Consider the following 69584-nt stretch of genomic DNA (forward strand, 5'->3'; position numbering starts at 1 on the left):
CTTTGTCAAGAAAGTATATCTGAATAAACTGAGCTTGATTGTCTGGCTCAGGTAATAATGATCCAATATAGTGATGAATCTGCCCTTGAATAACTATAGATGGATTCCATCCGTGTTGTGGCTTGATTTCTTTGCAACCAAAAGATGTCATTTGAAACAGGCTATTATATTGTCTCAGGTGTCTTCTGAAGTGGCGAGCTTCTTCACCTTGATCAGCATACAAATAATAGAGTTCATGTGGCAACTTGTGCAACTTTGGCAATCTAACCTTGCCATTCATGCAACAAAAATGTGCAGTTTCTCCAACAAAAAGTTTTGCTTTACAATGAGAACATAGCTTATTCAAATTTCCAACATTTCCCTGTAAGTTTGCTCTGCGCTGTAAATTATATTGACTATTTCGCAAAGCAAGTATGTTGTTTATTTCCACAACATTCTCGTCACCTCGGTTTCGTTCATCTCTTATTCTTTGGCTACTCAGTCTCTCTTCTCTTTGTTGTGCTGTCTCGCTAGCTCGTCTTTGCTCAGCTCTAATTCTCTGCCTGTTCAGTCTCTCTTCTCTCCTCTCTGTTGTTTCATTATTTCTTGTCTCTTGTGTTCGCATTCTTTGCATGCTCAGTCGGTATTCTCTTCGCTGCGGCGTTTCTAAATTTCGATATCTATAATCTTTTTCCCTTTGTTTTTTCAAGCGAATTTCTCTTTGTTCACTTGTTTCAGAAGCTCTTAGAAGTTTATACGTTTCTCTAGAACGAATCAGTCGAGTTCGTCTTTGTTGTTCAGTTTCAGTAAGTTGTGGCATGCCAGAGGGACCAGCTTGTTGCTGATCCACATTGGTTTCGTCGTTGATTTTGGGTTTTTTACTTTTTATTTGGTTGTGTGACATATTAGTAAAGTTCTACAAAGAATGTAAAATAATTTGTTACAGCTTTGTGAAACAACTTCTGAAAAATTTAAAATATTAAATGTGTTAAAAAATGGATGTAATATGTGTAAAACATATGATTCAAGTATTTGTTGTTAAAAAAACAACAAAAGGAAACACTATTTAATGTAATAGAAACGTGTGCATTTAGCAATGCGGCTTTCCGTTTTTGTGTAAAAACTTCTGATGAATTTAAAATATTGGATTTAAAAAATATATTGGATTTAAAAAATGGATTTAATATGTATAAAACATATGATTCAAGTATTTGCTGTTTAAAAACAACAAAGGAAAACACTATTTAATGTAATAGAAATGTGTGCATTTACCGATTCAGCTTTCCGTTTGGAAATGTAAGCAGACGACTTTAAAAAACATGGGAAGAAGAAAAAGAAATTTTTTTGTAATAACGCCCTCTAGTAAAAAGGTCTGCATTAGTTAAGGGGGATAACTCTATCCAGTTTTACATCGCTCCCTTTTTCTCTCTCTCACACATACACGTAACTAATTTCTCGCATACGTAACGAAAACAGAGGGAGTAGGAGTGTTGAAATCTATGAGAGTGAAAGTGAGAGGTGTTTTCTTTCACCGCCGCTGCTTCTATTAATAATGAGTGTTGTTTTTCTTGTTTGTTTACTTTTGTTTTTTAAAAGGGAGAAGTTTTTTTAAAACTGCGACAGACTTTACGAAGTTGAATGTTTTTAGCCGTTAAAAAAAAAAAAAAAAACTACGGTTGATTTTATAAAATTATTTATTTATAATGACACGAATTAAAGATTTCTCGCGTACGTAACGAAAACAGAGGGAGTAGGAGTGTTGAAATCTATGAGAGTGAAAGTGAGAGGTGTTTTCTTTCACCGCCGCTGCTTCTATTAATAATGAGTGTTGTTTTTCTTGTTTGTTTACTTTTGTTTTTTAAAAGGGAGAAGTTTTTTGGAAACTGCGACAGACTTTACGAAGTTGAATGTTTTTAGCCGTTAAAAAAAAAAAAAAAACTACGGTTGATTTTATAAAATTATTTATTTATAATGACATGAATTAAAGATTTCTCGCGTACGTAACGAAAACAGAGGGAGTAGGAGTGTTGAAATCTATTAGAGGGAAAGTGAGAGGTGTTTTCTTTCACCGCCGCTGCTTCTATTAATAATGAGTGTTGTTTTTCTTGTTTGTTTACTTTTGTTTTTTAAAAGGGAGAAGTTTTTTGGAAACTGCGACAGACTTTACGAAGTTGAATGTTTTTAGCCGTTAAAAAAAAACAAAAAACTATTTGATCAAATTAAATGAAATTGTTTGTATTAAAAGCGATATAAAAATTCCGGAATTGGAATAACGGATTGAAGACGTTGCTATTTACGCATGCGCAACCGGATGTTGAAAACCGGAAATCTGATTGCAAACATACAAGATCCATAGAGTTTTAGTATTATATATATATATATATATATATATATATATATATATATATATATATACGAGCAAACAGTTAATAAAATGTGTTAAAAAACACTTTGAAATGGAAATTCTTTTAACTTTCTTGAAGTTTTACATTTGGATTTTACTGTCACTGGATTTTTTTTATCTTCCACCAGACTATCCATTCATGTGTAATCACCTTTTTCTTCACCATATTCCCTCTGCTTCGCTTTTTTTGCTTTCAAGTAACATCTTTGACTTACTTGTTGTTTCATCAAATACTTCTGCATGCAAAATCCGATCCCACATTTTGCTAATTCCTACCCTCTGATGAGAAGGAAAGTATTTCTTCGAAACTCCGCGGATTAAGGACTATCCACTTATCTAGTGTTTCCTTTTCAGATTAAATATGTTTTTTAACTCATTTCAAAGTGTTTTTTAACATGTTTTATTAACTGTTTGCGTATATATATATATATATATATATATATATATATATATATATATATATATATATATATATATATATATTAATTCACCTGTCATCTCAGAAGTACGGTTCGATTTATACAAAACTGAACTTTATTCAATAAAATTTTAAAAAAATGTATGTAAAAGTAGAAGTCAATCAAATGTTGCAAAACATGAAATATGAATTTATGAAATATGAAATATGAATTTATGAAATATGAAATATGAATTTATGAAATATGAAACATGAAATATGAATTTATGAAATATGAAATATGAAATATGAATTTATGAAATATTAAATATGAATTTATGAAATATGAAATATGAATTTATGAAATATGCAAAACATGAAATATGAATTTATGAAATATGAAATATGAATTTATGAAATATGAAACATGAAATATGAATTTATGAAATATGAAATATGAAATATGAATTTATGAAATATGCAAAACATGAAATATGAATTTATGAAATATGAAATATGAATTTATGAAATATGAAACATGAAATATGAATTTATGAAATATGAAATATGAATTTATGAAATATGCAAAACATGAAATATGAATTTATGAAATATGAAATTTGAATTTATGAAATAAACAATTATTAAACAATCAATTCAAATTTGAACAATTTTCGACACTCCGAAGACAGCGTGTTTTCATCAGCCATCTTGATTGCCTAACTAAACAGCTTGACACTGGTTGTTTTTCGAACACAATAAAAGCTTTAGATTCCGTTAAAACACACAAAACTTATCCAGGTATGAAAAAGACTAACTTATCGGACTTTTAGTGAAATTAATTTGTTATATATTTGAAATTTTGACCATTTTTGTCATTTGTTGACTTCTTTGCTAAATCATTAGACATTATCTCCTTCCAGTTGTTTCATGGGGCCGTGACCAGATTCAACAGTCCAAATTTAATGACGTCATCAGGTTATATGATTTTAGTTTCCGTCATCTTAATATTAAGACGAATTGACTTAACTTTTATTTTTATCGCTTACTTTCTTGTTTTTATTGCTCTTTCTAGTAAAGCGAGCGTTTCTTTGTCTTGATAGGTTCCTAAATAAATATATACTATTTACCTTTCTAATATATATATATATATATATATATATATATATATATTGTTATTGTTGTTTTTTCAAGCGATACATACGGTTAATATTGGCTCCGCCTCGAAGCTCATTTTTTTATTTACTTAGAAAGTCGCCCTTTTAATTTGTTTGGACGTATATAACATTTTTATTTATTTATTATTTTTAAAACCAGTAATCTACGTAGACGCGTGTTTCGAGGTCATTACCTCTCGTCAGCGTAGTTCAACTGTTTCTAGGGATCGAACCTCAGACCATGTTTACCACAGTCTGGTGCCTTAACCGTTACGCCATAATCCCTAGATTAATTATACTGTTTATTTTTATCGCTTATAAATTTTAGATTTTGTTATTGTTGTTTTTTCAAGCGATACATATGGTTAATATTGGCGCCGCCTCGGAGCTCATTTTTTTATTTACTTAGAAAGTCGCCCTTTTAATTTTAATTTATATATATATATATATATATATATATATATATATATATATATATATATAAAATAAAAATTAGGATTAAATTTACCAAAATGATCCAAGATGGTAAAATTAAAGTATATTATAAATATTAAAGAATTAATATTTATAAAATTATCTCAGCCAGATGTAAAAGCTCAATAAAACCAAATAGGAAATAGAGCTTATCATACGAGCAAACAGTTAATAAAACATGTTAAAAAACACTTTGAAATTTTTTTTTTTTTTACATAGGCATCACCACATTATCAAGGCCAAGAGGCCACTCGAGGATAAGGGTTAAAGAGTGTACAGTAGAAATTGGACATTATAGTAATCATTAGTAATGAAAATTTGGTAAAGTTGATAACTTATATGGAACGGCTCATCAAGAACTTATTTACGTTAGACTTGAAGACAACCATATTGTAGTCAGCCGGAAAGCAGGAAAGCGGAAGACAATTCCACAGGCGTGCAGTTCTAAGAAAAAAGCTTTGTTCATGGAATCTACGTTTAGGTTTAGGCACAGATAAAGAGTGAGCCCCCCCCCCCACTCCAATGACCTGGGATAGAAAGGGTAGAATTCCTCAGCGTCATTTGCACGGTGGCCGAAGTAACACACACCTCGAGTGAATATAGTGAATTATTACCTTATATATAAAAAAAAATATTATACTACTACTACTACTACTACTACTACTACTACTAATAATAATAATAATATATATATATATATATATATATATATATATATATATATATATTGGAATACATTCTATCTAAAGAACTATTTTTCATTTTGGATCAACTCGAGAGGAGTTTCATTCAAGCAGAAATATTATGCCCGGTTTGTTTTTATATTAGTTTTTATATATCTAACATTTTTTCAATTAAAAAAAAAAAATTATTTAACAATTTATAACTACAATAAATTATACTTCCAAAATAAACTTTTAAAGTTGTTTTAAAAGTAATATATATATATATATATATATATATATATATATATATATATATATATATATATATATATATATATATATATATATATATATATATATATATATATATATATATATATATATATATATATATATATATATATATATATATAAAAATAAAAACAAAGCCACTTACACAGATGAATGATAAAAACGAAGCAGTAAGTCGCCTATGGCATCATAGGGGAATGGATTTAGGCACTGGACTCAAATACATAAGGTCCAAGGTTCGAATCCTACCAACAGTAAAGCTACGCTGATGAGGAGTACGGCTCCGAAACACGCGTGTCCGTAGATTACTGCTTTTAAAAATTAATAAATAAAAAATACGTCCAAATAAAAAATGCGCGACTTTATAAGAAACACGCCCGTTCTCCGAGGCGGAGACATTAACCTTAATATCGTTTACAAAATCAAAAACAACACCACTATATATATATATATATATATATATATATATATATATATATATATATATATATAGTTGTGTTGTTTTTTATAAAGAGAGAGAGAGAGAGACAGACAGACAGATAAAACGAAATAACTTACTGCTTCTGCAATCGTTCCATTCCGAATAATCGATTCGTCTATCGTTGTAATGGACACCGGCAGCCGCGAACAGCATACGACAGATCTCAGCCCGTCCACGACTGTTGAAATAATAGAGAGTATAGTTCGGCATCTTGACTTGAGCAGATGTCAAAAAAACAAAATGGCTGCTATTAATTCTGGGGGCGATTAAGATGGAAAAAGAAAACGCGTGGCGACAATGAACGAAAAGCAAAACAGAGCGACAACGTATTTTTCAGAACAAGTCCAACCCTTGCTAATAAAATGGCGACGTTTTGCGTGAGTTTATATACCTCCGTCAGTCCTCGGCTTTTTACCTCTGGGCTAAAGAGTAAATCGCCATCTTGCTGACGCATGGCGCCAAATTGTTTCGGAGATGTCGTCCGGTTCATCGTGCACATTCAAAAGTTCGTCATTAGTCGCAGGTGGAAAGGCTCGCATGTACGAAGAGGAAATTAAGAGAAATAACAATCTAAACGACAAAACGTCAAAATAAATAAAAAAATAAATAACAAATCAAATACAAAAAAAAATAAAAAATAAAAACAAAACTAATGGATCCTTTTTTTTTTAAGTTAGCGCAAATAATGTTTGAGCTTTGAACGCGGCTAAAAATACGCTTCGATCGAGAGATGTTCGCTCGTTTGCTGGCCAGGGTGCATAATTTGTCCTTGGCGGCAAAAAGATTGCACCGAACTTCCTGTCGCAGACGAGAAATGTTTTTGCTGTTAAAATGAACTGTCCCGTAAATAAAATGTCTGGACAGATAAAATGGACAGAAATACGAACATATTTTTTATTTAAATGATAGACATTCAGAAAAATATATACACAGTAAGCTTTCTCCACTATATATATATATATATATATATATATATATATATATATATATATATATATATATATATATATATATATATATTTCGAACGAGAAATAGCCGTTGAATTACAAATGAGCATCATAGCGTTTCCCCTCATAACGTCTTATATCCTTTGAATTCTTATTCTCTCTTGAATAAATAATATCGTTAGAATTCAAAAGATTGGACAGTTAAAGACGCGTTTCTAATTTTTATTTACTGTTTAATTTTTAATTTTTCGTTTGTATGTGTATATGTACTGTGTGCATGAGTGTATGTGCGTACTTATATGTGTATATATTTAAGACTGACGTGGCACCTTCTCATTGGCTATACCTCCTTCTCCTCCTCCTTCTCATCCTCCTCCTCTACCTTCCTTCCTTTTCCATTCCCCTTTTCCCCGTGCATGCTCATACTTTCACTACACCGATGAAGAATGAAGGATCGGTCGAAAATTATGTACTTTTAATTTTTTTTTCATAATATTATTTTGTATTCCTGCACGTCACCAATTGAAAACGAATAAAGAAAAGTAATAAGCTTTTATACTTTTCGTATTCTTTTTATACATTTCCATTCATATATATATATATATATATATATATATATATATATATATATATATATATATATATATATATATATATATATATATATATCAGTTTAAATGTTTAAATGCCAGTGCGATGCTGGTTATGTTGGGCGAACATCCTTGCACCTTTTGACTCGTATAAACCAGCATGTTCCATCGAAGATCAGACAAGGGAGGATGGGGCTCGGAGGTCTCCCTCCTTCTGCAGCCTTGGACTCTGCTATTGGCCAGCATTTGGTTGACAACCCGTGCTGTGCCGATAGTATAAAATAGATTGGTTCGAGGTGCTACATAGAGCGGACTCCAAAAACCATTTAAAGATTTTGGAGGCCGTCTCTATCGCGGTGCGTCAACCTTCTTTGTGCCGGCAAAAGGAAACATCAAACGCATTGTTTCTCTTTGGGGAACTTTGAATTTTTTCTCCCGCTTTTTTTTTTTCTCCCTCGTTGTGCCAACATTTTTTAATCGTTTTTAAACGCAAATAAATTTAATTAATGCCCCCGTACGTTGGCACATTAAATAAGTTCCCCTATAGAACTCTTTACTTTCGTCACAATACTATTTAGATTGCTATCGATTTGCTCCTGAAGAGATGATAGCCGAAAGAGCTCTCGAGAAACTTCCGCGTACTATTTTATTTAAAACCATATATATATATATATATATATATATATATATATATATATATATATTAGTCATATTGATAAAGATGTTGCATTCTGGAAACGTGTTCTATGGACTGACGAAACGAAAATAGAGTTATTTGGCCATAATAAAGTGTCTTATATTTACAGAAAATCTGGCGAAGCTTTCCTGCCTAAGAACACCATACCCACAGTGAAGCACGGTGGAGGCAGTTTGATGTTTTTGGGATCCTTTGCTGCCTCTGGACCAGGGCGACTTGTTAAGGTCACAGGTAGCATAAAAAAGGAAGATTATGTTAAAATATTGGATGAAAACCTGAAAGACTCTGCTAAAGAGCTCTCACTTGGTCGTCGTTGGTGGTTCATGCAAGATAATGACCCAAAGCATTCGGCTAAACTGACTAAGAAATGGCTTGAGGACAATCATATTAATGTTTTGGAGTGGCCATCACAAAGCCCAGACCTTAATCCAATTGAAAATTTATGGAGAACATTAAAATTGAGGGTAATGCAAAGGAAGCCTAAGAATCTTATTCAATTGGAGGATTATTGTCAGGAAGAGTGGGCTAAAATTACTACTGAAGAGTGCAACAACTTGGTTGTAAACTATGAAAAGCGACTGAGGAAGGTAATCAAGGCCAAAGGCTATACAATTGATTATTAAATAAATCGTGCCAATAATTTTGAACAAGGGTTTTTTGCAATTATGTTTGTTGTTCCTTTGTTATTTATTTTTTCTAAAATCCGATTGCTGCATCGGAAAGGCCAGTTAAAAATACATAATATACTTTGTTATTTTCTTTAATTTAATCCCTTTTTTAGAATTTATTAGACAAAATTTAACTTTTATTTTACCGTGCCAATAAATATGATCATCACTATATATATATATATATATATATATATATATATATATATATATATATATATATATATATATATATATATATATATATATAGTGTTATAATGGAATAAATCCAGAGGAAATCCGGGTATGAGAGCTCAATGTGGTAAACAGAGCAATAAGATAAAAATTATAACACGGAAATTACATAATTGTCGATGCAATAATTTATTTCAACCTTATGGTATTTTCAAGCATCTAAATCAGACAATTACATTTTTGATACTGAAAAAGAAAAGAAAAATCGTGCTTCGACCCTCAAAAAACCAAAGGTGGTGGTAGTAGCAATCCACTTAATACATTTATAGAGAGGGTGGTAGGGATTTAAAAAAATAAAAATTAAAAATTAAAAATAACAAATAAAAAAAAATTAGATTAGACACTTATAAGCGGCAGCTCGATGTAACCATAGATACACACACACACACACACTCACACACACACACACGCAACACATACACATACACACACACACGCCTCTAAGATGTACGTTCTGACATGTAAATGCCTTGACACGCGTTTACTAACCTAGGAAGGGGGGGGGCGAAAGTATACGGATATATAGTGAAAGAAATAGAACAGCGCGTAATGGAAAAAAGAAGAAAAAAAGAGGAAGAAAAGAAGAGGATACAGTGATTGAGTCATGGAAAGTAGGTCTATTAAAAGATAAATAAATTAATAAAAAATATAACTAAAAAAATAAATAAATAAAAATAAGAAAATAAAAATAAAAAGAATATTATATATAAAGTTTTAAAACTATCTGTATGTTATTATGTGAAAATTGATATTATCTTATAATTCATTTAAATATTTTATATGTGATATAATACTATGAATTTAAAAATTGAGTCTATATATTTAATATTTTATATATTTTCATGTAAATAATTTTATTGGTGATTATAGCGGTCGTTGTAATTAATATTTCAATTCTTAATTGATTAAGAAGTGGGAAAATGTAATATTGATCGCCCCCAATTCGATAGGACGTATCTAGTTTCGGTTAATATATACTTTTATTCCCTCCGTACAACAAAATTATTCTCATGCACGCATAAAGAAATAAGTAAAATAATTAAATTTTTGTGTTGATTTGTATCAAATCTAATAATATCTAGTTTTAGTATTTGGTCTTTTTGACTTAACTCAGTTTAATAACTAATGTATTATCTGCAGAGAAAAATTATTATCTTAAGGCTATCTCATTTATTTATAAGTAATTTGGACAAGCCAGGTACTTCGGGGAAAATATATATATATATATATATATATATATATATATATATATATATATACATATATATACATATATATATGCCTAGCTTAGATTTCGGACAACAAATCGTAAAGTAGTTATTATCGAGTATATACCGGACAACACTATAATTGCCGGTGGGGTGGGGTAGGATTGTTTATCGTAATTAATCTAGTGGTGTTAGATTCGGTGTCTTTACCATTATAGAATTCTCTGTTCGTCGGAATTTTGTGGATGTATCCGATGATCAGGTAAAACTGATTATGGCTTGTCGCAGATCCATCCTTTTAAACAATCAGGAAACATGGATCAAATCGAATAACAACGAGTTTGACGTCCCGATGGGGGCTTTTGACTCAGCCCAGATTGCCGACCTAGTGGGCATATTTATAATGTACACTATTAGCAGAATCATAGAGCCTAACTTAGTGGGATTATACAGGGATGATGGACTAATTGTTATCCCTAATAGTGACGGCCCCATGGTATCGAAAATACATAAAAAATTAGTAAGAGCCTTCAAATACCTAGGATTTAAAATAGATATTACCCCAAATTGTAAAGAAGTTAATTATCTAGACATAACTCTAGACTTAAGAAAGGGGATATACAAGCCGTTCAATAAAGATAATAACACACCTTCTTATATTAATACTAGATCTAACCATCCAAGTTGCATAATTAAACAAATACCTAAAACGATTAACACTAGGATTAATAAACTTTCGGCTAACAAAGAAATTTTTGAAGCAAATAAAAAATTATACAATAGAGCACTAGAGATAAGCGGATACAGTGAAAAACTCACATATATTAAGAAGGAAAATAAAAACAAAAATAAATCTAAGAACAGAGGCCGGAAAATAATATGGTTTAATCCCCCTTACTGTCAACTATCCAACATAAACATAGGGAAAGTATTTTTGAACCTAATAGATAAACATTTTACCATAAATAATCCACTTAGGAAGATATTTAATAGAAAAACAATTAAAATAAGTTACTCGTGCACTAAAAACATGGACAGAATAATTAGCACTCATAATAATAAAATATTAAACAACTCTAATAGAAATAAGGCGACAGTAGACAAATGTAACTGCCAAGTGAAAAATAACTGCCCACTGGACGGTAATTGTAAAGTTGAGTGCGTGGTTTATAAGGCCACTATCCACCCAGAAGATAATAACAGGGACAAAAAAGTTTACTTCGGTATCTCCGCCGGAAGCTGGAAACAACGTTTTTATGACCACAAACATTCTTTCAATAACCCAGAACTTAAGAATAAAACCGAGTTAGCTAAACAATGGTGGTTATTAAAAAATGAGAATCGATCCCCAGTGATTTCATGGTCAATCCTATGTCATTCGGACGTTCCAAACGGCTTTAGGCAGAGATGCAGTTTATGCCTTGAGGAAAAAATAAGAATCCTGAAGTACCAACACAGTAATCTCCTAAACAAACGAGATGAACTGATGGCCAGATGTAGACATAAATGTAAATTTAAAATAACCAATAACTCTAGATCCGACGAACAGAGAATTCTATAATGGTAAAGACACCGAATCTAACACCACTAGATTAATTACGATAAACAATCCTACCCCACCCCACCGGCAATTATAGTGTTGTCCGGTATATACTCGATAATAACTACTTTACGATTTGTTGTCCGAAATCTAAGCTAGGCATATATATATGTATATATATGTATATATATATATATATATATATATATATATATATATATATATATATATTTTCCCCGAAGTACCTGGCTTGTCCAAATTACTTATAAATAAATGAGATAGCCTTAAGATAATAATTTTTCTCTGCAGATAATACATTAGTTATTAAACTGAGTTAAGTCAAAAAGACCAAATACTAAAACTAGATATTATTAGATTTGATACAAATCAACACAAAAATTTAATTATTTTACTTATTTCTTTATGCGTGCATGAGAATAATTTTGTTGTACGGAGGGAATAAAAGTATATATTAACCGAAACTAGATACGTCCTATCGAATTGGGGGCGATCAATATTACATTTTCCCACTTCTTAATCAATTAAGAATTGAAATATTAATTACAACGACCGCTATAATCACCAATAAAATTATTTACATGAAAATATATAAAATATTAAATATATAGACTCAATTTTTAAATTCATAGTATTATATCACATATAAAATATTTAAATGAATTATAAGATAATATCAATTTTCACATAATAACATACAGATAGTTTTAAAACTTTATATATAATATTCTTTTTATTTTTATTTTCTTATTTTTATTTATTTATTTTTTTAGTTATATTTTTTATTAATTTATTTATCTTTTAATAGACCTACTTTCCATGACTCAATCACTGTATCCTCTTCTTTTCTTCCTCTTTTTTTCTTCTTTTTTCCATTACGCGCTGTTCTATTTCTTTCACTATATATCCGTATACTTTCGCCCCCCCCTTCCTAGGTTAGTAAACGCGTGTCAAGGCATTTACATGTCAGAACGTACATCTTAGAGGCGTGTGTGTGTGTATGTGTATGTGTTGCGTGTGTGTGTGTGTGAGTGTGTGTGTGTGTGTGTATCTATGGTTACATCGAGCTGCCGCTTATAAGTGTCTAATCTAATTTTTTTTTATTTGTTATTTTTAATTTTTAATTTTTATTTTTTTTAAATCCCTACCACCCTCTCTATAAATGTATTAAGTGGATTGCTACTACCACCACCTTTGGTTTTTTGAGGGTCGAAGCACGATTTTTCTTTTCTTTTTCAGTATCAAAAATGTAATTGTCTGATTTAGATGCTTGAAAATACCATAAGGTTGAAATAAATTATTGCATCGACAATTATGTAATTTCCGTGTTATAATTTTTATCTTAATTTATATTATATATATATATATATATATATATATATATATATATATATATATATATATATATATATATATATACATGCCTCATGGTCGGGCCACAGGCGACTAAACCAGACTTGTTTGGTGAGTAGGGTGGCTAGTCTCCGTGAAGGATTAAAAACATGACCTTCCAAAGGGCGGATGAACCCTTTTTCAGTGTGAACGGCCAACTAGCACCGTGTGTGTTTGTGTGTATGTATGTGTGTGTTGGGGCTGAGAGAGTTCCCGTAAGCCGTGGTGAAAAACACCTTTCTAGGAGAAGCAAAACCCTGATTTAAAAAAACAGAAAGCGGGAGACCAGTACCCGCATTAAGCTGGCCTGCAGTTTAACTTGTTGCTGGCTAGCTTGCTCTTGCTTGTTGCTGGATCTCAACATTTTGAATCGACAGAGAGAGACTTAGCTGCCGTACAAAGCTAAGACTCTGTAAAATCATTTGTGTATAGATACTCCCTAAGGCATTTGTCTATTAAAATGGCCCTGCGGCGATGGAAGACATTTTTTTTGGCTCATGGACTTTAAGTGTCTGAGAGAGTGGCACTCGTCTGACAAGCCGTTGCAATAATCATATATATATATATATATATATATATATGTATATATATATATATATATATAATGTGAGAGATTAATTATAATTTCCACAGCCAAACAACGTCGTAGCCCAGCCCACAAGAGTCATGACAGTCAACGAACACGGAAGTCCAAGATTCGCGTTTCGCCCTCACTTGGGCTTATCAGTTAGACACATCCGGGTATTTGGTGTATGTTGAGCCAAAAAAAAAGCGGTCAATTTTCTTAACTTTGACTCCTATTCTGACCACTTAAAATTTATTTTTTGGGCTCAGATCAAGTTATTAAGTTAGATCCATGTCCAAGGAATCTATATCTCAAATTTCAAGTGTGTAGACCCAAAATTGTCGGAGGAGTTTGGTAGAGTTCTCAAAGATCAAATATTTGAACTTTGACACCTTAATCCCCGAAAACTGATTGCGTCGATTTTCCAAAATCTCGGTACCCTGTATATCAAATTTCCGGTCTGTAGAGTAAAAATTGACAGAGTTATTGCGTAGGGAAATGTACACAGACACACACACATACACACACACATACACACACACACACGTTCACTTTTATAGATATACTAGCATGGGTTCCCAGCGTTGTCCGGGTGTTTTGAGGTGTGTGCTGAGCAAAACAAAACAAAAAAGGTTAATTTTTTAAACTTTGACCCATATTATGACCCCTTAAAATTTATTGTTTTGGGTTCAACTGAAGTTATTAAGTCAGATCCATGTCCAAGAAATCTATATCTAAAATGTCAAGTGTTTAGACCCAAAATTGTAGGAGGAATTGGGTAGAGTTCTCAAAGGTCAAAATCGTTGAACTTTGACCCCTTAATCGCAAAATTTCTGTCCGAAAACGAATCACATCGATTTTTCCAAATCTCAGTACCCTGTATATTAAATTTCGAATCTGTAGGCTTAAAATTGACAGAGTTATTGCATAGGGAAATGTACACAGACACACAGACACACACACAGACACTCACTTTTATATATATACTAGCAGAGGTGCCCGGCGTTGCTCGGGTGTTTGGAGGTGTATGCTGTGCAAAAAAAGCAAAAAAAACAAAAAAAGTGGTTAATTTTTTAAAACTTTGACCCCTATTATGACCCCTTAAAATTTATTGTTTCGGGCTCAAATCACTTTATTAAGTTAGATCCATGCTCAAGGAACCTATATCTAAAATTTCAAGTGTCTAGACCCAAAATTGTCGGAGGAGTTTGGTAGAGTTCTTAAAGGTCAAATCGTTGAAATTTGACCCCTCAACAGCCAAATTTCTGGCTGACACCCGTCACATCGATTTTCCCAAATCTCAGTACCCGGTATTTCAAATTTCGAGTCTATAGACTAAAAATTGACAGAGTTATTGCGTAGGGAAATGTACATAGACAGACAGACAGACACGTTCACTTTTATATATATATATATATATATATATATATATATAGATAGATAGATAGATAGATAGATAGATAGATAACAAGCACGTGCAAATCTCTCAACTCACCTTGCTAACTGTGCTTAAGTGAAAAATTGTTTATTTCCAGGTTCAAGAATAGAGATAAGCTCCTAAATAAAAAAAATGAAACCTCTATCAACTGTGGACACTACCAACCTTCTTAGCCATTTTGATATCCTTCCATAATTTTTAGCTATTTTTATTATCTTCATTTTGCATTACTATAAACAATATATATATATTATAATATATATATATTATACTACTACTACTACTACTACTACTACTACTACTTCTGCTGCTACTACTACTACAACTAATAATAATAATAATAATGATAATATATGTGCTTTTTACATATGTATATGGAATTTGTTACATCTCTTACCTGTCTTTCTATAAGCCTCTACTAAAAGTGGTCCTGGATATGACCTTAAACTATATCAGATGGTGAAGCCCTAGCTTGCGGGCTTTGGGGAGTGTGGAGCCACCCTTTAATTGCCATTGCTCCCAGGTCCACTCTGAACCAAAGTGGTAGTACCTGTTAGGGCCCCAACTATGGGTTAAATAGAAACCGACTTGAAAACAACAAATATATTCTATTAAAAAATCTTTCTTCAAAATCTTTGAATTCGGCATTAAATAACATGAAAAGGGTTGATATGCCGTAAAACAAAAACAACCAACAATCTACTAAAATTGGCTACAATTTAGCCTTCATGATGCACACCTCTACCGATTCTTCTTTTAGAACTCTTACCATCTTTTATACCTCCTATCTTTTACCGTTTTATTTTTCTTATTCTATCGTTGTTTTCAACACTCCTAACCCCTGATAGATATCACCCCCAGCTTTATTATTTTTAATTTCAATTACTTCTTTGTTATCCTTACTGATCCCAGGCTCGTATACAAAACTGCATAAGTTTTGTTCATTCTACAAATTCCCGGATGTTCGATGTGAAAACCCTTAAAAATTTCTCCGTACATCAAATTGAAAATATACTACTAACTTTATTTTTCTGATACCTTTTTTGTTTCGTTTATAAACTTACCAAATTTTCAAGAATGAGAGTTCAATAGAAACGTTGTTTTAATTTGAATAAAATAAAATACGCATCAAGTGTGCTTAAAACCAAATCACAACGTAATATTAGGAAAATAAACAAATATTTTACTTGTTTGAAATTAATCACAAATATATTTCGGAGGTATACTCCATCTTCATTGTGTTGTTTTGTTTCTTTTTGTTTCTTTTTCTTCTTCCTTGCCATGTCGTAAATTTGGAGCAAGAAGCCTGTTTGTATAGAGCCACGCGTTGTATCTGGCGGTTGTCTTTGTAAATGTTTGAACTGTACGTAGGTAACGCGAGAATAACGTAAAAAAAGAGAACCAAAACAACACACTGAAGATGGAGTCTTCCTCCGAAATATATTTGTGATAAATTTCAAACAAGTAAAATATTTGTTTATTTTCCTAATATTACGTTGTAATTTGGTTTCAAGCGCACTTGATGCGTATCTTATTTTACCAAATTTTGTTTTAATTTTTGGTATTCCGGCAGATTTGTCGAGACATTTCATTGTTGCATTACTCCCGCTGTTTTCTAGACGGTGATAGCTGATTTGGTGTCCCCGACTGAACATCTTCGAACAGATATTTTAACTGAAGAAATTTATCACATTCGAATTATTATTATTATTATTATTATTATTATTATTATTATTATTATTATTGGTTCAGGAAGCTTTCACATGTTACGTAATCCCCTATTGGGGAGCTTTAGAACTACGCTGAGATAGGTAATCGCTCCCGGGTGACGCCAGATAACTCGAGGATTTAAAATAGAGAATATAAATATATATAATTTATTTCATGTCAAAATAGATATATTTGCTTTTTGGTTGGAAAACCCCGAGATATTTTGTTATTTGGAAAAACTCAACAACAGGAAATGTGAGGATGTTAGGAGAACATATTGTACTGGCTGAGTGATGGGTGATGACCTCAAGGTTATGGGATTTTCATCTTGAATTCGACCCCAGATCGCGGTTGAATCGCACACCCGCAGTTGTGGTTTAGCGTGATTTGATTGGTTGGGGAGACTTCCACCCCATCCACATCGGGTCGATACGCTCGAAAATTAGTCAGATTGCTTTTTGATTTCGGAGAGAACAGATCCTATAGAGAGCCCCGTTCACTGAGGACCCGATCCTTCCTCTACTTCCTCATCCACCCGTCTGACGCTGCCTGTGAAGAGATTTGAGACTTTAAAAAACTTACTAAGAACTGAATGATATTTGTAAAAACGTTTGTACATAAGTTTGTGAAAATTAACTCTGTAGACTAGAATTACACGAGTTTGTTTTTCTTCCTGTTTGCGGCTTCGATATTCGCTTTCACCATACAGGATTCAATGTAACAACCATCAGAGAAGACTAGACGACATGAGCCGTGATTTTCAGATGAACAGGGGTCCTAACCAGCTTCATCAGTAAGGGTTTACACGCACAAGTCATCAAAGATCTCTTTGAATACAGCCTGTGGTGCTCCCTGGAAGCTGAGTGACAACAAGTCTCTCCAGGTTTTTCAGTGCTCTCCACCTTTTTCGATAACATTTGCACATAAATTTGCATTATCACAACAGCTTCTTGCCATTGTTTCTCGTTGGCAGCGGCCATTGATCTTTACTTCAATAAGCCTCCCCAATGTCCCAATTCTCTTCGCACTTATGAAGTGGAGGTCTGATCAGTGCTAACTCCTCGCTCTTTCCTTATTATTATACTTATTATTATGATTATTATTATTATTAAATACCTTTTCATTAAATGAATGTATGGTTGTATTATTAAAATTATTCGGCAAGATGTACTGGATATCTATATATATAAAGTAGTAGCGTTCGTGTTTGTCTGTGTGTACAACTCCCAATCACCAAAGAAATATAAAGGCCATATGTGTGTATAACTCTCCTGGTCAAGAAATATTAATGCCCATATTAGGATACTTCTGTCAAAGGAGACATTGTATTGTATACGGACTTTCAATATATAGCATTCTTTAAACCACTTTTTCATTACTGAGTTACGGTCCTTAACATATCACATTAAATGCAATCTATTTAAATAATTACCTCGATGACATTACTTATTCGACATAATAGCTTTGTTTCAACTGTACTAATTACTTTTTTAATTATGTAGTTTATTTAAATTTCAAGTTATGTTTGATTTAATTTATTTTATCTGAAATCTAAAACCGTTTTATTTTCAAACCAAAAACCAGAAAACGAAAAGGGGGAAATAACTGTGCTAGCTTAATTGAAAAATTGTTTTAAACGGAGCACGTTATTAAATATTTCCTGTTTTTGTTTTCATTTCAAAATATTATTCTAAGCTGAATTATTTTTTTAATTTTAATTCATAGGAAATTTTTTTCACTTATTCTTACTTTTTAAGTAACCTTTTTTATTTGTCAGAGAAAAATAATTAAAACTAATGTCCTCATTTACTTGCATCCTCACAAGGGCAGAGTTAGTCACAGAGACACATGTGAACAAAATCCATCATCCCCTGCTCTTTTTGTTTTTGTTTATAAAATTTAATCGGTGTTGCCCAGGATTTATTATAATAATTATACCACAGCAAGTATGTTTAATTGCCTGCGAAACAGATTTTCTTTATAATTTATTTAATATCTTAAATTAAAAATGGTCAATTTTTACGACGTGCCCCAGCGTTGTTTAATTCCTAGAAAAAAATGGTTAATGTCAAGTTTCGTTCCAACTCCTCAAAAAACTTGAAAATGACGACTTTTAATGGTTTTTTGATAGTTCTAAAAATATATCATTTAAATTTGGGACAGATAAGTAGTTTTCATGATATGAAAAATTACTTTTCATAAAAGTGGGGGATCACTTTCCTATATAAATTTAACGTAAAATGGACACCCACTTTCTAACCACCTAATAATTTCTTCATATCATAAAACAAATTTAACTGTGATATTCGTTTTCAGCACTACCGAAAACCGGCGCTGTTTTTTTTACTAAGAGATTCGTTTATTTTTTCACAATTTAGGACGAAAATAATGCTGTCAGTAAGCTTACACGAGCGGTTTACAAAAATATATTTTTGTTTTTCATTTTTTTTTTTTTTTTGAGGTGGGTATTCAATTATAGAATTTGTATAGATTTTACCAGGTGCTTCTGTAGTTTACTTAACCGCCTCATAATGTAAACAGAATTTTTGGGAAATGTTAAACTGCAGAGGCACCTGTTCACAACTATACAAGTTGTATAATGAAAAAAGAACGAAAAACAAAATATGTTTTTGTAAACTTACTAACAGCATAATTAGCGTCCTAAATTAGGAGATGAAAAAAATGAACGCATCTCTTAATAAAAAAGCGCCAATTTTCGGGGGTGCTGAAAACGAATATCACAGTTAAATTTGTTTTATGATATGAAGAAATTAGTAGGTGAGATGAAAGTGGGTGCTCATTTTACGTTAAATTTATATAGGAAAGTGATCCCCACTTTTTGAAAAAGTAATTCCTTCATATCATAAAAACTACTTATCTGCCCCAAATTTAAACGTAATATTCGTTTTCAGCACCACGGAAAACCATTAAAAGTCGTCATTTTAAAGTTTTTTGGGGAGTTGGAAAAAAACTTGACATCGACCAAAAAAATTAAGACCTGTTTTTTTTTTGTGGTCTAATACGTTTAAGCAGTCTTTATAAATAATATGGAAGAAGAAATTTTGAAAAAAAAATTAATATTTTAGCATGGGAAACAACTTTTCTATATAAATTTAACGTAAGATGAGAACCCACTTTTTGGCCACAAAGCGTTCAACCAGACATGTCATCTCTAGCATTTTTTCAAGTTTGGCGATCGAGGGGGGGGGATAAAACATTACAAATGCAAAAATTTTTAGTTTTTTTGGTGGGGGGGCGGGAATTACATTTGAAACAAAAAATAACGATAAATTCAATTAATTTTTATGAAGCCATTATGTACTTTCACCTAACAATTTTATAAACAGAACGAACCCCAAAATAGAACAAATTAAATTTTTTTTTTTTGGGGGGGGGGATGATTACATTAGAAATATAAAATAACGAAAAATATCATTTAATTAATTTTAGAATTAATTTTTGTTAGATCTTTTTTCTTCTTTTTTTTGCGGTTGCACGGGCATTCACTGCTATTTTTTATTGAAACAAAAGTTGTAATGATTTATTTTTAATTATCTTTTCTTTGGGGGGGGGGGTATGTCCAGTGCGCAATATCCGGAGAATAGTTTCTTCTCTTTGTAGCCCTTCTGCCGAAATATCCGGTGGAGAGGGTATCACATACTTCTTTTTTTTGGGGGGGGGGCGATTACATTTACATGTTTTTATCCGTTCTTTTATTTTTGTTGTGGGGGTATCCACGTTGCCCATGATGAAAATAATTAGTATACCGGTGTGTTTCAAACAGAAATTCATGTCAACCCAAGCAACGCTGGGTACTCATGCTAGTATATAATATTATAATATTATTTTTATAATTAACATGTTATATATATGCAAGTAAAGGACGATGAAAGTCAATTTTTACGGTGTCTTTTGTTTATTAAAATGTTATGTGAAACTACAGTCTAGTTGAAACAAAAAGAAATTTGTTAGTTATTTCATTTCATAATTAACATATTCATAAAAAGTGCTTATTATTAGTTGTTGTTATCAGCAGTCGAGTTGGGTTTTTTTTCTGACTAGGCTATATAGTCGACTTGCTGATTTCGTTTCGCTAAAATTTGCGTTTCGTTCCATTTTTTACATCGGTTCACGGCCGTCATTGTGCGTACAACTTTAAGGTACTCATGCAGAGAGTGATCTGTGCTGAAATAATAACGTTATTATTATTATTTTAAAAGCCATTCTTAACTTGGGAAGGGTATTTTGTACCTATTCTGTACCTTACAATTAAATAAAAAAAACGTATAAAACGTGGAAATACGATTTAAAAAATAGCGCGGATCACTCTCTGCATTAGCACCAACTTTAGTCAAGATTGCCCAAGGAATGGATGGCTTAAGTAATTTTAGAAAAAAAAAAAGACTTATATGCTTTTTTAACCGCCAAACTCCCTCACCCGTTACAAAAGTTTAGGTCCACGCAGAACAAAAAATCGAACGGTAAAACCTTTTTTTAAATTATATTTTCTTCAAATCTAGTACACTTTCTATTGTGGCCACTGAAGTTTTCAATTTTGAATATAATTTTAATTTACGGGGGTGGGCGTAAAAATTCAACTTCCAGAAAAAAACAAAACTTTTTCATAGAAGAACCAACAAAAATATTTAAAGAAACTAACTTTTCGCTTAACTGCCTTAAAACGCTAGAAAAGCTCGAATATGGGGGTTTGTTTTGAATTAAATTTACATGTAAAAATGCCCTCCCCGCCCTAAATTCATAAATTTATTTTTTTTGTTCATTTCTTCTCGCCTGGTGGATGATTTTCCAGATTATCTTAGAAAGCAAAAAAAGGGGAGAAAAAAAATTAATACAAAACGAATAAATGTTACCAAAGGCAAGATAAGTAAGTCTTCTACTTAATAAAAAAAATGTAACTAACTTTACAAAGAAAACAATTCGAACTTTTGCATTACATTAAAATAAAAGTTTAAACATGAAACAAAACAAATAAAAACACCATGAAAAACATTTTAAATGTCTTTAAAGTAGGTTTAAAAGTACACTTACATTTTATTTTTGCAAATTTTCAATGTTTTTCGTGCGTCCTCTTAGCATATGAGAGACTTGAAAACTAAATTGCCAAACGGAATCAAAAATATTATTTACCAAAAATAATTTCTGAGATTTTATTGGTTTATATTGCCATCCAAATCCGTCTTCTATTACTCCGAAATTTTGTTTTAGTAGACACATAAATTGAAATCAAAATGAACCAACACATGTTTTCTCATAAAGGTGTGAAAAGTTTTAAATCTACTAATCCTATTAATGCCTAATTCATCTTAACAAATACAGCCGTAAAAACCAGAATCAAAGAAGAAATGAACCAAAACACATGTGAAAGATTTTAATTCATTAATTTTATTTCTGTTCAATTAATCTAAAGCTAAGACTATGAAATCATCAAAGGTTTCTTTTTGTAAGCACACTTTTTGATAACCCCATGTAAACGTTGCCAATGCTGGCTAAGCGACCGGACAAAAGCACATCGGACAAAAGGACACCGGATAAAACCCACCATTTATTAAAACAAAACAACAGCAAAAAAAAAAAAAAAAAAAAAAAAAAACGCCGATAAAACCTCAAATGAATCAAAAACATTAAAAATCACTTTTTTTTTAATATTTTTATTTTAATTTAATTGAATTTAGGAAAATTAGACACGGGAGAACTAATTTTGACAAGGTGTGAAAATTAAGCATCTATGGAATAAATACTAATTGAAGATAAATTTGAAAACCAGTCTCGAAGAGGATATACGAGGGTGTGCAATAAGTAATGCCCCTGACCCACTTCCTATAGCAGTAGAGCAACGAAACTTGGCACATTAGTCTTTCTCTACATAGGAACCACCAAGAGTTATGCATTTCTCCCATCGTTTGATGCAGCTCTGGAGATCGTTTTTGTAGAACACCCCAGGTGGGTCCTCCAATCACGACGTGACTTCAGAAATCAAAGCTGCATCATCTGAGAAACGCTTTCCTTTCAAAAACAACTTCATGGCAAGGAATTGGTGAAAATCAGAGGGTTCCAGGTCAGGAGAGTAGGGAGGATGGGAAAGATTTCATAATCACACGCCTATGCTTCTGATCTGGCGACATGCGAGTTGTGGACCGGAGCGTTGTCCTGCAGGAGGAGAGTACCTTTGCTGATCTTGCCCCAACTCTTGATTTTGATAGCTTCTCTTAATTTCCTCAAATGTGAAGCATAATAGGCTCCTGTAATTGTGGTACCCTTAGCCAGGAAATCTGTCATCACTACTCCGTCCTGGTCCCAGAAGACTGTGAGCATGACCTTGCCAGCGGAGGGCTGCACCTTTGCCTTCTTTGGAGGTGGTGAGTCCAAGTGCTTCCACTGCGTTGACTGGGCTTTGGTCTCTGGATCATAGTGATGGACCCAGGTTTCATCCTGTGTAATCAGTCTTTTGAAAAACTTTGACTCATCTTCTTGGCACATCTCCAAATTCATCGTCGAGCACTCGACGCGTTCTCGCTTCTGGAATGGTGTGAGCAACCTGGGAATCCATCTGGCACACACCTTATGCGTATGCAAATGGTCATGAATGATAGTTTTCACAGACCCTGTACTAATCTTGACATCTTGGGCTGTTTGGCGAATAGTAATGCGCCGATCTTCCAAAATGGCAGCCTCAACTTGACGGACAGATGCCTCATCAATGGCAGAAGGGGGGCGACCAGGTCTGGGAGCTGTTTCCACAGACTTCCGGTCATGTTTGAATTCACGATGCCAGCGTTTTACAAGGTCATATGATGTGGCATTATTACCACGAGTTTCTTTCATTTCATCAAAAGTCTCCTGTGGTGTGCGTCCTTTCAAATACAAAAACTGGATCACTGCTCGGCATTCAACAGGCTCCATTTGACACCTGACTCAGTTCAAACACCTGTAAAACAGAAACCACAATTAGTTCAGAGCTGTAATTTGCCACATAACCCGCAGAGATATAAATTATTGCACATGCAAAATATCAGCTAGATCAGACAACTGGAAGTGGGCCAGGGGTATTACTTATTGCACGCCCCTCGTAGTTTTAAATAAGATTCAAGTGACTCTCAGAGAAATATACATATTTTTAAATATTTACTCTTGTTTGAAAGGAAGTAATTCGATTTATAGGTGCTGATTTTTTAGTTTTTAATATTTCTTAATTTGAAGAGTTGGCACTGGTAAAAGATAAATAAATAAATCTATATATCTATAAAAGTGAAAGCGTCTGTCTGTCTGATGTCCGTCTGTGTACATTTCCCTGCATAATAACTCTGTCAATCTTCAGTCTACAGATTCGAAATTTGATATACAGGATAGTGACATTTGGGAACATCTTTGTAATCCGTTTTCGGCCAGAAATTTGGCTGTTATGGTCTCAAATTTCAATGATTTAACCTTTGAGAACTCTACCAAACTCCTTCGCCAATTTTGGGTCTAAATACTTGAAATTTTATGTATAGACTCCTCGGACATGGATCTAACTTATTAACTTGATTTGAGCCCAAAACATAAATGTTAAGGGGTCATAATAGGGGTCAAAGTTTTTACAAAAATTTGACCTCTGCGGTCTCTACCAAACTACTACTAAAGACAATTTCTGGTCTAAACATTTGATATTTGGCATAAAGGGTATTCAGAGATAGGGCAAGCATTTTAATCGGTTTGGGTCGAAAATTTGAGCTACAAATATATAAATCTATGTATGTATGTTTGCATGTTTGCCTAACACTTTCGACAAAGGCGATGGGTTTTCACAAGATCAGTATCATTTTGAAGCTCGACCCTTCGGACGACAAATACCGAAAAATTGGCTAAAAGCATTAATATCTTCACCCTCAACTGGGCACTTTTCTACAGGGAGGGATTGCGTTTTTCGCCGATATTTTCGAAAGTCATCCCCTCTTTTCGCTTGTCTAGCCTTAATTTTAACTTATGTTACTTGCGGTTTGTCGGTGGGCGTAACAGCAAAGACGTCACGTTTTTTTTTCACGTTCTTTTCCTCCTTCGCAGTACAGATTCGAGCCTGCCTTCCTACTACCACATTTTTTTTCTTTTATTTTTTCCTTTTTGCTCAACACACACCTCCAAACACCCGGGCAACGCCAGGCACCCATGCTAGTAAATAAATAAATAAAACTAACGAAAGAAAGATTCGTGTGATAATGATAGCGGAGGTAGTGACACACGTGACAGACGAAAAGGTGTGTGCGGGGGATGGTGTTGGACTAAAATGAATCTCTATAAGTATTTATAAGAATTTAAGTAAGTAATAATGTCTCTGCCCTGACCCACCGATCTGAGCATCTTTAGATTTTCTGACAACAGATTTTTCTTTTGAACCATCTGAGTTGAATAAGTTAACTTATATACTGCATAATCACGTTGACACGCCGGTTCCCCTCAGATCATCGAAGTTAAGCAACGTTGAGCCTGGTCATTACTAAAATGGTGACCAATTTTGGAATCCAGGTGCTGTATGTAGGAGGACGTCAACATCTCCCTGCAAAAAATTGCAAACACCCAACGTCGTCATCTCCCCTAACGGGGATATCCATGCGACTGAGGACCGCTTGTGAATTTCATACTCCCATGAAGGAAGCCGGTTAAATCCTGAATAGGGTTGGTGCTGACTGCACAATAAGTAAACTTATACTTATTAATTAGAAAGAGAGATAGAAAGAAAGAAAGTCTTATTATTAATTTGCTTTTCATTCATTTTATTTTGACTGAGATAGGCGATTTAAAATTTATTTTCGAAAAAGCATTTTTAAAAATTTATATTTTAAATGTTTTTATTTTCGTTAATAGACAACTTTGATTTTTTTTTTTTTCTTTTTGGTGTTTGAAAGGCTGTGTGGGTTTATTAATATTTTTTTTAGTCCCCTTCCCTCCTTGTAACTCTAACTCTTTACTCTCCGCCTTTTTTATTATTCACTAATTGTTATTTTCACTTTTTTTTTTCTTTCTTTCTTTCTTTCTTTCTTTCTTTCATCATCATCATCATCATCATCATCATCATCATCATCATCATCATCATCATCATCATCATCATCATCATCATCATCATCATCATCATCATCATCATCATCATCATCATCATCGCAAACAACCTTACCTATGAACAACACTATTCCCCCCTCCCATAAAAGTATCACCAATGTTTTATCACAATCCACCACCTCCAAAATGTCTCACTAACATTATATTCCACAATAACAACAGTCAGTTGTACTTCTGACATAAATACAGAAAAAAAAAAATAAAGCAAAATAAAATAACCAATCTTGGAGATCTCCGGTTCCCTGAAAGAATCTTTTTTTACTGAAATAATAAGTTAATATAAAAAGAAAAACTAGAAAAGATAAAATGAGCAAACGAATTCCAAATCAAAGGGCGATAAACCTAACTCAGACTATTAGAATTATCGCCCTTAGATTCGTTTTCATACTTTGGTGTGCCCGCCTGTGCGAATTCACGAAGAGACTGTTGTTGGGAAGATGTCTTCTCCACAAACTAAAAAGACTATATATACGGTAATTAACATTATTCAAAAAAAAAAAAAAAAAAAAAAAAAAGAAAGAAAAAGAAAAAAAAAGAAAAAGAAAATGACTGCAATCGGGTAGTATAGTTAACAAATAAATTCAGAAAATCGAACGCAAGAGAATTTATCTTCTATCGACCTGTCTAGTTTTTCAGTTTTTAAACATTTTTAGTAAGTTTCTTTTTTATTTTTTTTTCAGATTTTGTATTGGTACCTAGAATGCTTGTGAAATGGAGATTCAAGATGACATTTTTTTTTTTTTACTTAATTCGTGGTGAAAGAAAGAGAGAGAGAGATAGATACATGCAAAATGAATATCGATGCTCACAATGTATAATCATAATGACACTTTCCCTTGTAAGAAATTTCTTTCTCACACGCCCAATTTCCTCCGTGCAGATAGCAAATGAAATTCCACAAACAAAGTCATACCTTTAAACTCAAATTTTATTCACAATGTATTAGAAATCTTTGGTCACGGTAAATCCTTTGCAAAAACAGTGGCTGAATTTGCTATCCATACGCATGGAGCCTTTAGTTTGATTCCTCTGATGGAATGTTAGTTCGGGGTTCCTTTAAGAAGGATCCTTGTTGTACATGGTGAACACGGTGTGAATGTTGGCGCCTAATAACGACATATTTTAGGACCTCGTGGTCTCTGGAAGAAATAGGAATAAATTCCTATAATCAAATATATCATGCCGAATACTGTAGAATATCCTCATTGGGTAGAATAAATTCAGCAATTATGTTGTCTGTATTTAGAGAAATGTCCTTCATTCATCCACTGCTTGGTGTCCATGAAGGCAAAATCCTGGCTCTCTGAAACAGAGCGCCGCTGTTATGAGTCCGCTATCTACCGTGTTCATTTACAGACTGAAAAAAATAATACATGAATATCAATTTTGCCGCTAAGACAAGATTTGGCGCATTCAAATTAAACCAATGACAGACCGGTTTACATGTAGGCGGCCAAAAACAATATGGCGGTTGTACGTGGAAAATTTCTCACACCCTTTACTTTAAAATTGATAAAAAATCAGGAAATTAACCAATTTTAATGAAATTTTCAGTATTTATCAAATAATGATCACAGAATATATTATTTTAATGCATTATTTTTATTTACTTTGTAGTGGAAATGTATTATTTTATTTAAACAAAAAATAACTTTACTAAATTTATGGTTTTCAGTAGCAAAAAAAATGCATAAATTTATTTTTGCTTTTTTTATGAAAATAAAGCATTGTAGTTTGTAACAATAAAAAATATTTTTTACAGGAATATTACCAAAAAAGTCTCTAAAGTCTGTATTAATCAATTCGATTTAACTCGAAGAAAAATTAATTTCTCGAACTACCGATATTATCATCCAATTAAGCATTTTTTATTTAATATTTTCACGGAAAAAATTATAATTGCAAAAAATATTCCTACTTTTTTTACAGTTAAATTTTTAACGTAATATTTATGTGTAAGATTCTAATATTTTCATTAGACGCACGAACGTATAATCATCGATGTAAGATAATTTTCATATAATCTTGGAAAATAAAGTAAAAATAAAATTACATTGAAAAACAAGAACATAGAAAAATAACTAAATTAAAAAGTGGTGAAAATTATACAAACGTTTGCTGTCGGGAAGGACGGATGAACAGTTCTGAAAAAGAAAAGAAAACCAGTCGGTTGTGCCCACCCACACATCCCTCCCTCCAACTACACGACGTCATTTTCAGATACGCCTGTTTGTGCATATCATCTTTAAATTTCACGTAGACATTCCGATAAATTTAAATGTAAGTATATATATATATATATATATATATATATATATATATATATATATATATATCGTTTTCGAGTGAGTAATTTTTTCAATAATTTTAATTTTTTTTTTTTTTTCCGATTTGAATTCAGCATAAATATTAATAAATAATAGTGTTAACTTTTTCAATGAATAAATTATTATTATTATTATTATTAATGAATTTAATTAACTTTCATGCAGTTGGTATTCCAAGTTTAAATTCTATTTATTTTAAACAATAATAATTGTTTGAATTTTTCATGAATAGATTGTCATTGTATCAGTGAATTTAATTGACCTTTCAACACTCAAAAATAGTTTTATTTAAAAATAATTTATTATTTAGAGTAGCCGACGAAGCAAACACAGGGTAAAAAATCCCAACAAATAAAAATTACCAAAAGGTAAGCTATCTTTCTACATAACTAGATAAGTTTTTTTTTTTTTTTTTTTTTTTGTGTTTTAACATATTTTTCAATTTTTTTTATCTGATCTGCTGATCAAAAATTTAAGACCACATAAACATCTTTAAAGGAACCTTTTTTAAAGTATAGATTTTAAACTCTTCCAACTTAAGGTTATTAATACTACAACCGAAAAAGTTATGGAAAAAAGGTACATTCCAAAAATGTTATTTAAAAATTCGCATTTTTATTAAATTAGGCTTTTTAAGACAAAGGGTATATATTGTTAGATTTATGGTAATTCTAATGTTTTTAGTTCAGTTAGAGATTAGCAATCACTGTGTAAAGGTGTCAACATGTCTAAAGCAAGAAAACTAACCGAAGTTGAGCGCTCTCGAATTCTAGGATTCCATAAGCAAGTTTTGTCACAGCGAGCGATAGCAACTAAGGTAAACTGCAGTAAAACTGTTATTTGCAACTTTCTAAAGAACACTGAGAATTATGGAAAAGCAATATCCTTTGGTAGGGCCCCCAAAATTTCTCCTGCGTTGAGTAGGAGAATCAAACGGGTTGTTATGAATGACAGAGGACTTTCTTCTAGTCAAATTAAGGCGGTTACAGATGCTGATTGCAGTCCAATAACCATCAGACAACACTTACAACAAAAAGTCATGGTCAATAAAAAGCGTAAACAAATTTCTCGATTGCTTTCACGTCACAAAGTTGACCGCTTAAGATTTGGTTGTGAATACCAAACCTGGGACGTTGAGAAGTGGAAGATGAGAAAAAATTCAATTTAGATGGTCCTGATGGCTTCCAGCGATATTGGCATGACAAAAACATACCTCTTGAAATTTTTTCCACACATCATAGTGGTGGAGGGTCCGTAATGGTATGGGGTTCCTTTTCTTACAGAGGGACGATGGAGATCCATATGGGTCAGGGTCGTCAGACAGCAGCTGGTTATGTTATCATGCTACAAAAAGCATCTTTGAATGCTGCCATCCACACGACGGACCTTGAGATTTCTACAAGAAAACGGAGTCCATCTCTTGGGACATCCTGCATGCTCACCGGACTTGAACCCAATTGAAAATGTTTGTGGATGGATGACAAGAGAGGTTTATCGAAATGGCAAACAATATTCAATAAAAAATGAACTTCGTGAAGCCATCTTTAGAAACTGGAGTAGGACCCTCCGCACTTTAATTGAAACCCTTATTTCTAGCATGCCCCAAAGAATTTTTGAAGTCATCAAAAGCAGTGGAGGTAGAACTCATTATTAAGTTTGATTGTTGAATGTTTTCATACACTTTTCACACACTTTTTGTACAATTTAATAGAATTTTTGTCTCTGGTCTTATAATTTTGATCATGTGTAAAAAGCCCAATTTAATAAAAATGTCAATTTTAAAAATAAATCTTTGGAATGTAGCTTTTTGTTTCCATAACCTTTTAGATTGTAGTATTGGTAACCTTAAGTCGTAAGAGTTTAAAATCTATCCTTAAAAAAAGGTTGTTTTTTTTTAAAGATTTTTAAGTGGTCTTAAATTTTTGATCAGCAATGTATCTATAAAAGTGAAATGGTCTGTGCACATGTCTAAATTTCCTACCAAACTATTCTGTCAATTTTCAGTCTACAGACTCGAAATTTGACATAAGGGTATTGAGATTTGGGAAAAATTTTTAAATCGGTTTTTGACCAAAAAATTGTCTGTCCAGGGGTCAAAATTCAATGATTTGACCTTTGAAAACCCTACCAAACTCCTCCGCCAATTTTGGGTCTAAACACTTGAAATTTTAGATGTAGGTTACTTGGACATAGTTCAAACTTGTGAATTTGATTTGAGCACAAAACAATAAATGTTAAGGGGTCAAAATTGGGGCCAAATTTTTAAAAATTTTACCTTTGCGGTCTCTACCAAATTACCCAGCCAATTTCTGGTCTGAATATTTGAGATTTTACATAAAATATATTCAGATATAGAACAAGCTTTTTAATCGGTTTTTGGCTGAAAATTTGGCTGTTAAGAGGTCAAAGTTCAAAAGATTTTACGTTTTCGGTCTCTAGCAAACTATTCAGCCAATTTTGGGTCTAAACATTTGAAATTTTACATAAAGGGTATTTAGATATGCAGCAATCTTTTTAATCAGTTTTTGGACGAAAATTTTGCTGCCAAGAGATCAAAGTTGAAAGAGTTGACCTTTGCAGACTCTACCAAACTCCTCCGCCAATTTTGAGTCTAAACACTTGAAATTTTAGGTTACCTTTTAATATATATATATATATATATATATATATATATATATATATATATATGCACATAAAGTTATGGACAGTACATAGGACCCGGGCAAAGCCGGGCTGGACTGCTTGCTTAATAATAAAGCTAGCAGAGAGTTAGAATGAAAGAAAAGGTCTCTTTAGCACCATTATCTAACCTCGATAATCGCGTAAAAATCGAAAAATAAGCAAAATGCTGATAGAAACATTACTAATAAATGTTACCAATCTTGCGAAAATCTAATGTTCTCACATTATTTGGTTTAATTTTGGAGTTTTAAGCAATTATTGAAGTTCGACTATGGCTCTAATGATGACTGATAAATATAGCAAAATATTTAGAGATTTTAAAAGAATCGGTAATCTTATTAGAATGAGTATACTTTTTAATTAAGATGCCATAATTATGGTTTTGTTGTTTGTAGTTCGTTGGATCCGAATTACTATTTGGATAAAAAAAAAAATTATTGCAATTCTACTCGATGATTTTCCGTAATTTTTGGTGTACACAAATATGTTTCAATTGATAAGTAAATACATCAATAATTATTTTATTTTGAACTGCACATTTCGTATGCATCTCAATATAAATAAGCACCTTTATTTGTAATTAATTTGTTTAGAAATCGTTTTATTTATCATCTATTTTTTCTCTCTCTATTTTTCTTATTTTAGAATTTGCAAGAAAAGCAACTTTTATTAAAAAATGAAAATAGAAGGCGATAACATACTAACATTAAATTAGCGCACCTATATAATCATGTAATGTTTGTAGTACATAATTACCTTCTATCCTCTTTTTAATAAATAGGATCTCCCGATCAAATAATTTATAATCTGGAAACCGTGACATACGTACGTACATACATACGTTAAAGGTACTACGGTACAAATGTATAAATTGAACAACTCCAGTTTAAAATTGATGAACAATGCTTTATTTGATAAACGATTAAAAAAAAAAACAGTTTCCAAAGCGTCCTTTAATAAAATGTGTAAAAATGCTTTGTAGCCAAAAGAAAAGAAAAGTTTCGCTCTGTGATTTTCGCCTTTTCTTTGCGAAAAATATTACAAAATTGCTATTTTTAAGAAATACCAACGTTTGGTAAAAAAAAAAAAAAATATTTCAAGTTATTTATTTCTCTTTTTTGTGTTTTGTCATTTCGTTAAGTGGTGGAGAGATTGCGGCAACAGTTCCAAAGATTTAAAAGTCTGTAAGATGACGGATCTTCATGTAGGAAGCAATCTTGGAATGACCAGCGATAAGGTTTCTGAGTGCGGTCAATCTCGGATAGCTGCTCAACAATTTTGGATTCTCGAGCAAGGGATTCTCAAGGGCGGCAAAGAACATCAAATCTGCAAGACTTATCTGAAGAAATAATAATAATAATGATGATAATAATAATGATGATGACGATGCTTATGCTGCTGATGATGATGGTGATAATGATGATGTTATAATCATGATGATAATAATGATGGTGATGATACTGATAATGATGATGATAAAACTGATGATGATGATGATGATGATGATGATGATGATGATGATGATGATGAAACTGATAATGATAAAACTGATGATGATAATAAAGACGACAACAGTGATGATGATGATGATGATGATGATGATGATGATGACGACGATGATGATGACGACGACGATGATGATGATGATGATGATGAAACTGGTGCAGAAAAAGGAAACATCCCCAGCAACTACAGGCCTATAACATGTTTACCTACAATGTGGAAAATACTAACAGCACAGCTGAGGGAATGAATTTATCACTCCCTTCATAATTGCGGACTATTCTTTGAGGAACAGAAAGGCTGCCAAAAAGGAAAAAAGAAGAACACGTGGCCGTAATCTATGTAGTAAATCTATGTAGTAAATCTATGTAGTAAAAACCAAATAAGTGAGGAGAGTCAAAGCACTAACCAAACCTCCACTAGATGAATACGAAGAGGATTGAGACCTTTGGTAGGCTTACTGCCACCCAAACTCCAGTGAAGACCAATGGTCGCTACCAACGAGAAATCAATGGTAAATGGCTGTTGTGATAAGGCAATCTGATTTGGAAAGGTTTATTGAAAGAGGTGGGGAGTACTGGAAATCTGGGGAGACTTGCTGTCACTCAGGCTCCAGGAAACACAACAGGTTGTTTTCAAAGAGTATTCTTTGATGATGGCCTGTGTGAAAACTCCTAGTGAGTAATAATAATAATAATAATAATAATAATAATAATAATAATAATAATAATAATAATAATGGTGGTAATAATAATAATAATAATAATAATAATAATAATGGTAATAATAATAATAATAATAATAATAATAATAATAATAATAATAATAATGATAATAATAATGGTAGTAATAATAATAATAATAATAATAATAATAGTGGTAATAATAATAATAATAATAATAATAATAATAATAATGGTAATAATAATAATAATAATTAGCGTTGTTAGGTAGAGATATGCAGTCTCACAATTGATTTATATTCTTATCTAGCTAGTCAAACAGAAAAAAATCTGACCAGGAACAGATATTACACTGTGATCATTACGGTTATTTATCCAATTACCACCACAGAAATCATCATCATCATCATCATCATCATCGCATGAATCCGAAGATTCTATTGTTGGCATTGGTTTACCTGATATTTTTTTAGTCGGCATTCTTTCTAGAAAAACATTGAAGGTTATGGGAGGGACCATGTGAAGGTTGCCAACATCCAAAGCGAAAGTGGTTTTTGTGGAATGAACTGGATTCGAACTTGGGACACTCAGGTCGTCAGTCCATGTCATTAACATTAACAACTAAACCACCGTCACCTCCCACTGCAGCAATGTCAGACATAACGTGTGTGGGATGGTGTCCAGCCTTCCCCCCTTTAAGTAGATTGATGGGTTTGAAAATTTTCAATGGTCGGATCTTTATATTTTTTACTTGGGAGTCGACACATATCAAGGCCCAAAGGTCACTTGAGGATAAGGGTTAATGAATGTAAGGTGGTGGCTTAGTAATCGTTAATGGTGTAACTTAGGTAGAATTTGATTATTTATGGGGACGGCTTAACAGGAACTTGTTTACATTGGACTTGAAGGCTACTATGTTGTATTCAACCGGGAAGCAAGCTAGCGGAACAGTGTTCCAAAGGCTGGCAGTTCTAAAGAAGATGCTTTGTTCATGGAATCTGCATTTAGATTTAAGCAATGATAGAGAGTTGGGAAATCATATATAGTGGTTGTTGTTAGTTGAGTGGTTTCTGTGAAAGTTTGGCAAGGGGAGACCATAAATTTTATAGTCATTTCACAATAGAAGTGATCGGCAATAAACCAGTCTCTATTCAAAGGGAAAAAGTAATGCCTGGGAAGATGGACCTCTAGGACCTAACATACCATTCCTGAAGGTCGTGCATATTATATAATTTTGACAGAATTTCCACTTTCAGTTTTTCCAAATTTGATTGCATAGATCTGATGCTTTTCGACACCAATAATCAATATCCAAGATCATAGAGATTCACTAGTTGGCCTATACTGTAACCAATGAAGTCTTGCATATTCATATGATCTGGATGATAAGTGGAATTGTAACTTTTTCTGAATTTGATGTATGCATCTGGTGCGATTTGGTAACAGTACACACTATTACGTTTCTGATTTTTTTAGATGAGGATTGGTTATTCGTATTATTTGGATTCTTCAGACTACTGTTTTCATCTTGAGTGTTATTTGCACAACGTTTCGGTAAACCTCTCGAGAACCTCCCCAAAAAAAGCCTTTGCTGAACATACAAAAATGTGCGGTCGTTTTGTTCTTTTATATAGATATACTAGCGAGGGGTACCCGGCGTTGCCCAGGTGTTTGTAGGTGTGTGTAGTTTTGGGTAAATCAAAACTCGGGGGAGGGGGTTAAAATAAAAAAAAAATGTTTTAGTAGGTAAGTATGAAGATCGAACCCGAACCCTTGAGGCAAAGTTGGAAGTGTGAAAAAAAAAAAAGTGCGACATTAACCATTGCACCACCGTGAGATGCTAACGGAAACACGTTTGAATTTATTTAATTACTTAGATTTGGCAGGTGCACGTTTTAATGACTTAATTAGTTCAACTTTTGACTGCGGGGTAGCATTTCATTTAGTGCAGGAATGCTTTTTTTTTATTATTTTTCCAAGATGTTGGGGGTAGGGGGAAACAGCTCCCCTTGTCCAAATTGAATAGCAATTGTTTGATATATGGAAAATATTTCCACATTAATCAAAGCTGATTGCTTTCGGACATTTCTGCCGATACACGGAAAATACCGCCAGAATTAGTGTCGCTTTTATTATAGGAAAAAGACTAATCCACATGCGGCGAGCGACAAATGTAGAATATTTATCTTCCCGAAGTCAAGCAAATTAAATAGACAGGCGAGCTCCGTTGTTAACTCTGAGATGTTACGATTTATATGTGATATAGAAAGTTTTAAAAAGTTGTGAAGCGACTGACCGCTTCTCTGAAAAAAGCCTTTTGTAGACATACAGAAAAAGCAAACACGCACACACACATACATACATGATGATTGCAACGTCTTGTCAGACGAGTGCCACTCCCTCAGACATTTAAAATCCATGATTCCAAATGTCTGAGGGAGTATCTATACAAATATGATGTTACAGAGTCTTAGCTTTGTACGACAGCTAAGTCTCTCTCTCGGTTCAAAATGTTGAGATCCAACAACAAGCAAGAGCAAGATAGCCAGCAACAAATTAAACTGCAGACCAGCTTAATGCGGGTACTGGTCTTCCGCTTTATGGTTTTTTAAATCAGAGATTTGCTTCTCCTAGAAAGGCTGCCTTCACCACGGCTTACGGGAGCCCTCTCCACCCCAATACACATATACACACACACAAATATACACGGTGCTAGTTGGCCGTTGACCCAGAAAAAGGGTTCATTCGCCCTTTGGAAGCTCTTGTTTTTAATCCTTCAGGGAGACTAGCCGCCCTCCTCACCAAACAAGTCTGGTGGGGGAACCAGTTTAGTCGCTGGTGACCTGACCATGAGGCAGGTAGTACTGGGTTACATGGTACCAGTAGCACATGACCTGACATAGGCTAGCATACATACATACATACATACATACATACATACATACACGCATACATTTTCGCTTTTATATTTATAGATGGAAACGCAAGCTCTTTTGTCCTGTCCTTACGTTGCCAGGTGAAGACTGACTTATATTCTTTTTTTTTTTTTATATATAAGATAGTATTTACCTCTTCTCCCATGAAGAATTTGGTTCCATTGTTGTATTTTTCCAGAGTTTTCTCCAAAAAAGTTAGGACTTTACTGCTTGTCTCTTTGAACATTTGACGCATTGGAGACTAAAAAAAAGAAACGTTTTACTGATTAAAAATATTAAGAAAAGTGTTTTTGGTTGATTTGTTTAACGGCATATCAACCTATTGAGGGATGTTTAATGCCGCAACAAAATATCAGTTAATTATAAATTACGACTTATTAGAACACTTAAAAACAAAATTTATTTTAAACGTAACCCATTCCCAGAACTAATATATGTTTTAGCATGTATATTGTGTTATTGTATAAAATCATCAACTTTATTGGCAGAAATATAGCAATTACATTTTTGTGGGATTATCAGCTTATTTTTGTCAACACGTATCCTAAATATACTTTTAAGAGAAAAAATTGTTGTAAACAACATATATATCAATTACCTGATAGAAACATTGATTACTGTAAACGGAATAGTGGCCATCGATAAAGGTAAGTGTGTGTATGTGTATGTGCATCGGCACTAACCTTATTTGGGTTTAGCTGGCTTCCTCTGAAGGAGGAAGTTTCATGGGAGTATGAAATTCACAAGCAGTCCTCAGTCGCATGTATACCCCTGTTAGGGGAGATGACGACATTAGGTTTTTGGAAGGTGTCGACGTCTTCCTACATACAGCACCTGGAATTCCCAAATTGGTCACCCATTTTAGTAATGAATAGGCTCAACATTGCTTAACTTTGGTGATCTGACGTGATTATGCCGTATATATAAAGTTAAGTACACATAAATTGCATGTTGTTTCCTCATTGTTCAAACTTCCGAACTTGAACTTCCGTTTCTTCAAACTCTTGGAATGCTCAGCGGCAGGGAGTTCTCTCTTCAGATTCCAACAGTAGTTAGTCATCATGATTGTGTCCCAGTAACTCTGACATTTGGTCTCCACGTCTTTCAGGTCCTGATGGGATCTCTTTCCCAGCTTGTCACTCATTGAACACAGGTTGTCAGGAAACCAGTCCATAAGTGAAAATAGGTAGTGCGTCTTTATGCCTATGTTACAGCTCAAGTTTCTGTAATCAGTCAGTTAAGAAGTTCTGCATAGTTTTTGGTCTTATATTTGCTAAGAAAGTTCTTTACCACCAGAACAAATGTCTTCAACACTTCCAGTTCAACTTTGTTCATTGAGTTTTTGAATTGCGGATCTCTAATGAGCTGCTGGATCTGAGGACCATCAAAGATGCCAACTTTCAACTTCTCCAGAGTCAATCCTGGAAAAGCCTGGCACAAGTAAGTGAAGCAGTCACCATCCTTTTGTCCAGAGCCTTAGTGAACTGCTTGATTAAGCCGAGCTTGATGTACAGCGATCGGAAAAGTATTTTGTCTTTTTCCACCAGATGATGTTCCTTTCTTTGCAAGACACTAGTTGAATCACCCCTTTTAAGGTTACCCCTACCCCTTCCCTCAGTCACTTCTACAGAATAGGCCACAAAAGTGCAGCAATTTCGGTACGGACCCCAGGTTATATGATGCATATATTAATACACTGTATACATATATAATTTCACGATAAAACATGAATTCAGCCAACACAGAAACACCCAACTTGAAATTTAAAACTTTCCCGTACTCAAATCTTGTCCAACTTTTAGTACGATGTAGTGTAGACCCAACCTGACATAAAACCATAAAAAAAAATGTTGCAATTTTTTGTCAGTTGGCGTATCCAGTTTTCCTTGTCGTTCATATGTCAACTGACCATGCTACCTCAACTGTCTTGCGTCTATTAACTCAGGAACTCTTATCACTTTTTAATATGACCAAACCAATTAAGCCCATCGTTCTGCACACATCTAGCTATTATACTGTCAAGATTTAATCTTCCTCTGAGCGGATCAGATATGAGTCTGTCTAAAACCCACATTAGATATTTATAATATCATTTTTAAATCCATGCAACGCATATCCTCAATCCTCATTTGTTAGCTTTTTTGCTTTTATATATATTCCTAATACACTCTTCCCTTGTTCAATAATAGCAACGCTCTGCTGCTTACTAATAACAGTAGTTAAAAGTAAAAAAACCCAAAAAACTAAAAAACAAATACCCACAAAGTTGGTATATTCTTAATCAACATTGCCCCGGATGAATAATATCTAAGATTTACATTCTTTGACCTTAAACTGGTGTAGATTTCATCCGGAGGGTGTGGTGAGCAATTTTCCAGCCAGATCTTGAACTAAATAAATGGAAGTAACTGATATTTTTTTTATCAAAGATTCCCTTACGCCGACTCATTACTCAAGGAATCTATAAAAACGAGTTGTGTGTGTGTGTGTGTGTGTCTATCCATAGGAAGGAATGGGCTGAGTGGCGAAGAAAGAGGGAGGTGGGTAGAATAAGGGCATGTGGGATACCGGGATTGGAGGAAAAGAGAAAATGATTTCAAAAAACGACGGAAAGATAGAAGTTTTAATGGAATTATGTTACACATCTGTCTCTTGGCAACGTCGAGTAATCCTGCGAGTACATATTAAAAGACTGAAGGTAAGTTACAAACCTCACAAACTTAGGACCTTACAATAAGTAGCTTTTGTCGATTTAAATAACCGTTAAAATGTTTATTTGTCGGAAATAGACAAACATTAAGTGTATTTGTGATACTTACCGACTCACCAATAGCTTGACTGCGCATGTCAGTTCCAAAAGTCGGCTGGAAAAATAAAATGGAAATTTTGATTAAAAACTAGGTAGCATTTTCATGCGTCTAAATATTATAGAGTTATAAAAAAAGATCTTATTTTTAAATATTATAGAGTTATAAAAAAGAGAGGAGGTTAATAAGACAGATATTAACGAGTTGTATGAAAAGGGAGGTAACCAAGAGAGTCTTTAATGAAACAACTACAAAAATATAGAGAAAGGTAGTTTGCTTGAAGCATTGTTGGTAAATAGATATGGAAGAGTTCAAGAAGGCTATAGCAATGCATGGAACCGGCTGTTGTATTAGTGTGACATATAAACAAAAAATGGACAAACGAAAAGAAAGTCTTATTTGTTTTGTTATTTTATTTAACTTTGTATGTCCATTTATTTTTACAAGATGATCACAATGCAAATCAGTAAATATGAACTTACTGTTTGATATAACCGGGATGGTGGAAGCTTTAATATTTCGCGATAACATCTCTTTTTCTAAAGGGACCGAAGAAACATCGTAAGGTTGAAATGGAAATCTATTTCCACCTTACGATATTTCAATGTTTTTCCTTTTTTAGGGGCATTCCTTATTTTAGATGTTATGTGATATTGCGGCCGCTAAGGAAGGAAGTAAGAAATCAAATAAAGTAGGAAATAGATTTATCGATAAACAATGGACAGAAATAGATAAACAGAGGTAAGGGTAGATTTAAATTAAGAGTATAACACGTGGCCGGGTGACCGAATGACCGATAGGTAGAGAACAATAGACTAAGGAGCAAACAGTGCGCCTGTAGGTATTTTAGGGAAAGGGTTACTGTGAGTCAGGAACGACATTTGACGGAGGGGTCAGTTAGGCGCTTAGTTAGTTAAAGGTTGAATTTCGAGGTGGGCAGTTGAATTTTGTATACGGCCGAGAGCAGTTGGTCGCTCGGTGGTCTCAGAAAGAGGTAATGAGATGAACTGACGGCAACTGAGTGACATGGCATCGACAGAACGTGGACTAGCGTTTAGAGGGTTGATGGACGCATGCACACCCATAGTTTATCCGTAAATGTAAAGTATATGAGTCTGCGTTTTCTTTTAGTTCCTGGATTTTGTTTTATTTTATTTTTGTACTTTTGGGCCAGTTCGCTCCTCATCGACGATCAAGACGACAAGAATAGATCTGGAATGATGAAAGATGTAGAGCAACGTCACAGCACACACAACGTTTACAGTCAGCGACTTGTCGGTGGGGCCACGTGGTGGTACAGTTACCATAAATGAGAAAGTCTGAAAGGAAAAAGTTAATAACACTGAAATATATGTAATTAGGGCTGAGACACTAGGAAACATATACAATGTCGTAATTTGTATATTTTGGCAGCAAGTCATTATTCAAGCACGCCTGATTGAACACAACAGAGTTATTTTTTCCCCGATTTTTCTGGATATCTTTGCCATTCGCCGAGCGGTCTTTTTTATTTTAGCTGGCATGTTGTATAAAATGGCGCCCAAAAGTTGCTGTTCAGCCATATTCTTCTCAAACGCTTTCTATAAGTTCATCCGATTATCATCAGGAGCGATTGTTGTTGTTATCGTTTTCTTTTTCTTTTCCTTTGAGGCTTGGTGTATATATATATATTGGGTATAAAGGTCGGTACAGATGGGTTGGGGTCGAATTATTTTATTTTATTTTTTAATTTCGATTTTCCTATTTTATAGCTTATTTACTTAGTTTCTTGTTAGTTATTAAATACTGTTAGTTTGTTTGTCCCATTGTTAAACGAGATCCGGTTAAAAAGGGGGTGTAGTTTGTCTTAATTGTAGTGCGTCGACGAGCTGACATGCAGGCGGGCATTGCAGAATCAGCAGCAACTGGTCGGCTAACGGGCATAAAAAGCAAAACCAATATTTTCATCAATTCCAGAAGCATTATGAGTAATATGTAGACAGGGCAGCCCAGAAAAAAAAAAATGGCGGCCGAGTTCTTAGTATACGCTCAACAAATCTGGTAAATAATGTTTATAACAATGATTTCATACGGATAGAAGAAATAACAGCATTCCAACTTGTCATGAAACAGTCCGGCAATTTTGGAATGATTCTATGGAATGCAAAGCGTCACTTAATGGTCAATTCTTGGAGGTGTGGAATCTGTCATATTCCATGCTTATTGAACCGTTATTCGCAGTCAATTGATGGTTGGAGATGTAAATCTTTAAAAGAGATTTCATCGATCAATACGAAAAAAATCATTGTTTTTGAGTGAAGCAAATTTTCCTTACGAACAATTATCTTTATAAATTTTTATACGGAGTAAGGATTTTATTGAGTTTCAGTTTTTATATAAAACTCGAACCCAGCGGCCATTTTCTTTCTAGTTTGCTATGTCTATTAACAGAACGTGTCACCTTTTTATACTGGAAACCTGTTTTACCCAACCCAAGTTTCTCTACGGTGCAATGTTCCGTTGCGATCACTATAGATATTGATAACAAAAAGAATATTAAACGAACCCCGATTTTTCCATCTTTGTCGTAGAACATCCTCATAAAGTCATTGAAAAGGTCGTTCAAGCTGTCACATATGGAGTCGATCCGGGCCATTTCCATATTAGTTTTGCCGTAAAGTCCTGCAAAGTTGGAGAGAAAATAGAAAGAAAAGAATTGGATAAATATTAAAATATCACAAGGCTTTTACCGATTTTGGCATTAAATAATCCCCAAAAATAAATAAATAAATAAAAATAAACCTTGGCCTCCCTAGCGGATGATGGCGGTCGCAACTTTGGTCACTGAGACTCAATGCGAAACTTCTATTAGGTGTGTATCCCTAGGTGTATCAGAATTTTTGACACCTCTAACACAAAACTGCGAATAAAATATAAAAAACTCGTAATTTCTCTTTTAAAAGTGGGTTGTTTATTTTCTTTATGGATTATACTTCCAAAATAAACTATTAAAGTTGTATAAAAAGTAATAGAAATATTATTTTTTTTATCTAAAAAAAACAGTAATGAAATTAATTGAATTTTACGAGTTCAGTATTTTTCAATTTTTAAACTTTAAAAATCTATCAAAATTTTTCTTTTGATTCCATTTTTACGATATTTTCAGGGTCAATGTGAAATTTTATGCTCTTTCCAATAAACTGAATATAATATTTTAGACAAAAGTTTTTTTTTAATTCCCGCCCCCCTCCATTTTGAAATGTCTATTAAAAATAAATAATTAATTTACTCACCAAAGTTTTAAATATCACAAATAAAAGATCAATAAATAATATATTCAAATTTAAAACAAAAAGTAGTGTTTTTTAGAAATTTACCTGTAAAGTCCGAAGTTTAAAACCTTTTTTTTTTAAACCACGTTGTTTGTTTGTTTGTTTTGTTTTGTCTTTTTTTAAATGAAACCTTGGTCCTTGCTCCTTTAATTGAAAAAAAATAGGGTTTGAATTGCATTTTTCGAGTAGTTATAAGCTTGGAAAGACAGGGTGTCGAATGAATTCACACCCCCATTTTGAAATGTCTATTAAGAAGTAAATAATTTATTTACTCACCAAAGTGTTATATATCACAAATTGAAGATAAAAGATCAATAAATAATATACTCAAATTTAAAACAAAAAAATGTAGTGTTATTAGAAATTTACCTGTAAAGTCCGAAGTTTAAAACCTTTTTTTTACCACGTTGTTTTTTTTTGTTTCTTTTTAATGAAACCTTGGTCCTTGCTCCTTGAATTGAAAAAAAATTAGGGGTTGAATTACATTTTTCGACTAGTTATAAGCTTGGAAAAACAAGGGGTGGAATTATTTAATATTTTCACAAAGTTTCTGACACACCTAGTGTATCCCTTCCGGAGTTTTTGAATTTGTTTATATTCATACAAATCTATATATCTATAAAAGTGAATGTGTCTCTGTGTGTCTGTGTGTTTACATTTCCCTACGCAATAACTCTATCAATTTTAAGTCTATAGACTCGAAATTTGATATACAGGTACTGAGATTTGGGAAAATTTTTGTGATCGTTTTTTGGCCAGAAATTTGGCTTTTAAGGGGTCAAAGTTCAACGACTTGACCTTTGAGAACTCTACCACACTCCTCCGACAATTTTGGATCTAAACACTTGAACTTTTAGATATAGGTTCCTTGGACATGAACCTAACTTAATAACTTGATTTGATCCCAAAACAATAAATGTTAAGGGGTCATAATAGGGGTCAAAGTTAAAAAATTGACCGCTTTTGTTCTTGCTCAACATACACCTCCAAACACCCGGGCAACGCCGGACTGAAATTCTAGTAATGTATAAACTGAAAAACACGTTTAACGATCGGTTGCAACAAATACATAACAATGGAATAAATTCAAAAACTCCGGGAAAGCTACAAACCTAATAGAAGTTTTGCATCGAGTCACTTTATATAGAAGCGACATAAGAGCATATAAAGCGCTGCAGACAAAATAAAATGGTGTAAGATAATCTAGATGCCTGGGAAAGTCGGCCAGAAGCCTAGATTCGGGTACTCTCGGGGATGGCGTCAAAGAAATCAAAATGGAGGACATAGAGTCACAGGAGATTAGGTCAGCGAGATTGACCGACATTTTCAAGACAATGCATGGTGGAATGTTGACGTCATCTGTTCGAATAAATTTTTGTTCTCTGAAGCGCTCTGTTTGTTCTTATGACGCTTATGCATAATGTCTACGTTTGGCATGCTTACAGAAGTGTGGATAGAACTACTGGCCGGAGGACTATCAGTTTGGTGGTCATCATCAGTACAGGATTGTTGAATATATCGCAGTTTAATCGACCCAAGGTGAAGTAGGCTGCCTTGATCTTGTTCTCCACATCTTTCAAATGTGGAAGTAGATGTTAAGATGCTCTCTAGGTATGAGAACTGATTTTCAAAACTCTTTTAGGTTAATTATTTTCTAATTAAGTTTTAAAGGATAAAACCTAAAAATATTTTTATTTTGGGAAAATATTATATTTTTCTTGTTTTTTTTTTACTTTAAACAATTTATCTCAAGTTTAAATTTTAAAACATTTTGCAAATTACAATTTTTAAATGTCGTTTTTTAATTCATACATTTTTTCTTTTAATAATTTTTTATTTCGATTTTGTTTAAAGAAAAAAATATTTTCGATTACTGATTAATTTTTAAAATATAAACAAAACGATGATGAAGCGCTAATTTGACGTCGAATCGTCCCCGTTAAACCGTATTAAACCTGTTCAAAAGTATTTAAACTAAACTTCCCTTTCTTACCGGTCACCAGAACTTACCAAACTCTCTGGCTAGATATCTGGCAATGGTCATACTCTGCGGAATCTGGATTTTGTTTTCAAGTTCCAGGACTGGCAAACAAGAACACGGCATATCTAAAGGAGAACACGAACACAACAAAAGAGAAGCAGTTAATTAGCAACATCACTTTAATAAACTTACTGGTGCTTCTGAATTAACCATCCGAAATTTTCACGAAATTGGCTTGGGCTAACCTAGTAGTTGCGGAAAGTAACCGGAAAATGTCTGTCGAGCTTTCATCAATTTTTAAGGAACACGCTGTGTGTTTTTAGTAAATACAAATCTATGAAAGCTACTTTTTTTTTTAAATTGGAAGAAATTAAAAAAAATAATTTTAATCGCGCAGATTAGGGATAGGGTTGGGTTAGGTACATATTTGTAATTTTATTTACTGCATTTCCATGTTTTTCCTGTCTATCATTATATTTCTCTCGTAGCGGTTTAATTTATTGTGATCGACCACTTCCGGTTGTTCCCGCCAGCGTCCGAGCACACCTGAGAACCTCCGTGAAACCCGCGGGTCGGTAAATGCAGAACTACCATACACCAATAATTTATCACTTTCAAAATCAACTACGTGTGAGGTAATCAATAACTGGCCAATTGCTCTGATACTGCTAATATTTGTACCACAGTTAATTGATAGATGAGGACAGGAAATGACCAACCTTAATCCTAACCCTAACCCTAACCTTAACCCTAACATGCCACTAAAATGTAGCCATGTCTCTCACGAAAAACTCAAACTACTAAGTTGTTTCATATTTACATATATTGTAACCACAAGTTGTTGGTTCCGAGGTAGCACACCGTTTTTTTCTTCACAACTGCATCTTCATTTATCCAACCCAGTGCTCCCATGACTGTCATCGTCTGTTTCTATTCCACTACTCCCAGTTACAGACTGACTTAATTAACTTCCTACGTGTAAATCTAAAATTCATTATATCATCACTACATGTAGCCTAAAGACCCTTGCTGGGTTTTTGTCGCGTATTTTTGTTTATGTTCCAACATTTCTAGTGAAACATAACTATCAAAATAACATTTCATCCATCAAGTTACATTCCTGAAAACTAATGTAAGCATTTTTATTCTTCTCAAACATAACTTTTCATATCAGTTTTTGGTTCCGAGGTAACACACTCCACAACTACATATGTTCTTTTATCCAGTCCATGACTGCCATCGTCTGTCTCTACCGCACTACTCTCAGTTGCAGGCTGTTAATCTAACTCTCCACTTTCTACGTGTAATCTAAAACACACTTCCTTGTATAACGTCACTCTCTACGTAGCATCAAAACACATCACCTGATATTTTTCCAAAATATATTTTGTTTATCAATTTTCTTTGCCCTAAATTCCTAAAACTGCCTCATACAATTTTAGTGAAAAACATAACTATGACATTCCATCCATCAAGTTACATTCCGGAATGGAAGCTAATGTAAATATTTCAACTGTAAATATTTATTTCATTTTGATAACTTTCTGACATTTTCTTTTACAATCGATAATCATTTTCTTTTATAATCGATAATCATCATAATAATCGATAATTCACTTTCCGGGGTTTTCCTCGTAGACAAACAACATAAGAATATAATCGAAAAAGTGCTATTAAAAACAGAGCGAAGAATATGGACCCTCGCTCAGCCAGGGCTAACAGCTTAGTGACAAAAAGTGACGACTGTCGAGTCGAGGGTCAAATCAATGTTAGCTGACATCGGCTTTGCAAAAGATTAAAAATCAGAGCTATCAGCAAACGCAAATAAAATATCCCTGTCTCTTCGTTTTTAATATATATCCACGTTCTCTCTTTCTATCTCGTCTCTCTGCCTATTTCTCAATCATTTTTCGTCACCACGATTTGTCTTGCAGTTGGAATCTTAATCTCGCAGTCGTCGGTTGTGAGAGAGCGAGGATTCGAAGTGCTGAACTGCAAAATATATTACTTATAGTTTTTTTATGCATAATTTTACTCGACGGGATGACATTATTTGTTTTGGGAACAATTCACTTTAAAATGGGCGGAGTCAGAATTTTTACTTTAGAAATATCAGATTAATCACCAATCAACATCTTTGCTGATCGATCGATCTTTAAATGTGTAAGAAAGGTAATGATGTCCGCATAAACACGGTATGCCTTAACACACACACACACACACACACACACACACACACACACATATATATATATATATATATATATATATATATATATATATATGTATATATAAATATACACATACAAGCGGGCCGCCCAACATTGCCCGATCGTGAAATACGCTTAATATGATATCTTGATTAATGCAGACTTCGTATTTATTATTATATTATATTGGACTCAATATACGGCATAATCACGTTGACACACCGGTTCTCGTCAGATCACCGAAGTTAAGCAACGTTGAGTCTGGCTAATACCAGATGGGTCGCCATTTGGGAATTCTAGGCGCTGTACGTGCTCTCCGCTTATCTCGGCATTGTTTCCAGTCGTCTTGTACCTCAACTTGCCACTGGTATGCAACAATGTTGACTCAGGAGAGGCGTGGTTGGAGATTACGCAACTTTTGCCAAACAAATTTCACGCGCAGGCACCCTTACAGTGGATATCCATAGTCTGTCAATACTGAAGGAAGCCTTTTATTGGATTCAATATATAATGATTTAAAAAGTTAAAAAAAATGACTCGTACACCACCACCGAAAATCGAAACCAAAACGTTTAGCTTGCAATTTACTTTTTCCTTTGACGTTGATTCCTAACCTATGAAGAAATGTTCACTGCAAGGTTAAAAATTAAAACATGAACTAATAGCTACTACGTTACGCATGCATATTCGTAATTCGTTTGCCCGGTGAAGATCGTTTGACCTTCACCAGGTAAATTTCATTTCTTTAATTTTCACACTTTTGTACCGATTTTTCCCGGATCAAAACTCAAGTATAAAGTTTCACATAGGTTCGAATACCCCATACATAAAGCTTCATGTCTGTAGACCAAAAACAGAGGAATTTGGTAGGCAAAATTTTAAAATAAAAAATATATACGTATACATAAATATATATAGAAAGAGGTTTGTGTTTACTATAACTTTTTTTACGCATATATTACGCAAGTATAAATCATGTAGAATATCTGGATGAATATAATTACTCGTAATAGTTAACTAAAGATGATCATCCCGTAAGAAAACCGAAAAAATTAATAAGGGAATTAATTAAAATGAATGCTTAAAAGAATATTTAAATTAGCTAGATCTTTTGCTAGTGAATGCAATTCCACGACCCATATATAAGAAAGTTGTATTTTCTTTTTAAATAAATAGAACCTTTTTTTTTAAATATGAATATCAATACACAAAACCCCAAATTTATATAAACATACGTTTATGTAGATACATAGATAGATACTACTATTATTACTAATAATACTAACAATACTAACAATAATAAGAACACACATAAAACATGTGTTGCCTAACGTCAATGTTCACAATTACGACACAAAAAAACGACCGCACCTTTTATATATCCTGCTCTCGTGCCCCTTGCCCCTGCCCCCCCCTGTGGTTTATGTCCCGCTGTATATCGCTTCTGGAACAAAATCTTTCTGAAGGCATAGCAACAGGCGCAAGTCTCATTTCTTTCTGGGCTTTATTCACGTTGATTTCCCACGGACGAAATCGCGTTAACCTTTCTCATTCTTAGAAGGAGGGTGGGGGTCTATTTTGGTTTTAGCCGCCATTTATTTCTATCTCGTCGCCTCCACGAGAAGTCTGCCGATCCATATTCTCGGGTAACCAGCTCTCTCTGACCCTCGAATCAGACCCACTTTCAACTCGTATGAATCTTCCCCTCAAAATTACGTTCCACGAATCGTTCTGTGACGTGGCGATCCACATCACACCATGTCAACGATTGCTCTGACCCGTCCCTCTAATTTTCTTATGACACTTTTTTTTATAAACAAATAACCTACCTGTGCTAATAAATTCTAACTTAAAAACCACTGAGTTCCAATTCCTAATGTTAACTATCAGGGGGCTCATATTGGGGACATATATAACGGGGATTCATAATACACGAATAACGATGGGGATGACAATTCTGAGGGGAACACATTTATAACAGTCTTGGTAACACATATAGAGGGGAGGAGATACATTATTTTTGCTGGGGGAGGCACATTACTTTTAAGGGGGTTATACAAGAGTTCGTTTATAGATGAATACACAAAACACATTTACCTTTTCAGTTGTAAAGACGACACAAAGACAACACAGTTACAAAATATAGATGTTTTCTTTATTCCATCTGTCGGCCGATTGATGAAGTCAGAAATTCAAGCCTTTTCGACTACATGGTCTACTCTTCTACCCTTCGCCTCTAAGGGGCTCCCAGTCTCCAACTGACTCTATCACTGTATGGGATCTGCTCCGATTATCTGATTTCCTCTAACTTCGAACCCTCAATTCATATATTGAGAAATCTCCTTTGTTTATGACGTCAGAAATGTGGTTCCCAACGTGACTAACATTCACGTGGATTTACATATGTCTGTCCAAACACACGTTTGGCAAACAAAGAATTCTCAATTCTAATTGTTTAGTATCTAACCTATTTTTAAACAATATTTTAAAACCCGCGTTGTCCATTCTTTTAACTGACATATTTAATATCCAGTTATTCTAAAAGAATGGACAATCGCTTTTTTTTTCGACATAAATAATATTTAGTTATTTCTAAAAGAATTAACAATGGACTGCATTCCTATGATTTCAATTATCCACTTGCATATAGGGTTCGATTTTAGTCTTTTCCTAATATTGTTTTCACTTTTCTAGTCTGCCTTCTTACTTACATGAGAAGGAGGCATCGCTTTCATGTAACACTAATTCTATATATTGCACTAACCACAACTGCCAGTCTGTTAACGTTGGGCCTATTATACAACATATAAACACTAAGCAGCTACATAGAAATTGCAACTGTAGTAAAATAAATTAAAAAAAAACATGAAAGGAACGTGGTATGAAACTAAGGGAATTAAAACTGGCAGAAATTTTATAAACTATGTACACCGCTAAAATAATGATACAACACAAAATAAGTATGGGGGATCAAGGAGGATTGAAATATCATACAAGACCCCCACTGGATGAACGTGAAGAGGACTGTGAGATTGGGGAAGTTTATTGTCACGTAAATTTCAGAGAAGACCGATGATCGTTGCCAGAAAGAATTAACGTCAACGCAGTTTATGAGGGGCGTACAATAAGTAATGCCCCTGACCCACTTCCAGTTGTCTGATCTAGCTGAAAATTTGCATGTGCAATGATTTATATCTCTACAGGTTATGTGACAAATTACAGCTCTGACCTAATTGTGGTTTCTGTTTTACAGGTGTTTGAACTGAGTCAGGTGTGAAGTGGAGCCTGTTGAATGTCGAGCAGTGATTCGGTTTTTGTATTTGAAAGGACGCACACCACAGGAGACTTTTGATGAAAAGAAAGAAACTTATGGTGGTAATGCCCCATCATATGACCTTGTAAAATGCTGGCATCGTGAATTCAAACATGACCGGAAGTCTGTGGAAACAGCTCCCAAACCTGGTCGCCCCTCTTCTGCCATTGATGAGGCATCTGTCCGTCAAGTTGAGGCTGCCATTTTGGAAGATCGGCGCATTACTATTCGCCAAATATCCCAAGATGTCAAGATTAGTACAGTGTCTATGGAAACTATCATTCATGACCATTTGCATATGCATAAGGTGTCTGCCAGATGGATTCCCAGGTTGCTCACACCATTCCAGAAGCGAGAACGCGTCAAGTGCTCGAGGATGAATTTGGAGATGTGCTAAGAAGATGAGTCAAAGTTTTTCAAAAGACTGACTACGCAGGATGAAACCTGGGTCCATCACTATGATCCAGAGACCAAAGCCCAGTCAATGCAGTGGAAGCACTTGGACCCACCATCTCCAACGAAGGCAAGGGTGCAGCCCTCCGCTAGCAAGGTCATGATCACAGTCTTCTGAGACCAGGACGGAGTAGTGATGACAGATTTTCTTGCAAAGGGTACCACAATTACAGGAGCCTATTATGCTTCACTTTTGAGGAAATTAAGGGAAGCTATCAAAATCAAGAGGCGAGGCAAGATTAGCAAAGGTACCCCCCTCCTGCAGGACAACGCTCCGGTCCATAACTCGCATGTCGCCAGATCAGAAGCACGGGCGTGTGGTTATGAAATCTTTCCCATCCTCCCTACTCTCCTGCCCTTGCACCCTCTGACTTCCATCTCTTCCTAGCTATGAAGTCATTTTTGAAAGGAAAGCTTTTCCCAGATGATGGAACCTTGATTTCTGAAGTCACGTCGTGGTTACAGGACCAACCTGGGGTGTTATACAAAAATGGTATCCAGAGCTGCATCAAACGATGGGAGAGAATATGGATGGTTCCTATGTAGAGAAAGACTAATAACTGTGCCAATTTTCGTTGCTCTACTGCTATGGGAAGTGAGTCAGGAGCATTACTTGTTGCACGCCCCTCGTATACCATTTCTAATAGTCTCAGTTCTCTTGGTTTTATGTGGTGTTTCTTCCATGTTTTTATTTTACTTCTGTTGCGATAATGCAAACTGATTTGCAGTACTTCGGAGGAGCAGACAGATGTTCCTAGCGTGCCGCAGCTCATAAAGTGGCTACAATTGCTGAATCCGCACGCACTGAAGAACTCAAGAGGAAACATGACATTAAAAAATACACAGCAGTCAGCATCTCTTGTACAGAATCATTCCACAAATGTCCAACAAGTACTTAGGAGGAGCAGACAGATGTTCTTAGCGTGCCGCAACATAAAGGGGCTACAATTTCTAAATCCGCATGTACTGAAGAACTCAAGAGGAAACGTTACATTTAAAAAGAGAGAGCAGTCAACAACTCCGCTACAGAATCATCCCACAAGTGTCCAACACGCAGGAAATACTTTAGAGCTCGAATCGGTATAACACACAATTGCATGATCACGGTCATCTTCGCAATTGATGGACGAACATCATCATAAAATTGGTATTTGGAAATATGACATAGAAAAGAAAGGCGTGAAAATACACAAAGTACTTACATGCTTTGAAAGTGCTCCAGTCCTTAAAGTTGACCCTCTTGTCATTATAGGAGATCCCGGCGACTGCGAATATCATTCGGATAACTTCGGCACGGCCGCGGCCGTTGAAGTAGTACAATGTATATGAAGGCATGAAGCGTCGGGTATAACCGTCAAGATGTCGAACAGGATTAGGCTTGTGACTGGTGAGCAGAACAATTGCAATAGAGACGCAAAGACAGCGAGGTTGCTTATATACGGCACAGGAGTTGCATACGGACGTATGCGCGCGCACACACACACACACACACGCGCGCGCGCACGCGCACATACAAGCGCACACACATGAGCACACACATGCGCGCAGACACCATACACACATACATATGCACACACGCACAAACACACGTGCACACGCACAAGCGTACATACACACATATACGTACACGCGCGTGCGCACGCACACACACACACACACACACACACACACACACATACACACCTATGCGGTTGCAGGTGTGTGTCTGTGAAATGTGGTAAATTACCAATTGTTTTCTTTCATCAAAGACACATGTACAGCCCAACTACGTGTTGATTCCTTTTGTTGTTGTTGTTTTTTTTATTTTTTTGCCGCGAAACAACCTACGTAAACATTTACGTGCGAACGTACACCGCTGTGACAAAAATATGAGCCTGAATCATTGCAATAGATTTTGTAGGTTAGAAAATTACGCAAAGAACAAGCTAAACAGCGTTGCTATCTTTTTTACCGAACGTTTTTCTTGAACAAATTTTTAAAATACAAGGTCATCATCCTCATATCGTATTATCGTTATGTTCGAATCGTTTACATAACGTTACGTTCGAATTGTTTACATATCGTTATGTTCGATTCTTATATATACCGTTACGTTCGACTCGTTTACATATCGTTACGTTCGAATTGTTTACATATCGTTACGTTCGACTCGTTTACATATCGTTACGTTCGACTCGTTTACATATCGTTACGTTCGAATCGTTTACATATCGTTACGTTCGAATCGTTTACATATCGTAACGTTCGAATCGTTTACATATCGTTACGTTCGAATTGTTTACATATCGTTACGTTCGAATCGTTTACATATCGTTACGTTCGAATTGTTTACATATCGTAACGTTCGAATCGTTTACATATCGTTACGTTCGAATTGTTTACATATCGTTACGTTCGAATCATTTACATATCGTTACGTTCGAATTGTTTACATATCGTTATGTTCGAATCGTGTACATATCGTTACGTTCGACTCGCTTACATAACGTTATATTCGAATCGTTTACATATCGTTATGTTCGAATCGTTTACATATCGTTACGTTCGACTCGTTTACATATCGTTACGTTCGACTCTTATATATACCGTTACGTTCGACTTGTTTACATATCGTTACGTTCGAATCGTTTACATATCGTTACGTTCGAATTGTTTACATATCGTTACGTTCGAATCGTTTACATATCGTTACATTCGAATCGTTTACATATCGTTACGTTCGAATTGTTTACATATCGTTATGTCGAATTGTTTACATATCGTTATGTTCGAATCGTTTACATATCGTTATGTTCGAATTGTTTACATATCGTTACGTTCGACTCTTATATATACCGTTACGTTCGACTCGTTTACATATCGTTACGTTCGAATCGTTTACATATCGTTACGTTCGAATTGTTTACATATCGTTATGTTCGAATCGTTTACATATCGTTATGTTCGAATTGTTTACATATCGTTATATTCGAATCGTTTACATATTGTTAGATTCGACTCGTTTACATATCGTTACGTTCGAATCGTTTACATATCGTCACGTTCGAGTCGTTTACATATCGTTACGTTCGAGTCGTTTACATATCGTTACGTTCGAATCGTTTACATATCGTTAAGTTCGACTCGTTTACATATCGTTACGTTCGAATCGTTTACATATCGTAACGTTCGAATCGTTTACATATCGTAACGTTCGAATCGTTTACATATCGTTACGTTCCAATCGTTTACATATCGTTACGTTCGAATCGTTTACATATCGTTACGTTCGACTCGTTTATGTATCGTTACGTTCGAATCGTTTATATATCGTTACGTTCGAATCGTGTTCGTTACAGTTCAACCCTTTCTCGGATCCCCACGTTTATTGGCACCGTCGAAAAGGAAAAAAAAACGGAAATAAATCCGACTCGGATTTTCTTTCTTTTTTAACACAAGGCGTTTATTACCGTTTTTCTTTCTCCCCTATCTCGACACTAGCTTAAAAGTCTCTCGCAATGGAGCCACATGTCCATCTGACCTGGTGGTGTTTTTCTTTCTGCTCCACTGCACGCCTCCCATAGACAGCCATTTCTCGACTATACACGTCCATCTTTTTCAACCACACTTTTTCTTTTCCCGACTACATGGTATACTTTCTTCTTTTTTTCTTACGTAAGCTCGTGCAGACTTCCTAATTTACATATGCGCTTTTTTCGGCTACTGTTGCTAATATCCTCGTAAACCATATTCTCTCACGCGCTCATACGTTCTGTAACAGTGTTTCATGGGGGTACATATTTAAAGATGACGGGAGTTCAAATCGGGGCACATATATAAAGGAGGGTGATGACAATACTGATGGCAAGACATTTATGTATATTACATCATGACGACGAGTGTGACAATTCTTGGAGGTTTCATTATTAATACTGACTGGGAGATATGATGCAAGTTCTTAACACAGAGGCGGGAGGAAACAATCATGGAAGGGTTACAAAGTTCACTACAGGATGATGATAAAACACATTTACTTTTTCCGATGCAAGGAACGACGACACGAGAAAAACAGTTACAAACAGTTGGTTTCTTTATTCTTCAATCGACCGATTGATGATGTCAGGAATTCAAACTTTGATTTACATAGTCTATTTTCCTCCCTTCGCTTCTAAAAGGCTCTCATCTCCAACTGACTATCACCGTGTGTGATCTGCCCTGAATATCTGATCCTCATCCACTCTTGACTGACTCTAACTTCGAACCCTTGATTCCTATATTGAGAAATCTCCTTTGTTTATGACGTCAGAAGTGTGTTTACAAACGTGACTATATCATGTTTTCTCCGACACACTTTCGGCAAACAAAGAATTCTCAATTCTAATTCTAACCTATTTTTAAACAATATATTTTAACTCGCATTGTGCATTCATTTAACTGACATATTTAATATCCAGGTTTCTAAAAGAATGGACAATCAACTCTTTTTCAGGCATTAATAATACTTAGCTATTTCTAATAGAATTAATAATGGACTGAATTTCTAAGATTCCAATTATCCATTATCTTTTAACACTTGCTTACAGGGTTCGATTCTAACCTTATCCTAATATCATTTTCACTTATCTAGTATATCTTCTAACTTACATAAGAAGGGGGCAACCCTTTCATGTAACAACAGTATGAATCCGAAGATTCTATAGTTGACATTAGTTTCCCCGATGTTTTTCTTATCAGAATTTATTTTTAAAAATACATTGGATACTTATGAGAGGGACTACGTGGAGGTTGAAAGTGATTATTCTGGAACGAACTGGACTCGAACTTGGGACACTCAGGTCGCAATGTAACATAGCACGGGTGCGCGGATGTAAATGCATGAGAAGTGACGTCGTGGGGGGGGGTAAAGGACTATTAAAAAGAGAGGGACAAAGATATCAGGAGAAACAAGATCAACGCTCTGATCCTCATCTGGCATCAGTTGAAATGGATGGCTCTCGTCTAGGAGAAGCCCCGTGTTTTGACAAGCTTCTGGGTTTGTCCTTTACTCCTGATCTGAAATGGAACACGTACATCAAGTCTGTTGCCAAGGTCGCTGGAAAGATGGTGGGATCCTTCTACCGCTCCAGAAGATATCTCGCTACTGATGCAATTCTCTATCTATATAAAAGCCAAGTACGTCCAAGGATGGAGTACTGCTGCTATATCTGGGCAAAAGCTGCTAAAAACAGCATATCCTGCCTTGACAGAGTACAAAATAGATTTCGTGGCTTAATGGGGGATGTCCTTTTCTCTACCCTGCAACCTTTCTCCCACAGAAGAGACGTTGCGAGCCTATCCTTGTTTTATCGTTATTTCCATGGCAGGTGCTCGTCTGAACTCCAATCTCTGGTCCCCCTCGCCAATCTTTCACGAAAAACACCCGTCTAGCTGAATCCACTGTGAAAAATTTCCCCCACTCTTTATCTGTGCTTAAATCAAAACGTGGATTCCATGAACAAGGCTTCTTTCTTAGAACTGCACGCCTGTGGAACTCTGTTCCGTCTGCCTGCTTCCCATCTGACTACAACTTGGATGTGTTCAAGTCCAACGTTAACAAATTCCAAAGTAACCGTCCCCTTAAGTAAACACTTCATCAAATCTCCACACTAACGTACTGTACTTGCAGTAACCCTTATCCCTGCCTGGCTTCCGGGCCTTGATAATTGGTGACCACCGTGTAAAAAAAAAGATAATAATCGAGATCTTGTGAGAGACGTGCGAGGCGTGAAGGATGCTTGATAAGGAGATCACGTGGATGATGATGTCACAGTTGTAACAACAAGGAAATAAATGTTGTTACTAAAAAGAATTAGCGAGTTAGAGTTATTTCCTATTCGTTGTTTTGGTCTTCTTTGTCTTGGTTTCAACATGGGTTGATTCTTGAACAAGGTTACATTAACTCCGTGTCGTTAACAACTGAACCGTCATCACTGGGCTAAAGAGAAGACCTGTTCATCGAGTCGTGTTTGTAGCTAGAGAAGTTTACTTTTCGGTCCAAAATGAAAATTCTTCAACTGCGCAATCGGATTCGCGCATGCACTCACCTGGATTAATAAAGACAAACAACAGTATTTAGGACCAATTGGAGAATTTTCTGAATTTATTTCGAATAGCTCTTTTGGGTCCACCTCGACGCCATAAAAGGGCTTCAGCTCCAATTACCGCTTATTGATGCACGAGGTGCTGAGGTGAGAGCTATCAAGATTTTAGAACAGGCATATCAAGCATGCGGCCCGTAAGCTGCATACGGCTTACTTATTGTCCGAACAGACAGCAACTTTGAAAAAGTGAGGAGGTTAGGAAATTACCAAACTACAAACAGTGTCGGAAAAAAAAAAAAAGAAAATGCATCATCTATTTTCACAATAAGATGGTGTTTTGGGAGACTTTGAATCCACTAAGTCAGGGTTTCCCCAACTTTTTTTTTAGGCTGGTACCCAATTAGCTTCTAAAATAGACTGCTAGCGCCCTCTTGACTTCTAGAACAGACAACTAGCGCTCCATTAGCTTCTGGAATATTCTGCTAACGTCTTCTATTACATAAACACATGTAAGCTTTTTTTTTCAAAGTTAAAACAACAATAATTTAAACAAAACATTTAGAAACTACGATATAGCACACAAGCTCGACTGAGTACCCTGTATATCAAATTTTGAGTCTGTAGACTAAAAATTGACAGAGTTGTTGCGTAGGTAAATGTGCACAGACACACACACACACTTCACTTTTATAGATATATAGATAGATAGATAATAGATTATTATTATTATTATTATTATTATTATTACTATTATTATTATTATTATTATTATTATTATTAAAAAAAAGAAAAAAAAAGCCTTTTCCAAAACTCATACTGAATCCGACCACATTCCCAAGCCGAAACAACGCCCCGCCACTTCTTGTATCATTCGCCCTATCTTGTAAACATTTTATTTGACAATAACCTTTGATTATCACGTCAGCCATTTTTCAAATTGAAAATAATATTAAACACAAAAATTTCTTTTCCAAAATAATAATTATTTTGAAAGGAAAATTCAAGAAATAGTTCAGCCAAAACCGACGACAGAGCAAAGATCTACGTTGCCTCCCCCCACCCCTTGCCCTACTCTTGAGCTTCGGATTACTGTCTCAACTACACACAATCGCAGACACTGACGAATACCCATACACATGACTCAGTAGCCTTTTTCTCATTATCGTCTGCTCATTCAAAACAAATGTCTAATTCTATTCATTTTAAATACTCCTAACATTTCACATTAAACTTTCTTTTTATAATGAAAACAAATGAACACTGACTAAATCAAAACGTGGATTCCATGAACAAAGCTTCTTTCTTAGAACTGCACGCCTGTGGAACTCTGTTCCGTTTGCTTGCTTCTCACCTGACTACAACTTGGATGTCTTCAAGTCCAACGTTAACAAATTCCTAAGTAACCGCCCCCTTAAGTAAACACTTCATCAAATCTCCACACTAACGTAATGTACTTGCAATAACCCTTATCCCTGAGTGGCTTCCGGGACTTGATAAGTGGTGACCACTGTGTAAAAAAAAAAAACTGTTACTAATAATTTTTAATCTATATACAAGGTGGAACGATAAAATTGTTGCCTTAAAAAAAAAAAAAAACCACAGTTTTATTTTAAAAAAACTTTCATTGAAAAAAATCAACTGAGGTAATTTGATTATGCAGTAGAGCTGACATCTATTTAATGTCGCCGCCTTCAAAGTTTGGGAAACCCTGATCTAGTGGATTCAATGTCTGCAAAAAACACGTTTCTATTGTGAAAATAGATCAGAAAATTTCACTATTTTTCCGACACCGTTTGTAGTTTGATAATTTCCTAACCCCCTCACCTGTATAAAGTTGCTGTCTGTGCGGGCCATAAATAAGTCGTATGCAGCTTACGGGCCGCATGTTTGACATGCCTGTTCTAAACACTTGCTAGCTCTCACCTAAGCACGTCGTGTGTCAGTAAGTGGTATCATTCCAAGATGAGCTCATTTTGATTAGTTGACAAAGAAGACGTAACCTTTTACCTGGCCAAGAGACAATGTCATTATTGGCGCCTAATTGCATAAAGAAGTTACAAAAAAAAAATGTGCTTTCAAATTATCCAATCGACTGACATTTTTTTTTCTTTTGTTTCTTTTGTTTGTTTAATTTGTAGAGAATCGTCGTCAACTTCAGATCAAAGGAACATTCGTGCTTGGGTTTATATAAAAAGATTTTTTTTTAATATCACAAATAATTAGGTGCAACTGCACTATAAAAGCGAAATTCGGAAAACGAAAAAAATCGATGTAAAAACAAACCAAAAATAATGATGGTATCTAATGACTTTTTATGTCAACTAAAAACAATATTAGAAATATTTTATTATTACCACATTATTTAAAAAAAAAAAATACGAGCTTTCGATTTTTATCGTAAAAAAAAACATCGCCATATTTCTTTGGGAACATGTGACATAAATAATACGTGAAACAAAAAGATAAAAATCTGATGACCCACACCCACGTACAATTCTCGTGAGAATTCATCAGGCATCTTATAAGCCTGAAAATGCGTCTTACATTATCTTATAAGCCCGACGAATTCTCATGAGAATGAAACGCGGAATATTCAGTGTAGCTTAATTGCCATATATATTTTCATAACTTACTACTTAGTATGTATTGACCACTGTTGAAGTAAATACTGAAAATTTACACATAAAATTATACCTTCCTATATTAATTTGTGATTAAGTAATTATATATATATATATATATGTATATGTATATATATATATATATATATATATATATATATATATATAGTCATCCACATACAGTACTATTTCGCAGCTGATCAGTGCGGCTAGACAAGCAACTACCTCAAGCAAGGATTGAAACCCGACCGTCTGTATAACAGCCAAGGCTCCTAACAACTACGCTATTTGCGGCTGCTGCGTGGGTCATGATTTTAACGATGTTTTGAGATCGTCCGAACTACCTCTGCTCAAATTGTTTACACAAAGAGCATCGCTTATACGCTAATGGTAATTCGTGTATCATTTCTCAATATATATATATATATATATATATATATATATATATATATATATATATAGTCATTCACAGTCACATTCGCAGCTTATCAGTGTGGCTAGACAGGCAACTACCTCAAGCCAGGATTGAAACTCGACCGTCTGTACGACAGTCAAGGCTCCTAACCACTACGCTATCGGCGGCTGCTGTATGAGTTTTGAAATCGGCCGAACTACCTAAGCTCGATTTGTTTACACAAAGAGCATTGCTTATACGCTAATGGTAATTCGTGTATCATTTCTCAACTCAAGATGAGGAGCATATATATATATATATATATATATATATATATATATATATATATATATATATATATATATATATATATATATCGGAAGTAGACTGAAAAGCATATCTTATTTTTCTTTTGTTAATATTATTGGAATCTTTTCTTTATTCCTTGTACACATTTTTGTGAATTATTCCATGTATTTCTGCCTTTGGATTATTATGGACCATCTTCCAAATATGGGATTTCCTGGGATTTTACTTGTACAAATGGAAATTCTTTTAACTTTCTGGAAGATTTACGTTTGGATTTTACCATCACTGGATTTTTTATTTTCCACCAGACTATCCATTCATGTGTAATCACCGTTTCCTTCACTATATTCCCTCTGCTTCACTTTTTTTGTTTTCAAGTAAGATCTTTAACTTACTTGTTGTGTCATCAAATACTTCTGCATGCAAAATCCGATCCCGCATTTTGCTAATTCCTACCCTCTGATGAGAAGGAAAGTATTTATTCGAAACTCCGCGGATTAAGGACTATCCATTTATCTGGTGTTTCCTTTTCAGATTAAATATGTTTTTAACTCATTTCAAAGTGTTTTTTAACATATTTTATTAATTGTTTGCTCATATATATATATATATATATATATATATATATATATATATATATATATACTATCAATTGCATTGATGCATTTTTACACAACCCACGCAATATATTAGACAGACTTGAGAATAATTTTGTCAAGTTTTTCAAAGAGCTACGTTTTAAGATAACTATACAGACAAATTTATATAAAGTAGATTTCTTAGATGCAGCGCTACATTTTGATAGAAAAATATATAAGTCCTTCCATAAACCAAATGAAAAGCTCATATACATAAATAAAGATTCATACCATCCACCCACGGCCCACGGTGTTCCAAAATATGGTAGCTAATGTTAGCAAAAGGATATCAAACTTTCTTCGAATGCTGAACAGGCAGCACCATATTATAGCGATGCACTACATAAGAGTAGATTCAGAGAGAACATAAACTTCCAAGAAACTCGTAATAAAAAAAATAATTTGGTTCTTACCTCCGTTCTCACACAATACTAAAACTAATATATAGGAATGACACAATGTTCATTTAAGCAAAGATATTATGCACATATGAGCTCCATTAAAACTAAAACAAGCATTAAGACGGCTTTAGCAACGCACGTGTTGGAGCTTAAGGGAAATGGACCACTTTTAACATTAAATAGAGAAAAATTGAACACAAACCATCATACTCCCCAGAATTTAAACAATGCTCACTTTGCAATGCGGAGAAATACCATATTCTACGGTCAATTCACGGGCTAGGAATAAACTGCTTAAATGTGCGGAGCGTATCCTTGAAATATTGTATACACAAAAGAAGAACACTTCTTATAAACTGGGACAGTTAAAAAGAAAAAACATGAAATCTTAAAAATCTTTGATTTTAAGAAAGATTTAATTAAAAAAAATTTTTATAGTTTGTAATTTTGATATTTTAATATTACATATTATATAACTTTTTGTTAATATTAATTTTCTATTATAATTTTTTACTATTATAAATTTTTTATTATTATAATTTTATTATATATATTTTATTATATAGGGTTCATATAACTTTTTTAAATTTCAATGTATGAAATTTCTTTGTATGATTGTAATTTTTATTATTATAATTATTATTATTATTTTCTTTTTAGTTCTAGTTTAATTTAAATTAATTTTATATGTTATAAGTTAAGATGTATATTTTAATTTTAAATAAATGAAAATTCTTATAAAAAAGGGAATAAAATGTGTAAGAGTTTAATAAAATAAAAATCGCGCAAACTAGGAAAAAAATATATATATATATTTGTGCATATTTTAAGTTTCCGCCCCTCATCGGCCCCTTTTTGCGATTTGTCCTCCGATATTAAAGCACCCCTCTCCCCGTAAGGGGCGGTATTGCACACTTTGGGAAACATTGCACTAAATAAAACTTTAGAGTAGTCTTCGAATCTTTATTGTTAAAGAAGTTACAGTTACATTATGGAAACTAAAGAGGAATCTAGAATCATTCATTTCCAAACTTTTTCTACAAGGGGGTCACCACTTATCAAGACCCGAAGGCTACTCGATTGGTCCGTTGGTTGGTTGTTTTGGTTTTACGGCATATCAACCCTTTTTTAGGTTATTTAATGAAAAAGTTTAAGAGAATATGTTTTTGCTTTTTTTCAAGTCAGTTTCTATTTAACCTTCTTAGTGACATGCAATATGGTTTCCGTTCTGCTAGATCTACAGCAGATGTGCTTACAGTTATATCTCATAGGATTAGCGAATCTCTCGACAGAGGCAACCTTTCTAGGGCAATTGCTCTTGACATATCAAAGGCCTTTGATAGGGTATGGCATAGAGGTTTACTTCACAAGATCTCCAGCTATGGTATTGCTGGAAATGTCTTCTCAATTATTAAATCATTTCTCTCTGATAGGTTCATAAGAGTAGTAGTTGACGGGCAAAAATCAGAAGCTCACGGTATAAATGCTGGAGTCCCTCAGGGGTCCATTCTGGGCCCAACTCTTTTCCTGATCTACATTAATGATCTTCCAAATCACATCCTTACATCATTCGTAGACACTTTTGCTGATGACACTACCATCTATGGTAGCACGTCTAAGACAGTAAACGACCAAGTTCTCTCTGATTCTCTCTCCTCTGATCTTGATCACGTTGTACAATGGGGAAACGAGTGGCTGGTTACTTTTAATGCATCTAAAACCAAGCTTCTATCTTTACATCATCAACGCTCTGATCCCCATCTGGCATCAATTAAAATGAATGGCTCTCGTCTTCAGGAGGCCTCAAGTTTTGACAGGCTTCTGGGCTTGACCTTTACTCCTGATCTTAAATGGAATACGTACATCAAATCTGTTGCCAAGGCCGCTGGAAAAATGGTGGGATCTTTCTATCGATCCAGTAGATATCTCACTGCTGATGCAATTCTCTATCTATATAAGAGCCAGATACATCCAAGGATGGAGTACTGTTGCCACATATGGGTAGGAGCTGCTAGAAAAGACTTGTCCTGCCTTGATAGGGTTCAAAATAGACTTCGTGGCCTGGTGGGAGATATCCTTTTCTCTTCGCTGCAACCTCTGTCTCACAGAAGAGATGTTGCGAGTTTGTCTCTTATGTATCGTTATTTTCATGGAAAGTGTTTAACTGAGCTTCAATCTATCGTCCCCCCTCGCCAAACTTTCACAAGAAACACTAGACTAGCTGAAAACATTATCAATAATTTTCCCCACTCTTTATCTGTACCTAAACCTAAACATAGATTCCATGATCAAAGCTTCTTTCTTAGAACTGCACGCCTGTGGAATTGTCTTCCGTTTTCCTGCTTTCCAGCTTTCTATAATATGGTTTTCTTCAAGTCCAACGTGAACAAGTTTCTGATGAGCCGTTCCACTTAAGTTAACAAATTTACCAAACTTCCATTACTATCGATTACTATATTGTCATTTTGACTACTCTACACTCTTTAACCCTTATCCTTGAGTGGCCTATCGGCCTTGATAAGTGGTGACGTCTATGTAAAAAAAAAAACATTGTTAGGATCCTGACAGGTACTACCACTTCGGGTCAGAGTGGACCTGGGAGCAATAGCAATTGAGGAGTGACTCCAAAGCCCGCCAGCTGGGGCCTCACCAGCGGATATAGTTTAAGATCATATCCAGGACCGAAGGCTACTCGAGGATAATGGTTAACGAATGTAAGGTGGTAGTGTATTAATCGTTAATCGTGTACTTTGGTAAAACTTTTGATTATTTAAGGCGGGCAGTTCTAGGAAAGAAGCTTTGTTTAAGGAATGTGCGTTTACATTTAAGTACAGATAGAGAGTGGTTGAAATTGTTGATAGTGGTTGTAATTAGTCGAGTGTTTTTTGTGAAAGTTTGGCAAGGAGGGGGCCATAAATTGGAGCTTAAACGAGGACCTGCCATGAAAATAACGATAGCGCAGAAACAGGTTCGCAATGTCTCTTCTGTGCGATTTGGGTAAACAAATAAAGCGTAGGCGTTTGATCATTATAATTTCGGTGCACGGGAGAAAGATTAATATGCCTCCCGGCAGTGATTTAATGCACAATACATTGTAGTCTACATTGCACTGGAGAGAACCTACCGTTGATTTTGCACAATTATATTTTCTTTTATATATAACTAGCGGGGGGTACCCGGCGATGCCCGGGTGTTTGGAGGTGAGTGTGGTGTTAAATAAAAAAGAACCCGGGAGGGGATCGAACCCGAAGCCCTGAGGCGACGTTTGAAAATAAAATCGGCCAGCCAGAATGAGTTAGTGATTGTTTGAATGTTTGAATTTATTTAAGAACCAAATTGACAGGTGCGCGGCCGGAAGTCGTCGAACATTACGACGACGACGTAGGTTTGTTTGTTATAAGCGAAGTAAAAAAAGAAAACAACGTAAACACTTAAACGGGAAAAACACAAAAAGCTAACGTAAGGCAAACGAACGATGAAAACAGACACGAACACGTGAAAAATGGCTTAAATAAGCCTGTTTCGATATTAAAATTTAAATATTCGAAAAAAAAAGATCTCACACCACGATTCGAACCCAAAGCGTTTAGATAATGAACCAAGGCCTTAACCAACTGAGCTAACGCGACGTTCACGAAATCTGCTCGGTTTTTCAACTATTTAAAGTAAATCAGGTCACGACGTCATCTGACGCATGCGTAGAATCGGTAATTGTCACGAGAGGACCGTATTTGTTGACCCCACCCCTATCGAAAATTGTTAATTTGGGGTGAAAAAGTTAACGTTTTTGGCCAATTTTTCGAGCAAAGGATGGAGCTTCGATATGATACCGAGTTTGTGAATTTTCGTCGCGTCTGTCGAATGTTTTTAGCAGATATCCAAACATACACACAAACATACATACACACATACATCTTCGCTTTCATATATATAGATGGTTTGAATTAAGGTTTAAAATGCAAACGTCATATATCATGCTTCAATTGTGCTTTAAACAAAAACATGCATTTCGAACGCGCCCCTGACATATAAAAGAACCTACTGTTGATTTTATATGCTCGCTACTTGTGCGGTGATAATAACTTGAATTTAAGTTTAAAATGAAAAGGCAAGTATCACGGTACAATTGTGCTTTAAACAGAAACATTAATTTCGAACGCGCCTCTGTTATATCAAACAACGTCCTGTTGATTTTATATGCTGCGCTTTTCTGCTTGCGTGGTAATAAAACTCAAATGCACTATGTTAGTCTGTATACATTTTGGGAGAAAATCGCCTGTTTTCGATATTTATCGGAGAAATTTTGATACAAAACTTATCTAAGATCACTGACAGGAATATATAGTACCTCCGTGTGAAATTTCATAAAAATCGGCAATTGTTTTCGAATCCATAGGGAACTCTCTCATTCTCTCTCACACGCACGCATGCACACACACAGACACACACACACACACACGCAAACACACACGCACGCACACATACGACCGCACACAGACACACGCACACAGACACACACACGCATACATATGAACACACACGCACGCACACGCGCACACACAGACAGACACACACGCATGCACACAGACAGACACGCACACGCACACACACGCAGCACACACACGCACACACATAGACACACACGCAGACACACAGACACACACGCACACACACGCACTCGCACAAACCCAAGTACGCACACACGCACACACACACTAACACACACAGGCACACACATATACACACACAGACACATGACACATTCACACACACGCACACACAAACATGCACACACGCACGAGCACATACACACGCGTACGCGCACACACATACGCGAGCACACATGCATGCACACACACAGACTGACACACTCACACACACACGCACACTAAACAAACACACAGATATGCACACACGCACACAAAAACACACACACACAGGCACACACAGACATACACACGCATACACACACACACACGCACAAACACACGCAAACACACACACAAATGCATACACACTCGCACACGCTCACATACACCGACACACACAGACACACACACAGACACACACACTCTCTCACACACACGCACACACACGCACACACACGCACGCACACACAAACAAACACATGCACACACACTCGAACACACACTCGCACACACTCACATACACAGACACACACATACACAGACACACATAGACACACATAGGCACACACACTCACCCACACGCGCACACACACACGCACACACACGCACGTGCACACAGACAAACACATGCACACACACTCGAACACACACTCGCACACACTCACATACACAGACACACACAGACACAGACACACACACACACTCACACACACACATACACACACACAGACACCCATGCACACACACGCGCAAGCACACGTTCACGCACACGCGCACGCACATACAGGCACACATGCACGCACACACACACATACACCCACACACACTTACACTCACACACACACACACTCACACACACACACACACACATACAAAGTTTTTTAAATAATAATAGTAGAGATGACTAAAAAAACACTTATAAATATTTTATTACAATTTTTTCAAGACGCGAATCTCAATATTTACCTTCAAGATACTACACTTTTATCTTTTCTGTTCTTTGCTAGCGAAGAAAAAAATCTTTCTCAACTAAAATAATAATAAAAGAGTGATTTTTTTTTGCTTTTAGCGAGTTGCGGTAGGAGCGTCAGAATTCGCTATTAAAAAAGGGTGATTAAAAAGACTCCCTATCTTTCGAAGCTTATAACAATATTGATAATGTAATTTAAACCCTATTTTTTTCAATAAAAGAAGCAAAGACCAAACTTTAAAATAATAAAAGGTTTTATCGAAAAATATACAATTTTTTAAAATCAGTTTTCTTTAAGAAAGATTCCATAAAATTCAACGAATTTTAACTTAGTCTAAAAAAATAAATATATATAAATTTTAAAAAGTCACTTACCTATATAAAATACTAATCAATGGATTCCATTCTTCATTTATGAGAATTTGTCCATATTTACATTTTATATTCCATGTATATTTTAAATAAAAGAATATTTTTAAACAATTATTTGAAAAGACCGCCATTACGTAAGCATTGTTACTTTCGAAGCGGGGTTTCTTCCTGTTTTGAAATACGGATGGATAGAATGACATAAAAACCACACATACGCGTTAGCCATCTAGCCTGTGCGTGAAGAAATATGTGTGACCATATATGAAAAATAATCACATTTTACTTATCAGTTTTTGCCTTTAAAAAAAAACATTCGAAGAATTTTTTTTTCTCAAAGAAATACATGAGTTTTTGATTTAATATATTTTATTTCTTCTTTATGGAGTGAATTTTTTATATCTAAAAAAACATTGAATGAAATAGAAAAAAGTGTCGTAATTCTACGAAATTTTCTGGACAATATAACAAGATTATAAGGTTTCACTTTAAAAAAACAAAAAAATCAACCTGTTTTTTTAAAAAAAAAGGTTTTAAACTTTGGACTTTACAGGTAAATTTGCAAATAACTGTTTTTGTTTGTTTGTTTGTTTGTTTTCAATTAGCTTATTTTATTTATTGATCTTTTATCTTCAATTTGTAATATACAAATTTGAGGCGGGGAAAATTAATTAGTTTCATTTTAATAGACATTTAAAAATGGGGGGGTGAATTAAAAAAAACGCTTGTCTGGAATATTATATTCTATTTATTGGAAAGACCATAAAATTTTATATAGAACCTGAAAATATCGTAAAAATTGAACCATTAGAAAAATTTTGATGGATTTTTAAAGTGTAAAAATTGAAAAAAATTTAACTCGTAAAATTCAATTGATTTCATTACGTAAAAAACATGGCTGCGTGAACGCGCGCAGGCACTTTGTAAACACCGTTTTTTTTTAAATAAAAAATAATATTTCTATTATGTTTTAAACAATTTTAATAGTTTATTTTGGAAGTATATTCCATAAAGAAAATAAACCCACTTTGAAAAGAGAAATTACGGGTTTTTTTTTTTATATTTTATTCGCAGTTTTGTGTTGGGGTGTCAAAAATTCCCCCCAAAATCTGACACACCTAGTGCTGCATAGGGTCGAAAAAAACTAATAAAGTAGACACAAGCCTTCTCTACCACCGCCGCAAAGAAGGTAGGCTCTCTCTACCATGCTAGAAAACTACTAACACCCGAAAGTATCTTGTACCTCTATGAGGCCACCATTCGCCCATGTATGGAGTATTGCTGTCATAGTTGGGCTGGTGCATCTGCTATTAGTCTTTCGCTTCTAGACAAGGTTCAAAAGAGAGTCGCGAATCTGATAGGCCTTAAACTGGCATCTAAGCTTCAGCCTCTGTCCCATCGACGAAATGTTGCCTACAAGTATTTTAATGGAGAATGCTCTGACGAACTGCAAGCACTTGTGCCCCCACGACGTAAACACCCTCGACAAATCCGACAGGCAGCTAAATCTCAGCCCCACACAGTAGAGATCCCTAGATGTAAAAGATCTTTCTACTCCAGTAGTTTCTTCCCCAGAACCGCTAGACTTTGGAATTACATTCCAGGTCCCTGCTTCCCCAACTGTACTGACGCGCAGAAGTTCAAGTGTAACGTGAACCGAGATCTTGCTGCTCAAATCCCTACATAGTACCCCAGTAGTTGTTGCCCCTGATAGTAGCCCCCTACACCAAAGTGGCAATGTGCCTTGTTTGCGGTGAAAATGTAATAAAAAAAAGGAAAAAAAAAAGAAGGATGACAAACACAAATGTTCGGTTAAAGACGATAGGACATCGTGTTTTATTGTTTACCAAGAAAAAGTGTAAAATGTATGGCGATCGATATCATGATCAACTGGAGCGAGAACGGGAGTCTGTCGAGGTTAAGATTTTTGCGTCTGTGAAGTAGGGCGACGTGCTTCAGGTAAATGTAAGACGGATAGACGGAGTCTGATGCTACAAATTCGTAGCCGGACGTCTGTGGGCACTGAAACAGATAGCTGGACGTCAGTGGGTATTGAGACTGGTAGCAGGACATCAGTAAGAACTGTTAGTTGGCACTAGCACAGGTATCTAGATGCCAGTAGACACTGGAGCAGGTAGGTAGACATTAATAAGCACTGGTACGGATAGTTTGGCGTCAGTGAGCACTGGTACAGAAAAAGTTGGTGTTCATTTTACGTCAAATTAATTTTTAAAAAAATTGCCCCACTTGTTTAAACAATAATGTGTGACCTTAAGGGCAAATGTCACATAGCCCACTACACAATTCAGGTCATTACTTTTCCAAAGAGCTTTTATTTGTTAAATTCTGATAAATAGTCGCCGAGATTTCGAACTTATCAAATTACAAAAATGTGGTATATATATATATATATATATATATATATATATATATATATATATATATATATATATATATATATATATATATATTAAATGACTTACTGATTAGATGGTTTTCTAACGAATGACAAAAAAATATTTTTGTATAGTTTTAAAGGTTTAAAACTTCAAAGACTATATATATATACATATATATATATATATATATATATATATATATATTGTGTGTGTGTGTGTGTGTGTGTGTGTGTGTGTGTGTGTGTGTGCATTTCGTACCAAATTCCTCTATCAATTTTCAGTCTACAGACTTGAGATTTAACAAAGTGTATTGAGATTTGGGATAATCTTTTTCATCGGTTTTCGGTTAGAAATTTGGCTCTCAAGGAGTCAAAGTTCAATGATTTGACCTTTGAAAACTCTGCCAAACTCCTGCAGCTCTAACGCTTCCAGAAATCGGTTTCCAGTGCCCAATGGAAACCGATTTCTGGGAGCGCTGGTGCTGCAGGAGAGAGCTGGGGACTGCAAAGTGTGAGCTGGAGGCTGCAGGGGTAACCTAGGGAGCCGCTGGAGTAAGCTGGATGCGCCGGTCGCTGCAGTAGTAAGTTGGAATCGCCGAAAG

At 34.6% G+C, this 69584-nt stretch overlaps 2 protein-coding genes across 2 annotated transcripts in view; both read right to left on the minus strand.

Moving 5' to 3' along the window:
- LOC145265712 (S-crystallin 4-like) overlaps window positions 1-6058 on the minus strand; it is a 36230-nt gene extending 30172 nt beyond the window's left edge. Inside the window, exon 1 of the mRNA XM_080121769.1 lies at window positions 5926-6058. Coding sequence (XP_079977895.1) covers window positions 5926-6058 — 133 coding nt within the window. The remainder of the gene's footprint in view (window positions 1-5925) is intronic.
- Window positions 6059-32151: 26093 nt separating this feature from the next.
- On the minus strand, window positions 32152-53902 carry LOC145265305 (S-crystallin 4-like). Its single transcript, XM_080121080.1, has 8 exons — window positions 53829-53902; window positions 51377-51558; window positions 44228-44323; window positions 41452-41567; window positions 40070-40225; window positions 38919-38963; window positions 36233-36340; window positions 32152-32316 (listed from the first exon to the last, which is right to left on the minus strand). The coding sequence occupies exons 1-8, from the start codon at window positions 53900-53902 to the stop codon at window positions 32152-32154; spliced, it is 942 nt and encodes a 313-aa protein (XP_079977206.1).
- Between the last annotated feature and the right edge of the window lie 15682 nt (window positions 53903-69584).

Source organism: Euprymna scolopes, chromosome 40 (genome assembly GCF_053919585.1).
Source record: "Euprymna scolopes isolate OS-2025 chromosome 40, ASM5391958v1, whole genome shotgun sequence".
In the NCBI taxonomy this organism is placed as follows: Eukaryota; Metazoa; Mollusca; class Cephalopoda; order Sepiida; family Sepiolidae; genus Euprymna; species Euprymna scolopes.

Bases quoted from the DNA above. Each gene is read 5' to 3' on its own strand.
- LOC145265305 (XM_080121080.1), bottom strand. From the start codon at position 53,902: ATGGTTTACGAGGATATTAGCAACAGTAGCCGAAAAAAGCGCATATGT. The intron at 51,559-53,828 runs GTAAGAAAAAAA...TCTGCTCACCAG, and splicing joins GGAAGTCTGCACGAGCTTAC to TCACAAGCCTAATCCTGTTC. The intron at 44,324-51,376 runs GTAAGTACTTTG...GTTCTCCTTTAG, and splicing joins CTGGAGCACTTTCAAAGCAT to ATATGCCGTGTTCTTGTTTG.